The following is a 72089-nucleotide window of genomic DNA, read 5'->3' on the forward strand; positions in this document are numbered from 1 at the left end:
ATTACAATATAATTAATATAAATACATAAAATAATAGTAATTATATTATTCCTAATATATTCAAATCATTTATTAATTATATTAGCTACTATTAATTGTGCAGCAACTATTTTGTATCAGACAAAACAGCGGGTGATTTACAGCTACTAATCTGACTTCTATGAGATAGGCTTTACCTGTTCCCATTTTACAGGTGGGGAGATGAGTTTGGAGAAGTTAAATCACTTGACTGTTTACAAAGCTAGTAAGAGCAAGGATGCTAACTCAGGCTTAACTGGCTTTCTGCTTCCTCCCAACAATCACTAACATATTTGCAATGCTTTATGGCTTACAAAGAAAGCACTTTTCACATGTGTTCACATTTAGTCTTCTCAATAACCCAGAGGCAAAGTTGAAAAGGGCACTGAAACTTTAGTTTGAAAGATTTGGTTTTAGTCTGTGCCTTCAGTGAGATGTGAGATGTGACAAAATGAGAATTTGAACCAGATGATGTCTCTCCAACTTATTGTGTCCAAATCTCCTTTGGGAATGTCCCCTGGAATCTTCCCATCCAAAAGTCTACCCACAAGGACTTGGACAACCTGTGGTCATGGAGCCTTCCCAGTGAAGCAATGAGCTCAGCAGGTGGATGCAGAAAACATCCCCCGAGGGCCACTGCACAGCATCGCTTCTAGGGGGATGGGAGGGGTTTGGGGCCCCTCCCTACCTTTGAGTTGAAACACATCACTCATGATTCAGATTCAGCCATGAGCCCCTTTCCACTAATTTTTCCCTACCTCAATTTCCAGGGGGAGAAATTCTGCAGCAACTCTAAGAGGAAGAGATAGAGTAAGTAGGTATTTCTTTGAACATAGTCAAGTTGTTCTGAGTTCTCTCACTTCCTTTTTTTTCACCCATTCACCTTTTTGTCCCCTTCTTCTGCACTGATTAGACCCAAGCAGGCTTCTGACTCTCTGATGTTCCCTCCCTACTCTCCTCCCCACCCCAAAGCCCAAGGAGGACTTCTTTCCCTCCCTGAATTTGTCTTTTCACAGACCATTTGGTCTTCATATTAGTTTTGTTTGGCTTACATGATGTCAGTTCAATACTTGAGGTTTAGTTGGTTAGTTTAATGTAAGCTAATTGACGGCATTTGAAAATCAAAAGACTGCACGGAACTCAGTTGGTGACCCTCTTAAAAAGTTGGAAAATCTGGCCACATTGGGTCACACTGCTCCATGGGACCAATCAGCTAGAGCTGAGTAGTATCCACCCCCTTTAATGGGGCACATTCTCTCTAGTTTATAACTAGTTACAGTTCGCTGATTACATTACCTACCAAATGGCAGGCTTTTGTGCACTGCTGTAAATTACTCTCCCTCTATTCCCTGCCTCGATAATGCACCATTTCTCTTTCAGACTGATCCCAGGTCTTCAGAAGAAAGTTCAGAATGAACTTACTGACACTACAGAAACTTGTGACTGAAGTTTGCCCTCCCCCTCAAACAGGAGCGTGGGCATCACCTGGAGGGCTTGCTGTATATGCAGAATCTCAGGCTCTACCCCAGACTTCCGGAACTAGAATCTGCATTTCTAACAAGATCCCTGGATCATCTGTATAGTTTAAGATGTCCTGCTAGAGAGTAATTATCCTGGGAAGCTCTTTGCCCTTCATTTCACTCAGGAGTGGATACATTTTAAAAGAGAAAGGTTTATAAAATTAATCAGTGACATTGGAGTGTGAATAAAAACTGAAACTATTTCACAGATTTTAAGGAAAATATTTTCAGATACACTGCTTTTTAGATCTGGAAGATCTAAATCCTAAAATTAGACCTAGAAACCCTTTAAGAATTTATAGTCCAGCTCTTATTTTGCAGGTAAAAACTTGGAAGCTCAGAGAAGGGAACAATTTTGTCCACAGTCCAAAGCCAGTGGTATAGTTAAGAGGAAAAGACAGAGGAAGCTTCCTCTCCATGTTGCCAGAGGAAGAGGAATAATACCGTCTTGGGATTGCTGATCTCATATTACATTGTAGGATTTCCAAGCAGCTTGTTTTTACTTCTGGACCTGCTTCCTCTAGAGTAGTGGATGTATGGAAGAATCCCTTGGAGGGCTTAGAAAACAGACTGCTAGACCTTGTGTGCATGACATGGACACCTCAGGCCTCACATCAAGTCCCTTCTGCACCTCCCATAAACATCTCAGCTAATGCTCAGGCCTGAGGGTGAGTGGTACGGTCCACCCTTGGGAGGACGATCTAGAAAAGAAAATCATGCAGGTCCTGAATGAAGGCTTGGAGCCACTCAAGAGGGAACCTCAGGGTCCCAGCACCCAAAATATGGCCAAGAAGGTGGAAGGCACGGTCTCCCCATAGGCACTACCCCTGGACTCCACAAGATTCTTTACCTTGTGAGGAGGAATACCAGAAGGCCAGATCAGAGTCTCTAAGCTTTGTTACTCAAAATGTAATGCAACCCAGTAACATCAGCCTCATTCTGGAGCTTATTAGAAATGCAGAATCTCAGGCCTCAGCCCAGACCTCGTGAATCAGAATGAGCCCTTTAACAAGATTTCCTAGGCCTTCTGTGCACACTTGAAGTCTAGGCAGCACTGTCTTAGGCACACGACTAGGGCAGGGCCTTTTTCCCTGAGTCTGAGGCAACATTAGTCCTAGAGGATGAGAATGGCGCTTTCACTCATCTTTTGGTCCTGTGCAGAATCCACCTATCCATCTAGAAAGAGAGTAATATTCGGCAAATTTGGTTGAGGTAACAGCAAAGCGATATAAGTTATTTCTAATTTTATTTCACTTTAGTCTCCTGAATGATCATTTCACAAGAAACGAAGTCATTCCAGAACTACTTATGAGTGTAGCACAACATAAGGAAATTATTCGATAATTAACATTCCTAGAACAAAATGAAGTATTTTTGAAGGGGAGAAGGACAGGCAGAGAGAGAGAGAGAGAGTGTGTGTGTGTGTGTGTGTTAGTTCAGTTTCACTAGACTATTCCATGCACAGAACGGATCATTTCATTAGTCAAAGAGTAACTCTAGACAGGCAAGTTCTCAGACCCAATGCAGCCAGACAGTCTCACATTAAAATCCATATGTCCCAGCTTATTTTGAAAAAAAGGGATGATCTAGAAATACTGAGTCCATAGTCACAAATGTCCACATAGGCTGAGGCTGAGTAGGGCTGCCTGTTGCCCCACGACACCGTGCTCCCCGCTGTCTTTCACCACCTCCTCACCAAGGTTCATTTGCCACACTACTGGCTCTTATGGATATTTATTTAATATTTGCTGCTACAGAAAGGCTCCAAGTTAAGCTACTGCAAAAGACAAAACAGAAAAAGCTCAAAACAGAAAAATTTCAACCAAAACATGCACTCAACAAATATTTGTTGAGTGCTGGATGCCAGGTCCTTAGATTGGAGAAACAGATGTAAGTCAGATGTGGAGCTTCTAAATTAGCAGGAAAGAAAAGGTAAGTGCACAATCACCACAAATGTTCAAAGTGATCGAGGCTGCACGAGATGCACAAAGGAATAATCACACCCTTAAGGGCATGACTGGTTCTGCTCTCTGCGGAAATGGAGTCCAAACGTTTTAGATTCTCCTCATCAGTTGGACAGCCAGACACGTGTTTCAAACCCGTAGCTCTTGGTAAGGATGTTCTCTGTCCCATCCAGACATGTGCCAAGAGTTATAGCCCGCCTTCATCTGCCTTGTCAATGGATGAGCTTAAGAACAAGAACCACAAAGGAAAACAGAGGTGCTTCCCCACATCAGGACATTATAACGGACTTCCCACTTACATCACTCCCCTTGGAAAGTGATGGAAACCCAAGCATTAAATTCTACTTTACACAGAGCTGTTTAGGGTAAAGTTATGGAATGCATTATTCTAAGAGGGTCGTACAAGAACACACACACATACACACGTGTCTATACATACATATGTACATTTATATAGACATATATGTAGGGTGTATAAAGAGTCCTCTCTCTCTCCCTTTTTCACTCTCTGTAAAGAAATTGGTGAAGCCATGTTGGTTTCTTAAGGGTAGATCAGAATGTCTGAGCGTGTTCAGAGACACCATTAGGAAGGCCCTGCCCCCTCACAGATATCCAGGGACACTTTGGGCTGGGGATCCCATGGGACCAACTGATCCACCTCACATTCCCTGATGCTTTTTCCTCAGTTACTTCTTCTATTTCCTTTCTGACATGAGTTCAATTTAGAAGGAAAAGTTTAAATCTCCTAATCCCCCCCCATGAAGAACTGAAGGAATTGGACCCTCTGAACTCAAGAGCTGTAACTTTCTTTGGATTTATTGAACTGCATGATTACAACCAGGAAAAAAAAAAATATATGGAGTACTTGGGATATGAGTAGTTTGAATGGAAAGTAAGACATGAATAATTAATGGGATTAAGAAAGAGGAGTACCTACATTTATTTTAAGGTGTCCCAGGCAGCTCATGGGGGCTTTAAAAATCCTCAAGACTTTAAGGATGCATCATCTCAGTGGAAAGTAACACCAGCTTTTCATCTATTAGTTCAACTCCAAAACTCCCTAAATAACTGACAACATGTCTGACTTTTAGGGTGGAAACTACAAGTGCTGAATCTTTGGCATTTTAAATACCACTGCAGAGAATACCTTGCAAAAAAATATATAATATATATATATATATATACACACACACACACATAATCTCAGAACCACAGAATACATCAGAGCAGCAACTGTTGTGGAAGTGGCAAAAACCCGAAATGCTATCCCAGCCTTGCTCCTAGCCAGCCAATGACCATGGGCAAGTTGTTTCCTCCATATGGTCTTCCCTTTCCTGTGTCTACAGTAAGATGATTGGGCCAGAAGAAAATGGGGTTCCTCTTAGCTCCAAACTCCATCCGCCTCTGCTCAATCATGGTATGATAGACGGAAGAATGATCCTCAGAGATATCCTGGTTCTAATCCCAGAACCTAGGAATGTCACCTTATGTGGCAAAAAGACTTTGAAGATATGATTAAGGATGCTGAGATGGGAAGATTATCCTGGATAATCTGAGTGGGCCCTAACTATAATCACTCAGGGGGAAACTAAGGGGCAATTTGATACAGTAGAGGAAGAGGCCATGTGACCACAGAGCCAGAGACTGGAGGTATATGGCTGCACTCCAGGGAACTCACCAGCAGCCACTAGAAGCTGGAAGAGGGAAGGAACAACGCTACCCTGGAGCCTCAAGAGGAAACCAGCTCTGCCAACATCTTGATTTGAGGGCATCTGAGCTGGCAACACCTGGGACTCCCCACTCAGCAGGACCCTGATGCTACAGTCACCCATTTCTTTATTCACTCACCCATTTCTTTAGCTGACATTCACTGAGTACCTGTAGACCAGGGCTTCTGCAAGCACCTAGGGTGTAAGAATGGACAAAACACTCCCTCCCCTCCTCCATCTTGGGGGACAAACAAGGACAATAGTGCTGGGATAGTGGTAGGAGTGACACAGACATGGAGAGGCAGAGAGGAAGAGCCTTGCCATTTTTGGTTATCAAAGGGGACTTCCAGGAGGCAGTAGGAGGGTCCTGGGTGCCACACAAGGAACAGAATGGGAGGTCAGGATGTATGCCCATGGCCATGAAAGGGCAACAAATCTGACTCCAGGTCCAGACACCTCCTCACTGAATTCAGCCTCCACCACTACCTCCCATGCCTATCCAAGGACAGAATTCAGGTTAGCCCACTGGCCAATGCTTTCTCAGAATCCTGCCTCTTGGTAGTTTCAATCAGTGTTTTCAAACTGAGGTCCATGATCCATTGGTGGGTTGTTAAGTCAATTTAATAGGTCACAACCAGCAGTTTTAAAAGCACAATGGCATTGGATAGAAAATATTAGGGCGCGCCTGGGTGGCTCAGTCAGTTAAGCATCTGACTTCAACTCAGGTCATGATCCCAGGGTCTTAGGATCGAGCCCCTTGTCAGGCTCTCTGCTCAGCTGGAAGTTTGCTTTTCCCTCTCTCTTACTCATCCCCCCAGCCCCTGTACTCCCTCCTTCTCTCTCTCTCTCTCTCTCAAATAAATAAATAAAATATTTTTTAAAAATAAATTTTAAAAAAAAGAGAAAAAGAGTGTGTTGTGCATTTCTAGGGAAGATGCTGTTTTGGAAAAGTTAGTTTCAAAAAAGAATGTATACATATAAATTCACAGGATCATTATGCCAAATGCATTTGTTACTGTGGGTCTTGGGTGAAAAGTTTGAGAGCCACTGATTTAACTACTTCAAAATAAGCTGCCTTAACCCTTTCTGCATCCTGTTATCCAGAACGCACTGCCCTGGCAGTTCAAAAGACACAATAGCAAATGGGGTCCAGAACTGAGCACTCTCAGTTTTCAGAAAAGCTGAGACGTGAGCCCACCAGGCAAAGCACAGTACAAATACTGAGCGGGTGCCTAGCAGACTTCAGAACCCAGAAATTGCATGTATCCCCATGGAGAAGATGGTATTTAGCTGGCAGTGCAATACAGAGCCTCTTCAAGAGGCAGGGAGTAATTGGATTTGATGGAGCACACTGCGAGGAAAGTTAGGTAGGGTTCCTGTAGGAAATAAGAGTGCAGAGATAGATTGGGACCTCCAGCAGGCTACTGACCCTCTGTGACCATCAGTCTGGTTTGTACCAAATGAAATTAATGGTATTTAACCATCAGTCTGGTTTGTACCAAATGAAATTAATGGTATTTAACCTGTTCACCTCTCTGGTGGCAGAGAATATAGACATGGGAAGATGTGTTGAAGAATATGGCCCAATTCACCTACTGGCTCAATAGATGTTCCTGCGCCCTGTTGGGTGGCCAGGACCAGTCTGGGATATGCTGGTGGGTCTGCAGTGCCCAGCCCAGCGGTGCATGCAGGAACTCAAAATACAGATCATCCCCTGTGCCTCAGAAAGTCAGACAGGGTCACTGTCTTGGGCAGTGTTTGGGGGGGGTTGAGTTGGAATTTAAAGGTGGAAGGAACGGCACCTGTCAAAGTTATAGAAAGGGTCTGATGTGTCCAGAGGGTCCAAGAGGCTTAAGGGGTGTAGACCAGGTTGCCCTGCGCAAAGAGGCCCTGCTGAAAGCCATGAGGGAATCTAAAAAAGTTCAGTCAGTTCTGCGCTGACCACGCCATCAGCCTTGGCTTTCCCAAGTCACAAAGCGGCGCCATCTGCTGGCTAAACTGTGTGCCTGCAGGGCTGGGTCCACCCAGAAGGAGACACTTTTTCTAACTTGCACAGAGGTTCTGTATGGGCTAGAGAAGCCCTGCATAGGCAGGACTCGTGGGGAAGGCAGATGAGATCTGGAAGGCAAAGGAAATTCGTTGGGTAGCTTCATTATCATTTTTCCTTGATGTGGACTTTTGGACTCTTCTCCCCATCCCCAAACATGTCTCTCTACCAAGACTCCTAGTTTCTAGTTCCAATACTTAACTTTCTCCCTTCTTGGACCATTCCTGATCATCCACTCTCTTCTTCCAGCCACGGTTGGCCCCTCTGCCAGCTCCTCCAGATAGTCTTCCCAGAATCCCCTACCAGAACTAACTACTGCCTTCCATTCAACCCCTCAGTCAGCCTGCAGTCTGCACTGATGCATGTCTCCTGCATGCAGGGGGCACGTGCATCTCTGTGTTTCCATCATCCATGTTTCCTATGTCTGCCTGGCCTATCGATCTCATGGATACTGCCTTCAGGTCCCAGAGTACACTGTTGGCCCCTTTACAATTCTACAGACCTGACCCTAAAGGGCCATTTCTGACTCACTAGTAAAGGAAATACATCCCTGGAAGTGCAGTAGTAGGGTAGGTGCTAAGGGCTGGATCTGGAAGTGCTTTCTCCAGGGAGGGTTTGCAGCTGCCCAGGTAGACACTCCCTCTACTTATACTCCTGCCTTCTTCCCCCACACATTTCCATAGGGAAAAAGCCTTCCAGTCCCTCATCATCTGTTTGTCTTAAGGACTGGAGATCTTAGAGTGTCTTCTTTCTCAAGACAGGTTTAGATATAGGTCAAGGAGCATGAGGACACAAAATACCTGAGAAAAGACGGGGGCATCACTGAAAGGGGTAAAATACAATACGACACACATAGATCCTGAACATAGCACTCAAGGAGATGGAACCAGAATGGCAAACTAGGAAGACAGCAGCTGCAGCATCTCATAGCCGCCACCATCCTGCCTGGAGCCTCAGGCTCCTCTTCTTCCAGACATCTGCCACTCCTGCCAGTGAACTTCCTCACTACCCACAAACAACTTCAGACTTTGGCTGGAGGATTTTCTGGGAGAGGATAGGAGGGGAACTACCTGGGTCCAGAGTTGAGAAAGGAGTCCGGGAGGTGAGCCCAGTGTGACAAAGGTCACTTTGCCAGATAAGAAGCAGATGCGGTACATGCCAAGCACTGGATGTCTGTGTCCACCCCCAACCCCACAATTATTATGTTAAAACCTTAATCCCCACTGTGATGGCTGTTTGAAGGTGGGGCCTTTGGGAGATAATTAGGTCCTAAGAACAGAATCCTTGTGAATGCGATTAGTGCCCTTATGAGACACAAGAGAGATGACGTCTTCTCCATGTGAGGACATGGCTAGAAGGCAACCTGCAAGAGAGCTCTCACCAGGAACCCAAGGACTAACAACTTGATCTTGGACTTTCCAGCCTCCAGAATGGTGAGAAAGACAAGCTCACTCATTGCTCGCTCTCTCTCTCTCGCTCTCTCTCTCTCGCTCTCTCTCTCTCACACACACACACACAGAGCACAGAGCACTGGTCAGCACTGCAGAAAATCTGGGGGGAGGCCTGGCACTGTTGTGGATACAAGAGTTACGAAGCTGAACGTCAAGAGATCTATAGTGGAGAGTAGATTAAGTAATCATGGTCCTGGCCCTAAGAAGTTCACCTGGGAGACTGCTAGCATTCACAGACAAGCACCATGCAAAGCAGATGATAAATTACATGATAAAGCTATAAACGTAATGTGGGGAGATGGAGAAGAGTTGGGTTAATTTGCACCAGATTATATAGAGGCTTGAAGGGCATGGTAAGGACTGGGGTCTGAGCAGGGACATAATGAGATAAGTCTGTATTGACTGATCTACCATTTCAGCTATACAGGAGAGCAGGGATTGGAGGACCAGCTGGAAAGACGTCACAATTCAAAACAATAGTTCCTGATCCTGAGGCCTTCTTTGTGCCACACCCTATTCTATGTGCTTTACATATATAACACATTTGAACCCAGTGGTATAGAGCCAATGTTAAGAGTTGAATTGTATCCATCAAAAAGATGTATGTTAAAGTCCTAACTTCCAGAACCAAATTTTTCTCATGGTCTTTGGATGGAACCACCTCCACTGAGACCACAATCTCAGACTTCTGGCCTCCAGAACTGAGAGACAATCCGTTTCTGTTGTTTAAGCCATCCGCTTTGTGGTATTTTGTTCCAGAAGCTCTAACAGACAAATACAGTCTGTCTGTTATCATTTCACTTTAAAGAAGAGGAAATGGAGACCCAGAGGTCAAATAAACCCCAGGGTCACACGACACCAGTAAGTGGTGGGGGAGGCAGCCTCCCTCCAGAGCCCACACACTCAAATTCCACATGAACCTAGCAGTCAGAAGAGATCATGAAGGCCAGGGGCAGGCCAGCAATAGTGAGAGGTGAAAGGGACAAACCATGTCAGAGCCATTCCAAGAAAAAAGTCTCAGGACCTGGTACCTACTCAGATGTGGCAGGTGAGAAGCAAGCAGGTATTGAAAATGATTCTTTAGTTACTAAGAGTGATTAATTCTAGATATTATTATAATTAAAGAATGATTTAGGTAATCGTGTGTCTAATATCTGTCTTCCCAACTACTGAAAACTCCACGAGGTCAAGGGCAATATGTATTCTCCCACAATGGGCACTTGCCCACCCTGGGTAAATACTGGTAAAAATGAGTCATTACCACAAGACTTTAAGCCCCAGAACACAAAAGAAGGAGGGTCTGGGTACCATACAGGTCTTTCTTCTTGAAAGAATGAAAGGCTGAGGGGATCAGCCACCTCTGCAGTGTGATATGCCAAGGTTCCCCCTTCACAGCCTCCCCCTGGTATGCAAAGGTGGCTGTGTAAGTCACTGAAAAGTTTCTGACTTTCGAGGAAACATGAACTAACCCCGTCAACTTATAAGCAAGGAACCTACCCATCAAATACTCACCAGCTCCCTTGCAAGAAGGCAGTAAAAGGAATTTCTTCTGGCACAAATTCTTCAGGTGGTCAATTTGGAAAACAGTACCAGGAGTGATGTGTGCTGGTGGCAAACCGGACTGAAATGAAAACCCACACTCATGCCATCCTAAGTCCATGCATGCAATGAGCAAAAACAGGGGAGGACTTATCATTTAGCTGAGCACAGCTCTAAGTGTTTCATAAACTGGGGCAGGGTTTGGTTGGACCCCAAATTTTATTCTTCCCCTCTTTCCATAAATAATACATGTTTGGTAGGGCACATGGCCCCCTGGAGAAAGACTGCATTTCCCAGGCTCCCTTGCAGCCGGGTGTGACCATGTGACTCAGTTCTGACCCATGGGATGTAAGTGGGAGTGTGTGAAAGTGATGGATAGTTCACGCCCTTTGCCAGTGGTTTTTCAGACCTTTCTCCAGTCTTCTGCAGGAATATGGATGTGGATGCAATCAGACTGGACCACGAGGAAAGGGTCAAACTTTGGGAGCAGAAGACAAGTGACTAAAAGAAAGTAGATCCCTGAGAACTGTACAGAAAGGAGCTCCAGGCCAGCTCAGGCTGCATATCTCTAGACTTAAGTGACAGAGAGTAACTGCTATCTATTTAAGCACTGCTATTTGGGGTCCCTCTTACTCAGAGCAAACTTAATACTAACTGTCACATATATATTGGCTTACTTACTTTTCAATAAGGCCTCAGGCTGGTTCCCTATAAAGGTCAGGTGCCTTAGCTTTAATCCAAGGTCAAGGCTGGACAGCTAGGAGCAGCCAGGAGACTTGCAGAGGTATGCTTGTGGTAACAAAGGGAAACCAGGCTCGGAGACTATGGGTGCATCTATAAAAGTCAGCAAAGTAGACCCAGGCCTTCTTCCTACACCTGTGGCTTAGAAAGACAGCTGCTCCCATACCTGAGTATGCAATGGCCAGGAACAACCACACGTCACATTCACCCTACTTTGTAAAGGTTGCATTACTCCGGGTGCTTTCTTTTCAAGGGGCATACTGACTCCGCAGTCTCCTGTGGTGGGGGATGGAAAGGAGTGCAGGCTCTGGCCAAAAGGCAGGGCTAGATTGGAGATGGGGCCACAGCAAATACCATGCAAGGTGTTTCTAGATACAAACCCTATGAAACTTGGGCCTATTTAAAAATAACATGCAATCCAGTGATCAGATCTGGTGGGTTCAAGGGAAGAAAATGCTCCAAACGTTCGCATAGAGGGTATCTTAAGCACAGCTACCCTTTGGATAGTCTAGGCCTCTGAAGACCCTAAGAATTCTTAAAGGCAAAGAAAGGTTGTTTGTTTACTTATTTGTTGGATTGGATGTTGTTTGTGTTTGGGGCTGGTTAGTTTGTGGATTTTTCTTCTTATCTCTAGTACCAAATCGAATCATTGCATGAACTAGTGATCATGACATTGTAGGGTTGTGAGTCAGAAATGAAAACATTCTCCAGGTCCAGACTTTGTTTCTGGGGAAATAAACACAGACCCTGGAGCAACCACTCTTCTCTTCTTGCACCCTTGACAGGCATTGCTAATCAATCATCGCACGCTTTCCCACAGGCTCCCAGTGGAGCCTCAGATCTCTCAGTACAACACCGGCTGCCACTGTCAATCAGTGGAGTCCCATTCTCAGTCAAATACCTTCTCCACTCCTGCTGCTTGAGAGATTGTGAGTCTCTCCCAGTCCCGTTTCCAACACAAGGCCTTGCATGTTGCCCTGGGGACATATCTGAGGAGGCAAGGAAGAGAGGGAGGGGACAGAAGGAGCCACTGGAAAAGCCAGGTAAGAGGGGATTCTGCTGACTGGGGCAGAGGCTGGATGTCGTCCTTGACCAGACTCAGAACCCCAGCCCCTTTGTGTGCACCCTATTATACCTGGCCTCACAGTACAGCCAAGCCCGAGCACTAGTGAGCTCCTGGTATGCTGTGGTGTTTTGTGCAGATGGCCTGTTAGCTCAGGAGCCAGAAGATGGGGTTCCTGACACAGTACAACTGCTCCTCAGCTGAGTGACCAGGAGGAAGAATCGTCTACCTCTACCCTCTGGTCTGCTTCCTTTTGTACAATAAGAGCCTTGGGGCAAAAGGCTGTTGTTGGTCCTTCTCTCTCTAAATCCATAGGGTTCCACTGCTCTTGTCCTTCCAGTGGCCTCTTCTGCCCTGACACTCGTGTCTCAACAGCATCTTCCTGGGAGTCTCAGCCCACAGAGGGCACCTTCTGCAGAGTTCCTCAAAATTGATGGCCCCCTACCCCATGGAAGGGCCTGAAACCACATTTAGCTTTTGTCATTGGCAATCCCTCTTCCATGGGTATGTAATCTTTCTCCAACTAGCTAGAAAATTTATTTTCTTTTTTTTTTTTAAGTTGAATTTATTTAAGTAATCTCTACTCCCTACATGGGGTTCAAACTCACAATCCTGAGATCGAGAGTCACAGGCTCCTCTGACCAAGCTAGGAAATTTCTTGAGAGCTGAGAATGTTTTGTGTTTCTTCTGCACCTTTCGAAAGAGTCGAAACAAAGATAAGGATAATACAGTAACAACCATGATGATGATGATGATGATGATGGTGGTGGTGGTGGTGATGACGGAGGATTGTTACCCTTTCCTGAGCATTTTGCACACATATGCTCATCTCTTCCTGACAACCACCCTAAGAAGTATTACCTTTCTCCCTTTGCAGTGTGGAAGCTGAGACACAAAGGGTCTGCAGCACTTGCCCAGGGTAGGGAAGAGTTTGGCATCTGGGGGTCTCTGGCTCAGAATCCAGGCGCTCCAGCATGTTACTATGTGCCAAAGCTTGGCAAGATGCTGAGCATTCTGTCTTTGCTGAACACTTTACATCCATGCACAGGGCCACTCAAACACCTTCAGTTTGTGAACCCTCTCCGGCTCATCTCTGTATTCCCAGTGTCTGACATAACATTCAGCAGATGAATGTCTGAATGAATGGAGTTTTTCTTTTTCTTTTTTTTTTTTTAAGATTTTATTTATTTATTAGTCAGAGAGAGAGAGAGAGAGAGCGCGCGAGCACAGGCAGACAGAGTGGCAGGCAGAGGCAGAGGGCGAAAGCAGGCTCCCTGCTGAGCAAGGAGCCCGATGTGGGACTCGATCCCAGGTCGCTGGGATCATGACCTGAGCCGAAGGCAGCCGCTTAATCAACTGAGCCACCCAGGCGTCCCTGGAGTTTTTCTAAAAGAGAGGTCACCCCCCCATACACACCCAGGTCTAGCCAGCCATACACTGGTCCAATACCATTCATCCGTCCATGGCTGCTGCTGCCCACCCCCAGACATGTTACATGCCCCTAATTCCATCAAGGTAAGGAAGACCCCTCACTTTAAATTATCTACTCAAATAGTATTTATCTAGCACCTTCTCTGAACACAGCCCTCCATAAGCAATTCATCTGTCACAGTCTCTTTTAGTACATTTCAGGACTTCTTAATAAACTCTGGGCAGCTAACTCATTTACATATCTGATGGCACAAAATGCACATTTACACGGCAGCTCCTAGAGAGAACTTGCCAAAAAATGCTTCAATTATTCCCTGCTAAGTCATTCCACTTTTCAGTGGAACCAGAGACTCACACAGGATGCAAATTCTTCCCCTTCTACCACTAATGCCGCAGGCCCATGCTAGTTCAGTCCCGAATTTCTCAGGAGTCTTCCAATGCCGGGTGAATATCAATCGCCCTGGAGCCTTGTTAAGATGCTGACCCTGACTCAGTTGGTCTAGAGTGGAGATAAAGAATCTGTATTTCTCACAAGCTCCCAGGTGGGGCAGATGCTAGGGAAGTAATTCTCTGACCCTCTCCCTGCTTCAGCACAATGCCTCCCCGACTCCCAAGCCTGCCCTCCATATTCCCAGTACTCTAACACACTAAAATGGTCACATCGCTCCCCCTCCTGCAGCTCTTGGCATCCTATCCATACTTCCTCGGCTTGACTCTGGTCACAGTGAACATCTTGAAGCTCAGCCTGTATGTCTCTCCGTCTCCCCTCCTTCTGCAGCCCCATCATCCTACTCATTCTTTCTTCCCCAATATGTGGAACCTCCCCCACCTTCTGTGAAATTCCTAAGTCGGTTATCTATGCGGCTCCACAGAGCCTCCTTGGATACCCCTTTTTTTCCTCTACCAGTCTTGATTGAAAACTCCTTCCCTCTGCCTCCAGAACATCCCTCTGTCTACTTCTACTGGAGCACAGGGTACTGACCTAGGCTGGTCTCCCCACCAGACAGAGACTTCTTGGAGGGCAGGAACCAGCCATCTTTTACTCTTTTCCATATCCTGTGATTCAGCAAGTATTTACGGAATGAACAGACGAGAACCTCTTCAACGTATTCTTGGACCCAAGGAAGTAAGATAGTTAACAGAATTTCTCAAAGGAACAACAGCTCCTTTGTTTTTAAGAACAGCAATCATCATCACCACATGTATAAACTCACTTTTTAAGGTTAATCAGATGTGTGCTTATAGTGATACATTTGATTATGTTGTTTGCTTTACAAAGTTCAGGTAAAAATCCTAAATTTGAGTGGCATTAAGCAATTTCTCTTAAAGGTGGAGTGAGCAAATTAAATGTACTTAGTCTCTAACCTGTATGGGGGACCATGCCCCATGAAGTGGTTGCAACACTATTTTAATTCAGCCTTGGAGCCATTATTTTGTGAAGAATCATTTCTTGAGAGATTATAATGAAAATCACCAGGAATATTTGACATGATAGATGGTAGATAGGTAGATAAGTAGAACAAGTAGACAGGTAGGCAGGCAGGTAGGTAGGTAAGTAGGTAGATAAATAGATAGCCTTCACACATTAAGAATAAAAATACCAACCACAAATATATTAGACCATTACTCTATAGAGGCATAGACCTCTCTCTTTACATCTGTGATTTCATGTAATCTCCACACTAACCCTGAGAGACACTCTCCATTGTCCCTATCTTACCAACGGGAATCTGAAGCTCAGAGGGACTGAGGGATTTGTCAACAGGTACATACTTTGGGTCAGAGGCATCTTCACTGCTCATAACCAGAAAGCAAAACTGCCTCTGTCAAATGTTTACATTGGACCTATGTGGCTCAATGACAAGTACATCAAGAGGTCATATGGCATGAGACCCAGAGAAAGTGGAGCAGAGCCTCCATTCCCTATCAGCTGCAAGTTTAAAGCCCAATGCAACACCCAAGATACCCATGTTGGTGGGAGAGATACAAAGCAAATTCACCCTGGATGGAAGCCCACTTGTAGTGTGGACTCAAAGAAAAACCAATCAAAATGAAAATTGAATAAGTCCGGCATAAAACCCATAGCAGCTGCCTAGAGCTAAGTCACAGAAGTTTGCATGAGAGCTGGAAATAGTGGGGAACGACATGGCTAGAATGACTGGGGGGAACATGGTAAGTGTCTAGGGAGGGACCACCAAGAGCCAGCTCTTGCCCCATGCCTTCTCACGTTACTTCATTCATTCCTTAAGGCAGCGCTGGGAGGCACTTACAGCTTCCACCATTTTCCAGATGTGAAAACTAAGGCTCAGAGAGATGAAGGAATTGCTGCCCAAGGGTCAGGACAGCCTTCTGAACTCAGGTCTCTGTTGTGTTTTTGGTGTAGATTTGTGGAGTAGGCTCTCTGCTCCCCCTACCTCCAGTCCCTCCAAGGCTGCCATTCCTAATGGATTTGATTTTTAAACTTATCTAAAAACTCACTTGCCAGTAGACACAGTCTGAGGTTGTGGCAAACACCAAGTCTTAGTGCAGGAGAGACTTGAAATTTCAGGAAATTGTGGAAAAACAAGTAACTCGAGAGCACCAAGACTTATTGAAAGGGAGGAGATTAAGGGGAAAAAAATTCACCTTATGACTGGAAACTTGAAGAGATGAAAATATGACCTTTTTCTGCCGCCTCTGCTTCTAAAAAGTGACAAAAGTGTTTCATATTCCTGCAGGCTATATTAGCAGAAGCCCCTCCAAATGTGTGTGCCTCCTGGGAGCACAAAGTTTTAATCTCTTCTTTTGTTCTTTGGCAAGAAGAAAAGAGGAGTGTCCATGTGGTTTTGATATGGGCCGGGCTCTGGCCAAACAAAGCTGTCGCCCAGCCAGTTCCTTGAACCATATCTGCCCTCCAACTCAGAGATGCCCTTTCCCACCTTACTGCTAGGTCCTTCCAAGACATCTGGCAGCCACTAAAGAGAGCTCTCAGATCAGAGACCCCAGAGCTCATATCCCATCCCTGGGGAGATGAGATCACATTGTGCTGGAAAGTGTCTTCCATCAACTTACTCACCTGTCTTCCACCAACATACTTACTTACCTTACTTCCACCACTTACTTCTCTGAGACCTCATTTCCATGTCTGTGAAATGGGGAGATTTCTGCCTATTCCATGGAGCTTTGTGAGGAGTAAAAAACATTACACTAGCTTTAGTAGTGACTAGCATTGACTAGGCACTTAATAAAATTAGCTATACATGTTGTCTACAGTCATATTAAAGGAGGGTCAACCAACGAGGGCCAACTTCAGGGTACGTGAGGGAAGGAGGCACTCCTTTCTTCCTCCACCATGAGGGTGGCAGCCATTGTCAAATGACTGCATGTCTATGTGTGTGGTGTGTATGTGTCTGTGTGTATACCAGAAGGAGACACCTGGGGAGTGGGTACACTCTGTGCAAGACATTAAGAGGTCACTTTACAGACTGTCTCACTGAATCCTGCTATCAGTGTGGTGAGGTAAACTTAGTTATTCCCATTTTACAGATTGGGAACTTATAACTCAGAGAAATGAAACCCCAGATGCTCCAGGTGATATAGAACACTGTCTGGGGGTGCCTGGGTGGCTCAGTGGGTTAAAGCCTCTGCCTTCGGCTCAGGTCATGATCCCAGGGTCCTAGGATTGAGCTCCGCATCAGGTTCTCTGCTCAGTGGAGAGCCTGCTTCTGCCTGCTTCTCTGCCTACTTGTGATCTCTGTCTGTCAAATAAATAAATAAAATCTTAACAACAACAAAAAAAGAACACTGTCTGCAGTGCACCATAGGCAAGCTGGAGCTATGCCTATGGGCATAGTGACTAAGCCCCACCAATATCCAGTGTGTTCTCCCTGTGGCAGGTTATCGGTTCAAGGCAGCAGCCAGGGGACCTCAAGTCCTGCCTTCAACAACACTGTCAGCGGCTCAAATGCCACAAGTGGGTGAAGTTAAGGTCACTGGCATGGACCCAAAGCTGTCATTGGCACAGTGTCCAGAAAGCATTTGGGGAGCTGTCTGTCCCTCTTGGCCGAGGTACATAGGGCCTCCTAGTTATGTTAATTAAACAAATCTAATCACAGTAATGAACTGACCCAGGAGATGGGAACAGCACGCAGCCTCAAATTCCTGGTGAAAATCCAGTTAAGACAGAGGTGAGCTCACCCTACTCTGGAAAGATCACGAGGGACAAGAGTAGGGGCTAAGAGGAAGCTAAGAGAGAAAAATCATACCTGAATATCCATTAAATGTGAGTCTCCTTCCTAAATATCTCTTGTGTCAGGGAGGGCCCAGGAAAAATCTGGAAGAGAATTAAATAGAAACTGGGCATCCACCTATTCCCTCTTTTACCATTTTCCTGAGATTCTGGTTGGGAAACATGTGGCTGGCATAGGAGATGAGGACATGTCCTGTACAGAGGGGGAGTGCAGAGCTGGGCTGGCTGTACAGAGCCCGAGGCTCAAGTGTGATCTGGGCGCCATCACCAAGGGGCCATTTGACCTCTGACTTTGTACTCCCTGAGCCCTAATTAGATGAAATGCTAGTACTGAACCAAAAGGCAACTCATAGGGTGGCTTCAGAGACCCAGGGACATAATGGGTCTACAGGAACTTAAAATTTTAAGTAAAAGCTTCTATTGAGTTTGTCATTAAGATTGTGTTTTGCATAATGAAACAGCAAACAGAAAACGCTGGTGAGGTTCCCCCAAAAGGGTGGGGGAGGGCTCATTCTGCCTTTCTTCTATGTATTCAGAGTGCATTTAGCATTAACATGCATTAGCATTAATGTATTAGCATTAGTATGTTCCAGGTTACAGAAATGAGAATAACACCGCCTCTGACCCTGAGAGAATCTTTCAGAGGCCACAGTGGGAGGAACCTTGTCTTTTTCTTCTTCCCGTTATAACCTCAGTACTTAACAATAGGTTAATACTTAAGAGTAGATGCTCAATAAATGATTAAATGAATGAACCGCCAGTTTTGTTGGGATAAAAATAAACAGGCATTTTCGATAAAGCCTGGTGAAGCTGAGAGTTAATGGAACCCTGGGAACTGTAATGAGGGACACTGCGCGGGCGCTAGGCTCCTGGAAGTGTGTGCTGAGGGAGAAGCTGCCTCTGGATAAAAGGTGCGGTTAAAGTACCAAAGCAGGTCTGGCGGGCTCTGGAAGCCCCATCATCCTCCGCCAGGGAAGAGGGACGCACGGAGAGAGAAGTCAGATGAATCCTTATTAAGATACTGCCCACGGCCAGCCAGCTAAAAGAGACGCCGGAAGGAAGGGTAGCGGGAAATGCGACCTTGGGTTTAAGCAAAAAAAATCGGGCTGCGCCGGGTACAGGAGACCCAGGTGGACAGCTGGGGACAGCCCGGCTGCGAACAGTGCCGCGAACTTGAGGACTGGCGGGTGCGACAGCCGGGGGATGGAGGCGGTGCAGGGGGCGGAGCGGCGGGTGCGCGCATGCGCGGGGGAGCGCGCGGGGTTCGTTCGTGCGTGCGTGCGCGCGCGCGCAGCTAACACCCCGACAGATAAGCCTGACAAAGGCGGGGGCGCCTGGCGGCCTCGGGGCCAGCTCGCTGGCGCCGCGAGGCAGTGACGCCCGAGGCGAGGGGGCGGGACGCTTGGAGCGCCTAGCCGAGACCCGCGCCGGCAAAAACAAAGCCATCTCTTTTGAAACAAAAATGAAACAGACGTGGCCGGGGAAAGCTAAATATTTGCGAGCAGATCTGAACAAAGGGGAAAAGTCCAGCCAGGGAACTTTGAGTTTCTGCGCGGAGCCCCCAGCGGCCCCGCTCGCTGGATACTTTATGAGAACGTCCTTTGCCCCTGCTTTCCCTCAGTCCCCGAAGGAAAATAAATCCTCGGCCAAATGAGACTTGACGGCGTGAACAGAAGACCATCTCCAGACTGTCCCAGCTGGCGCAGGCGGGGCCGGGCCAGAGGTACCGCGTGGGTTAGGGCCACCAGCTTCCGGGGTGCAGAGAGAGTCGCCCTCCGCAGAGCTGGGACCCGTGCAGCGCCAAAGAAGCCTTTGTTTTTCTCTCTAATCCCTTCTGCCAACCAGGGATATAAGTCCTCGCTATTTCTGCCTTGTAACATTGCTCGATGTACCCCACCCCTGATTCTCAACAGCGCAGCCTCTCAACCCCACCCCCACCGCCCACCGCCCACCGCCCACTGTGAGTCCCCTCCCCCTCCCTCCGTTAAACCACAGCATCACACAGCAAGGCCCTATTGCAGTTACCCATAAATGCAAAGGCGAGGAGCCACCAATACCTGTTTGAGGAGATGGCATTTTAATTAGCACACTCCAGCTGCCATAAACCCCTATCCTGTCCCACTCTCCTCCCCCTCCCGTGCCCTCTCCCAACCTCCCTGCTCACCCCCATCTATGTAAAAAAGCCATAAAGCCTTTCTCCAATCGCCTTCTTGGAGTTTATGCAACCCCCAGAACACAGGTTGATTGGAAAGGTCTCTCTCCTGGATAACAACAATTCAATGTGCCTTGACATTTTAATAGCCTGCCGTCCTGGTGAACACAATCGAGCAAGGCAGTGAAGCAAAAATCATTAGGTAAGCAAGATAATCTAAGCGGAATCTGCTGCCCGCACTCGCACATCTGGGGGCAGGTTGCACATCTGGGGCGGTCCACAAAGCTGGGTTCATCCTGCCCTGCAGCAGCTTCGCATGTGTGCGTGGAGATATACCCTCGTTCAGTTAGAGATACACACCTTCACGGAAGATTTTGGGAGATAAACATACTGAAGAAATACCTGTCACCCCATCTAACTACCACCAAATTAAACTTACTGCTCTCAGTTCAGACTTGAATATTGGTTGGGATCCCTAACACCAACCATTTAAAGGCTTATGTATTTCTGAAATAGATATGTATTCATTTATATAAAGATTTTGAATATAATGCCATGGCTAAATATGTAACTTAAACATATATATGTATATATGTACATGTATATATATACACACACTGTAAAACATTTATGCTTAGTGTATGCAATGTACTATTATAAATGCTTCATGTCTACTAACTCATTTAATCCTCAAAACATAAGTACATTATTCTTCCCACTCTAAAGATGAGGTAACTGAGGCACAGAGAGTTCAAGCAACTTGTCCACAGTCATCTTCCAATAAGTGCTGGAGCCAGGATTTGAATGCAGGCAGTCCTCCTCTTGTATCCAAGCTGTCATCCACTAAGCCATGCTGTCACGTAAAAAGAAGTCAAGTCACACAAATAAGGTTACATGTCTTTATAAAGTCAGTGCATGCTTTCGTGAATGTGTATATTTACACACCCACAACACACATATTTATGCAAATACTCAAAAGGTGCAAAGCAGTGTGACTTCTTTCGGTATAAGCACCTGCATTTATGTGTTCAGCCGTATTCACAAGTTGAGTACCTTGTGAGTCCCAAGATCATGTGTTAGTACTGAGGATATAACAATTAATTAGACATAAATGCCATGCTCAAGTAGCTCATAGCCTACAGGGAAGTCAAATCAGCAAAAAGATGTTGACCTTGGGGGTGATAGGATAGAGACTGACACAGAGCGACAAAAGTCCAGAGGATCCCCCATTGCCCCCCACCTGCCTCACACATCCCCTTCCCAGAATCCCCTGGGGAAGCCATATACCCATTCACATGAGGTTGTCATACACAAAACGTGGAGAACTCCAACTGGGAATCACCTCCAAGACCATTTTATAAGCTACCTAAGAAAATGAGTCTTGTGACTTGATAATTACACATCTCACACACATACACAGACACACAGAGCCCTTTCTTAGAAGGAGGTAGGAGTGACATCACAGAACCTCGAGGGCCAACAGATGACTGAAAATTCTCCTGTTGGATTCCAACCCGCCCCATTCGCCCATGCTCCTCCCTCTCTCCCTGCAAGGAAGTCCAGCAGAGATCTGTTTCCCAGGGTGCTGACTTGGCAAGCTATTCACTTTATGAATATGACCCTCAGAGGGGAGAGCCCCTCTCAGCAGCCCCCGAACTATGTTATCACCGTTATTAAAGGAGCTTAAAGAGGAGCTGGGAGAACGAGACACCACTGGAATTGCAGCCTGATTGTGATTGATGTGTTCCTATTAGCGCCTCAGTGTTATCTCTCTGGATGGCAAGAACAGCCAGTGGCTTGTAACACAACAGATTACCTGAGTTCTCAGCCTTAGAAGGATGTTTAAATAAAATATAGTCCCTCTTAGCAAGAGGCTCATTTTCTCCACGAGGCTCCCAGACTATTTCATGTCAGCTCTGATTCGCTGCGACTCTCCTCAGTAAACATGTCTTATCATTAATAATTCTTTACAAGCACAATCTCCAAGAGTCCTCTCTCTCTTTCTCTAGGTGGCTGGACTCAGACACATCACGCTCCAGTTTGGGTTCCAAGGTGCTTCTCTCTGGATTTTCACCTGCCTTGCCAAAAATGATTGATTACGCTGGGCCGACTGGGTGTCCGGCAATACCCAACAAATGACTTTGGCCCCTAACAGCAGGCCTTGGCCAGATAGAAATCAATATTTCACCATTAAAATCTATCAAAGAAGAGTTAAGGCACCATCTGTCCCTGCCGCCTCTCTATGGTGTGTGAACATTAAATCCGACACTTGTACTACATGGGTAATCAATATATAGTGGTTCACAGATCATTTGTGGTTCCTTTTTAGCAGTGATGGATGTCTGGAATCGTTGTGATTCATTTTGTCAGACCATTAAACAAGATTCTGTCCAGTTCCTTCCTGATTTCATTTAGAGGATCATTCTTCACAGTTCATAAGAGGGAAACGGTTTTACCAATCTGCTTCTATTTCAATAAGTCACTTTATAGAGATTTTGTGTCCTCCAGACTGTAAAAATTCTGGAGAGATAGTACAAACAGACCTCTAAAACTATTCACTGCATGACATATGCATAAAGTGTGAAGAGAGGAATGTAAATATGTTTACCTCTTTATCTGCAAATGTTGGTTTTAACCCCCTCCTGGCTGGAGCGCTGGCCTGTGGGGCGCTCCTAGAACAGTGCCCACCACAGCAGGAGGAGGCTGAGGCTGGTGACTGGGGACCCATTCATAGAGGCAGGGGGAACCCCCCCCTCAACCTTCAGTGGCATGGCCAAAAGCAAATGAAAATGGCTTTTTCGGAGGCACATTTCAGACCTTCATTTCTACAGTCGAGATGATCTTGCTACTCACCCAAATGTTTGGCAAATGCCTCTTGGTACTCTGGTGCAACATGCTCACCCAGGAGAAGAAAGGGTGACCGTGCCCTTGAAGGCAGGGTAGGAATGACCATAAGGACATGCATGATGATACCAGCTGCCCTTCGTGGGGCACTGACCTGTGCCAGGCACAAAATACGGCCAAGTTTCACCCTTGACAATTTTATAAGATAGGTACTGTTCTCCCCACTTTCCAGTGGGGGGAACTGAGGCTCGGAGAAGTTAAATAAATTGCCTACGATTGCCCTACCCAGGGAACTGGAAGGTCAGGACCCAGACCTAGACCTGTCTGACACCAAAGAACCCCCAAAACCATAGCCTGCTCTTGGCAATTGGCCATCACTCTGCAGGTGATTTTGTTTCAACCCAAGTGAATTTCCTTCAGTCCTCCTGGTCTACATCCTTGCTCCAACCAATCAGGGTGCTGTTAGGAAATAAAGCTTTTTTATTATTATTTTAAATAATTCTGCGACAAAAATCACTGAATAATGTACTCCAAAGCCAAATAATTGATTTTAAACCATTTTCCAGTTTGGGATTATTGGATAATTATATCACTGTGGCTGATCTAAGTGCAGATAAGCAGATGTTGATTTAAATATTAGCATACACATAAACACGTTATGTATATATACACAGATATATATACACATATATGTGCATCTATTTTATATCGTTATTATAAATTATAGAACATATTTTAAAGACTCTAGAGATGACTTAGTTTTTCCTCCTTTCCTTTCCTTTTAAAATAAAGTAATTGAGTCTCAGAAAGAATAAATGCTGGACCTGGGATGAGAATCTTATTTCCCGATTTCCAAGGTAAAACACCATACTGAAAACCTACATAATAGAGTGTTATTCAGTTACAATTTGGGGCCGATATGTTTGTTGAGGGGACAGTTGGGAGAGAGTTAACGTATGATGTAGCAGGTGAGCAAATGGGCAAACCTCCGGGGCATTCTTACCTCCGCACCAATTCACTAACCACCATACCCCCTACCTGCCTCAAGGTCAGCATTCCTTCTGGGCACAGCTCAAGGTAAGGCAGGTGGCACCACTTCAAACCCAAGGCCATCAGGCCAGAGCCATACTGGATAACAGCACCTCAGGGAAATTCCAGACAAGGCACTTTGAGGAGGCACAGGGCATGGCAGAGAGAGCTAGGATTTGGGCTTTGGAAAGACTAGGCAAGAACCCATCTGTGCTGCTAATTAACTGTGTCACCTCAGATAAGTACTTAACCTCTCTGAGTATCAGTTTCCTCCTCTAAGAATGAAGCTAATCACACATACCTCCCCGGGCAATTGCAAGGATTCAGTGAGACAAGGCCAACTTTAGCCTTTTATCCCGGTCTCCTTTCCTTCCTTCCTCCCCAACATTACCCCATACATTTGTATTCCGCTTGTTTTTTAGCCCGCATAAAAACTTAGGATGGCATCTGCCACATGAGAATTATCGAATTCCCCTCTATTCTAGAAACATAAAACCTAGGAATTAAAATAAGAATTGAGAGGTCTTTGGTGCAACTGTTGACCGAGTGCAGGAACCAAGTTCACCACCTGCCTGACAGTTCATTTTCAAGGACGAGGGGCTCAAGATGTCGCAAGCAAGTCTGCCTCACTGCTGGACAGTCTTTTAACCATACACGTCCTGCTAAACGTGACTCCAAGTAAATCCCATCCATTAGTCCCAGCAATAATTCCAATCCATAACCACCTCATGTTCCGTATAATAATTTAATAGAATGAAAAGAAATGTTCCTTATAATTTGGGTTAAAACTACCTTCTTGAAGCACTTCGATTATTGGACTAAAATCCAAGAGCGTTGTGACTGCCCAGGTGGCTCAATGCATGTCTTTTGATGTTAGCTCTGAGCACATCCCAGCTTATATTGAGCAAAATGAAGAATTCTTTATTTTTTTTTCATGTTCTTTTATGAATCCTCCTTGGTCCTTGTCACTTGCTGGGTTTTCTCTGTCTCTGAAGTTCCATTCTTGAGCATGAAATCCAGAACGGGGTGGAACACTTCGGATTCAATGTTATACTTCAGGTTTTTCCGTCTATTTCTTCCTTTCTTCTTTGTTCTTCCTCTCTACTTTCCCCCATCTACCTGTCCTTCCATCCGTCCATCCTTCCATCACAAATATCCTAGTCAAAGAGGAATGCCAGGGTCTGAACAATGTCCCTCAACAATGGAATGCAACAAACCCTACCCCCAACACCAAATGCCAGCCCCAGAATTTATGGAAGCAGCTGTCCCACTACGGCCACTTCTGATCCCAGATGTCAGCAGAAGGCCCAGGTGGCCCGGCTAACATCCATGCAAGGGCCTCAGGATAGCTCACTGTCCCTTCACTCTTCCTTGGGGTAGGTCATTGTCTCTCAACTCCAGAATCCCAGAATTAAATTCGACAATTCTATATTGAGCATTCCTAAGAAAGCCACACTGAGCTCTCACAGTCTGTCCAGGTGATTCGAGAAAGAGCAGTCATCACATAGGCTACCAGGGCTTTGCTCTGCCCAGTGGCTCTGTCCTATGACTCTTCAAGTCCCACTGAGGTTAATCCTGTGGGCCCCACTCAGTTTCCACTCCTTGCTAATGTGTCATGTCCCACGTGTTCCTATCTTGGATGCCCATTTTTGCTGCTGGGTTCTCCCTGCGTGTGCAGACCTCTGAATCTAGCGTCTCCCACCAAACTTGAGTGTATACTAATTCCTTCTTTTAAGCATGGCCTTCTTAGGAAGATGGACCTCTGCACTGATTCTTTTAAAAAGTCGGGTCTGTGCATGTCCACTCAGGCAAAATTGCACAGACGCATCCCTGACCACGGGGTGGTGGAAATGCGCTCACAGAGCGGCCAGCAAGCCCCAAGCACACCTGCCTGGCACATACCTGCACCCATCAGACGTGCGGTGAGGACACGGCCATCCGTACAGTCAGAAGTTTGAAAATCACAAACTCTCCCTCTGTTGGGTTAAGCCATAGCAGAACTACTTCTGATGGAAAAGTTCATGTATTCTTGAAGATTTTCAGGAATTCCAGACATTCTTACTTTGTCCAGTGGTAAAACAATATATACATTCATACATTCAATATTTTTCTCCTCAGAACTAACTTTAGCCCATCTTGCTCTAATTTAAGCCCATTCTGTGTGCTTAAGGTTTTTGCCTTTTCTTGAACTATTCTCATGTATTGGTTGCTTTGAGACGTGGTTTCATTAGTGATCACAGCAACTTTCTGCAAGATAGGTTTCTTTTTCCCCATGACTGGAGGAGAAACTGAGGCTGAGGCCAAAGGGATTTAGTAATTTGCATGATATCATGTGCTAATAAATGATAGACCATGATTCAAACCCAAGCCAGACTCCCCAGGCAGGGCTACTGAACCCTGGGCCATTCTTCCATTGAAAATATTCACCTCGCAGCTATAATGGGATTTACAGAGAGTTCTGAAAGCAGAACTAGATCCAATTAGAAACTTTTATAGCTATTAAATAATCTGCTTAACCTCCCCCCCCCTCCAAATCATGTCCTGCATCTAAACATCAATCATATTTTTTCAAACTTCACTTTCAACTCCTCATCAAAGGGTCCAGAGAGCCCTTAAGACCCCGTGGGGAAGGGACACAAGACCTAATTGCCCCTTTCATGGGGACAGAGTATCACATGGAGGTCAAGACATTTCACCTCTTCTCAACCAGAAGGTTCCTTGGCTATCATGTGCCAAGTGAGGATGTGGGAACCAGGCTGGTATCCACAACCAGCAGTGGGGAGGGAAGGTCAGAGGCCAGATCAGTCCAGGGCAAGGGACTTCCAGCTCAGGCCCTCATAGCAGTTCTCAGACCATCCGACGCTGTTTCCAGAAAGGCAAGCCTGACTCTGGGGCCCCCATGCTCTGGGGAAAAAGGTTGCAGGGAGCCACTAAGAAACTTTAGAACCCAGGGAACTTAGTCGGGGCTGGGGGTGGGTCTCAGCTGGCATTGGGGAGCATAACATCCCCTGGGGGGCATTCAGAAGTGTGAGAGTAAGCTGTTGCGATGCTGAGGGCACTAGGAGGCAATAAGTGGGTAGGGCAGGTGATGCTCAATGTACCCTAATGTGTGAGACTGACCCGTGCAATGACAAATTGCCCATTCACGACGCCATGGGCACTCCACTGACTGAACCCAACTTCCTCAGTTTACAGAGAAAAAAGATTTGAATGAATATCCCCAAAAGAACTTGGGGATAATTTTTTACTGCCCATTGGTGTCAGTGTATATACAGCTCTGCCCAGCTCAGGAAAAATGTCATAAAGTTCCTTGTTTCTCCTTAAACACGTCGGTAGGGCCACAATCCCAAGAAATGGAAAGGAAAATGATATTCATCAAATGTGCCAAATCCTGCCTTAAGGGCTTCACACACATTATCTCATTTTTTCTCTGAAAAAACAAACCAAACAAAACAACATATCCTGGGAATCAGGTGGTCTAAGGAGGAAAGGAAAGGCTCAGAGCAGTTAAGTAAGCTGACCAAGACCCCACAGCTCATCCGTGGCAGAAGCAAGATTCCAGCTCAGCTCTCCTGGCCAGCAAAGTATGTTCCATGGGGACACACAGGAGCAGCGAGTTGGGTACCCCCAATCATACCTCTCTCTATGTATCCTAAATCACATCTCAGCTCTTCTAGAGACTACAACAAGCCTAAGCAACATAGAGAGAGACCATGTTCATCCTGAAGCCTTCTCTCCTCCTCTCGGAGCTCCCTCCACCAAACACCACTGGAGTTAGCCAGAAGAAGTTGGGTATGGGTAATGACTGCCAGGAATTCTTGCTTTTTGTAAGAGTACCTACGCCATGTGGAAAACATGGATATATACGGAAGCAAGCTCCCGGCCTAGGAGAATGGAGAGGGGGTTACTGCTAAGGAGAAATAAGACATCTTTCTAGAACTCTTAAGCATTCCACAACGTTGCCTCACATAAACCAGGCTATGAAGCTGTTGAAGAATAAAAGGGCTTTGGCCTGGATGCTTCAGAGCATCTCTGAGAGTTTCTGTTCTCTTTCTGTTCGGCCTTGAACCACTGTACTGCAATGAGGAGGGGAAAGAATAGTGAAGAGAGACACGGGGGAAGGAGGGGAGATGGTACTTCCCTGTAGGCTCTAAGACCTTCACAGCAACGGAAAATGGAAAAGCAACAGTGCTACTGGTAATGGCCCCCCTTGGCAATTTTTGAAATCTTCTTGCATTTAGTCAGAAAGTGGCCCGTCTGGAATCCCCATTCTATCACTTCCGGGCTATGTGAAGCCTGCGGATGCCCTAACATGATGGAAACTCAAGTTTTTCATTTGTATAAACACCTCACAGTGTTGTCCTGAAGAATGCACATGGAAATAAAGCACGTAGCACTTAGTAGGCACTCAGGGAATGGAAGCACCCAGGGCTGATGTTCTCGAAGATGAAGCTTGTGGGGGCGCTTTGGGCTAGGTGGTGCAAAGGAGTTCATCACCTCCAAAGCTCTGACTCTGCTATCCTCAATCTCTTTTTCTCCTCGAGAGTGGGCAGGGGTGGGGGGAGCAAGGAGGGGAGTTTTCAGGGTAACACGACTAATCAGGATTTCACCATCAAAGCAAATATATCCAATTAACAGCTATTAAAGGAGCATTTTCTGGCACTGTGCACAATGAAGGCCATTCTATCTAGTGGAAATTAATCTTAATTATTGGTACCTGCATACATACATGAAAAGGGAAGCAACTCACATTAATCTACATTAAACTTAATAGCAGTCGGTGTATTATCTATTCTGAGTCAAAATTGACTGCTGGCCCCTGGAAGGATACCCGCGGTGCTAACTCAAGTAATTACAGTGCAGTGGGTCTCAAAGACACAATTTGTTCCCTATATAATAAATCAGTGGCGAGAAGCTTTTTATAATTAAAAACCAAAAGGGAAAAAATAGAACTGTATAGGCAAATGTCAGTTTCTTCTTAAAGGAAATTAGGAAAAAGGAAAATGTGTCTTCCTGACGTCTCGTCTGAAAGGAGGACAAAGTACCCATCTCAATGGAATCCCAAACAGAGGGATAAATACAGGGTTAGGTTTGCTGAACTATGGAAAAGAACGCTTTCAGAACCTCGCATTTAAGGTTTCTAAGAGTCCTTGACTTCATTTCCAAAGACACTGATAGGGCTGAGAGCTATGCCTTATATCAACTGGAATTTTCAGTAGTCTGGGGCAGGGTGGAAGACCAAGTCAATTTTACAAAATCCCACTTAAGTGGGACCCCCTTCCATTCCCATGAGAAAAAGAGGATGACCATCTGTTGCCCACTCCCTTCACTCTGGGGCATCACACATTTATTCAGTAAATCAAATTGTAGCAGTTGCCCTACCCGTCCTAGACTTTGTTCGCTCTTGTTGTCTCCATTTCCAGAAACCTCCCTCACTGGTCCCTCCTTCACCTAGACTACTCCAGTTCATTTGGGCTTTCCCTGGTGGCCTGGAATCTTACCTCTACAGGTGCTCTATGACCCCCAGACCGTCTCACCCAAACTCAACCCCAGCCAGCTTTTCCTAAAGTATGGCATGCCCACTACCACTGAAATAGGAAGGATTTAGTGATGTGCAGCTAACAGGCACCTCATAAGCCAGGTGCTGACCAGCAGGCACCCCGTGCACCCCACGTCTTCCTGTGTTTTCCAGGAAGACAGCCCACACAACTCCTACTGTTAGGACACAAGCTCTCTCAGGCTGGATGTTCCCAGATTGGCTGCTGACCCCCGTCATTACCTAAGTCCCAGCTCGCCCCAGTTCAGGACCCTTCATTTCTGGGTCACCCATAAGTCTTCCCTTACCCCGCCCAGGCCACCCCTCCTGAGTCCAAATCAGGGCCGCCATGCCCAGTGACTAAGGTTTTGCGTATAATGGCAAACTGAAAGGTACGTCCTAGGACTGAGGGACTCAGTGGCCCTGTCAACTTCTTGGCACGCTGTCACCACCACCGTGCTCAATCTTGATTCTTTTCCCTGGGCCTCCTCCCGCCTCTCGATTCCCTTCCCACGACTCTGCTCTCAGTCCCCAGGCCCCTTCTCCAGCCAAAGCCACTCCACAACCCACAACCTTTCACTGTAGGACATCGAAGTCAGTCTCTGACACCGTGCTTGGATCCTTCCCACCCAGTACCTGCTCTAGCCTCTCCAATCAGGCTGAAACTCTGTTGGATCACAAACGTCCTCATAGCCATGATCTTCCCTCCCACCTCTACTTTCTAAGTGTGTAGGTAGCTCGTCCTGCTTCCTCCTACTTCTTATACCCGTCTGCTTTATTCTTCCTTACCCAGTAGTGTCATTTAACACAGTCTCCAAATCAAAAGCCAGGTACACGTTCCCTGGAGAAATTTTAGAAAATATAGAAAAAAGAAAGAAAGGTAGCCTCTTGGTGTCCACTACTCAAAATTTTTTTCTGTGGCTATATAGCCCACATTTATCAAAAGGGCAATGTAATTGACATTGCTTTTTAAAATGATTTTCATTCATTTCTTTTTTTTAAGATTTATTTATTTATTTATTTGAGAGACAGCAAGAGCAGGGGGGAGGGGCAGAGAGAGAATCTCAAGCAGACTCCATGCTTAGTGCAGAGTCCTATGTGGGGCTTTATCTCAGGACCCTGGGATCACGACCTGAGCCAAAACCAAGAGTCGCATGCTCAACCAACTGTGCCACTAGGCACTCATCCTTCATTTCTTTTCTTTGAATGTATAATGTGTGCTCTGGTCTGTCAGCATCCTTCCCAGAGGCAATCAGCATTACTAGCTTATTTTATGTTTTCTAATTTACGGGTGGTGTGTGTGTGTGTAACATATATTACAAGTGATGATGTCCATCATGTTTTTACATCTTTCCACTTTCACTTAATAAATGTAAGAGGCAATTTATATTATAAATGTAGATCTGCACTAGCTTCCTTTTAAATATATCTCTTTAATTAAAACAGTCACTATACAAAAACACAGTTGGAGCTGAGGTACAGCAAAAGTCATGAGAGGCATTTGAACAGTTGAAGTTCAAAATACACTGGTCTCCCTGTATGTAATTTCTGTCACCTTCCCTGACCACCCAACCTTATCCATAAGTTAAAGTCCAGAGTTAAGGTCCAGAGGCCCTGCTTGTATACCTCTACTGATGGGAAACTCACTTCCTCAGGAGGCAGCCTGAGGTGGTGAGGCTGTCATCCTGAGCCCTATCCTCTTCATCAAATGGAAGTATCTCCCATTTCCCACCTCACTGAGATCCAGTGACCTCACCTTACCAGAATTTAAAATCTATTTCATCCATTTGGACACTTAACAGCAACCACTCAACGGTGTTTCTTAACCATATCATAGGAGGCTGCCTTGCCCATTTAACTTGATTTTCGGTTTCTGGGAGGCAGGGAACGAGGCTTGGGACCCCTTCCAGTGCTAGCCACAGTGTATCCCACACTGCATCTGGATAACGTCTTCTTATCTCCCAGATCTTTACCTCCTCCAGAGAGCCTTTCCCAACACTCCACCCCCAGAATTTTTCCAGTCGTTGCAACTGTTTGTGACCTGTATTCCCAGTGGATTGCACAGCCTGTCATTGTTTCCAAATACATGTATTGAGTGAATAAATAAATGGACAAATGAATACTAAGAAGGAAATCAACTGTTGCTTTTTCTTAAAAGGCAGTGATGACAGATAGGGTAGTATTACATTTCTCAAGGGGATCTTGTGGAATCCCAATGCAGGAGACATTCCCCTCCAGGACACCCAGGGCACTGACTGGGCTACCACCTGCCATGTTTAACAGTCCTAGGGCTCCATTCACAGAGCACCTAATCATGACCAAAGCTTCACAAACACCAAGTTGGAAGTTAACTTTCTAGCCCATGCAAATTTCAGAAAAGTAGGTCTTAGATGGAGGGTTCTTAGAAGAATTACATCAAAGTTCTTGAAAGCCAGAGGGAAGAAAATCAACCTTTATTATGCTCCCGTTTGGGGCAACCAATGGAGTTTGAGGTGAGAGATGAGCTTTTTCCTCTTGCAAGGATGAAGTATGGAGTCCTTCGGACCCCAAGAACACTCCTCTTGACCATCCCTCTGCCCAGAACCTGCCCATGACTCTAAGTTGGAATTGTCAGCTAAGCAACCAACAAGAATTTCCTGAGAACATACTAGTTACAAAAAGACCAGTTCAGCTTTCTCAACCCTCAGGATGGCAGTATACCATGAATTCCCGCGAACAGCTAAACAGTACTGTAAATGAAACACCTCTCCAAGACAGTCATGCAAGATTACTGTGGTGGGAAGTGCACAGGGCTTGAAGGACAAAGCATGTGCACCCTGGCTTTGCCACCTCCAGCTGTGTGACCTTTGGAAATGTACTTCACCTCCCTCAACTTGGTCCCTACAATAAAAGTAATGATGCCACCTCACAATTGTCCTGAGAATTAGATGAAACTTGATAAGATTACAAACTGGAAAGTGGGTGGAGCCTACATGTGGACTTTAGAAGGAGATGGGTTAGAAACAGGGCACGGAAGAGAGACGTGGAAAAGGAGGGAAAGCGTCTGCCACTGGCAGAGGGAAAGGTCATCTGCATGGTACAAAAGAGGACCCTTGACATGTCCGTAACTGCTTGCTCATCCTGTTATTCTTATCACATCACTCCACAAACATTCAGTGAGCATCTACAAATGGGGACCAAGTCAGTCACAAAGCCTGCACTCAAGGAGCTTATGGTTTAACTGGCATACAGACACATTGACTTGAATTCAGTGGGCTCAGAGCTCCAAGGTGAGGGTGAGGCACATAGGAATGGCTCCTAATCCAGACAGGTGTGTTAGAATTGTGTGGCAGCTTTCTGAGACAAGTAGAGTCGTTCAGGCTGGGGTGGGGTGGGGTAGAAGGGGTGGAGGTTGAAGTTTCTAGAAACTTCCTATAGGCTGACGCCTACCCTTTCTCAGAGAGTATAAGGGAAAAACTGACCAGAAGTAATGAATTTGGACCACACCATACAAACCAACATAGATCAGATTCACACTTTGGAAAAGCAGAATGTGTTGGAGCAGGGCAAGATAGAGATGAGGAAACATGCCAGGAAGGACCCACAGGAAATTAACTAAGGGAGAGACTATAGGAGACTAGGGGAAGCAGAGAGAGGTTTAGAGAATATGACTCACAGCATTCATGAAAGATTGGAGGACAGGTGACACAGGAAAGATATCAGCAGTGATCCCCAGGTGTTTGCCTTAGGCAATTAGGTAAAAGGTGGCATCATTGACTGATAGAAGGCTTCAAGGGGAGATACTAAAATTAATTTTGGATATGTCAGAACTAAGGTTCTGGGGAGACATCCAAGTAGAGTTGTCCAAGAGCAGATGATTATGTGGATCCCAAATCAGGAAAGTTCTAGACTGGAGACAGAAGTTTGGGAGTATCTGGATGATGTGTGGCTTCTGGGCTGGTGACAAGACCTCCCAGAGAGTAAGAACAGAGAGGGGGAGAGGAGAGCTGGCAGAGAACCCCCTAAGAGGTGGGCAGAAGAAGGGACTCAATTCAGGAGACTGACAGTCAGCTGGAGAGGCAGAAGACAGCCCCACAGAGAGCACAGCATGACAGAAGCCAAGAAGGGTTGCCATCATGTTGCCATGATGAGATAAGACTTTAGAAGTATTTATTGGAGAGGGCAAAGTGGAACTCTTGGGAACTGGGCAAGTTCCAGAGGAATCCAGATTGCCAAGGCTGAGAGGCAGGTGGGAGATAATGGAGGAGGGGACAGCAAGTGCAGACAAAGCTTACGGAAATTATCATGACAGTTAAGATGAAAAATAAGGAAGCACCTAGACAGGGGTGAGTATAGGAAGGGTTTTGAGAATGATTTTTTTTTTTTTAAGGTGGAAGAGTCTCAGGTATGTTTTAATATCTGCAAACCAATGGGAAGAAAAGGTTAAAAAATATATAGAAGAGAAGAAGGAAATAATGATAGAGGAGAGTCTAGAAGGAAATGGATGAAGATAGGATTCAGGAGGTATTTTACTGGAACAAAAATGAAAAAAGATACTGTATCAGTTAGAAATATTGTTCAGGCACAAGCAACAGCAAATCTTCCAGGACTGTGATTTGAACTTAAATTTTATAAGTCACAAGGTAGCTTTTCACTATCATCAGTTAAGGAGCTCAACAGTGTCGGGGCTCAGAACTAACAACCCTGTGATTTGCCTCATGGTTGCAAGATGGCTGCAGTGGCTCTAAGCACTACATCCTTAAATGACCAATTCATAGTCAGGAAGCAGGGGTTGGTGAGGGACAGAGTTTCTCCTCACATTAACTTCCTCTTAAAACAAAGAAAAAAAAATCCTAGAAGCCCTCCAGAAGACTTCTTGATATATCATATTACCTATAATTGGGACTTAGGAGTCATCCCCAGGCAAGGTTGAACCCACTTCCCTGAGCGGAAAGCATCTCCACCCAGGCAAAATTAAGACTCCAATGGCAAAGAAGAAAGGGGTGGCTTTAGTTTGGAAATAGCATGTCTGCCTCAGAGGTACAGGTTAGGCAGGTCGGTAGGTTTGGGAGCAGAGAGTTGAATGAATTCTCATTAAATCTATTTTCTCTGCAGGTTTGTCATCTGCGGAGAGTGAGAAGGAAGAGCCGGTGGGATGTGAGAACTGACAGGAGCGAAGAGATTTAAAATAGCCACTATGGAAAAGAGAGCATGAACTAACCAAAGAAACCTAAAATTCCAAGGATGCTTCAGCAGGCAGAAGGCTTGGGAAGGAAATTATGGATCAAAGGAAGAGGGAGAAAAGATCTGCTAAGTGACAGCTCTGGCCCGTGCACTCATGTAAAACCAGGGTTTTCTAACCTTGGCACGATTGGCATTCTGGGCCTATGGATTCTTTTTGCGGGGGGAGCTCTCCTGGGCATTACAGGGAACAGCACACCTCTGGACTCTATCCACTAGAGGCCAGTAGCGTGCGCGCGCGCACACCGACCCACCCACCCACACACACTCGAGCTGGGACAACCAAGAATGTCTCCAAACATTGAGGAATGTCCCCCGGGGCGCAAGAGGGTTCCAAATGAAAACCACTGATACACACTATTTTGTTTAATCCTGTAGATCAAGGATTGTGGTTCTGCTTTCAGGGATGAGATTAAATGCCCAAGGATACACAACTAAGAACATAAGCTTGACTATTCACAGACCTGGACCCCTGGGGCAAATAATACATTTTATGTTAATAAAACTATTTAATAAAAAATAATAGAAAGGTTTTAAAAAAGGTTAAAAAAAAATTCAAACGGAGTTGGCTGGAGACACAGTCTTCCCTCTAGCGCTGAGTTCCCCACCCCGCAATGCACCACCAGCACCACCGCCAAGCAGGAACCCGGCACCCTCGGTCCTGGCCTCCCCCTTCCTTCTGGGGTTCTACACTCCCTAGAGTAGCTCTTAGGAGTGATCTGTTTTCCGGAAAGAATTAGAACTCCTAAAATCCTAAAATCCTAAAATTAATATTTAGAAAAGAGACTCCTAAAATTTAAAAAAAAAAAAAAAATTGAATTTACAAGAGTTCTATATGTTCTTTTTTCCAGGAAGTCAAATCATTCGGGTGAAAAATGTGGCAACATTTTCCCAAGGACTTGGAGGAGGAAACCACCATCCAGAAAGGAAAATCCTTCGAGCTGGAATGTGCTCTAGGCTGCCTCTTTAAATGAAAAACGTTATATGCCTGGGAAACATTATATCCGCCAAAGTAATATGAGGGTCTCGCTGTAATAATGATAGCGTCAACTCCATGCTGCTCTTCATCCCCGCGACTCCAGAAAGGGCCTTAAAGATGAAATTGTATACAAGGGCACACAAACACACACACCATTGGAAAAATTCACACATATATCACTTTGTCCACCTCTCTAATGAAGGTGGAATGCCGGGGCAGATGTTTCACAGCTGCCCGATACTCCCCCTCCAGCAGTGGAGGACAGGAAGCCAAGGACACTCGATCCAAGAGGAATTGCAGGGAGAGTCCAGGGAGGCAAAATCCAATCCTGCAAATTGGGACTCGGCCAAATGCATGGAGTGCCCCTCCACATCATTGCCTCATCCCTTACTCCAAGAGAGCGAATGAAGAAAAATGACAGGCATCTATCTGCATCTGAGAGGCCATGCTGCCCCTGGGAAGACAGCTGGAACTAGAGAAGATTCCTAACACTTGAGGCATACGCGCTGTACATATAGCCCGCCTCTGGGTCCAAAGAGGTCAAGGTTATAGGTTTGGTCCCCAGTCCAGTTACATATTGTAACTCTGTTGAATAGCCATTGGCTCTATCCCTATTGTATAGATGGCTGCCAGCCCATTATAGGATGAAACCTTTCATAAACAGTGCCTCACTGAGGTATGTGGATGGTAAGAGAGCACAGGGATTGGGGAGGGCATCTCCCCTAACGAAGTCAGTGCATACAAAGTGGGGTAAAACGAACTATCTGGGAAGTATCTCACTCAGGGCAGAGCTTTTCCTTTGCCATTTCATTCATCCTTACAAGGTCTTATTTATCTGAAATTTACAATGAAGAAAACCGACACTTTGCAGAGTTTAAGCAGTATGTCAGGGTTATACCCCCAATGAATCAAACTCAAGCTCAGGTCCACCAACCTTAAAATGAATACATCTGTGCTACCATCATATCAAGATTCAGATTATTGCTAACACTCCAAAAATCTTTGGTGCCTCGTCCAAGTCATTATCCACCTGATTCTCCAGGTAACTGCTCTTCTTCCTTCTATTATATAGATTAAATTTTGCCTGGTTTTGAACTACCTATAAATGGACTCACATAACATGTATTCTTTGATATCTGACTTCTTTTGCTCAATAATTTGTGAGATTCACCCCTGTTTTTTTTGACAACAGTACCTTGTTCCCTCATTGGTACCTAAGACTCTATTGTGTGGGTCTATTATTATTTCTTTATCCATTTTACTGTTCACTGACATTCGGGTTGTTTCACTTGGGGAGATCACGGATGAATAATGTTGCTACAAACTCTTTCGTGGCATCTTTTTTGGTGCTCACATGTTTACACGGCTATACCTAGGAATAAAATTACTGAATCAGTGGATACACATTTGTTCACTTTTAGTAGATAATGTCAAGTTGTTTTCCAAAGCGTTGTGCTCATTAACACTCCCACCGACAGTATGTGAAGGCTCTCTTTGCTCCACATTCTCCAAAATTGATATTTTGAGTTTCTTTTTAATTTTAGCCATTCTGATGGCTGTATAGTTATATCACACTGTGGTTATAAGTTCCTTGGTAATTAATGAACTTAAGGGCCTTTCCATATATTTGTTGGCCCATTGGACCTTTCCCTCTTTTGTGACGTCGTAGTTTGTTTTTATATGTTGATTTGTAAGATCTTTATTCTTGGTGCCAAAGTTCTTTGTTAGACAAAGATATTGCAAATATCTTGTCTCATGCTGTGGCTTCTCTGTTCAATCTCTTTGGTGTCTTTGAGCTTGTTTGTTTGTTTGATTTTTGCCCCAATTCAGTGCAGCTCTTATTGTATCTTTAAAATGTCATAAAGAAATCTGAAAACTCATCTAGCATTGCTGTTGTGATAGCTGAACAACTTGACTCTTACTCATCAGCCTGTCGACCAGTTCTTTTCTCAGATACATAGATGCCGTCCAAAAATTTTCTGATATGCTTGTTTTTAACAGTGGTGGTTTGCTGAATCAAACGAGCTGAGTTTTTAATTTGAATGATTTTCATGAAGTCCAATTTATCAGTTTTTTTGGTTATGATTTTGTTTCTGATATAAAAAATATTTGCCACCTAAGGGGTTAAAGATATTCTCCTATGCTATTTTCTAGGATATTTATTGTTTACCCTTCATATTTGGATTTGTAATACACCTGAAAAAAACTTTTGCATACAATATAAGGTAGAAACTAATTTTTTTCCCCAAATGGACATCCAATTAACCTTAAACCAATTATTAACAAAGATTACCCTCTTTACTGCATTCAAGTAGTGTTTTTCTCACAGAAGTCAAGCAACCATACATATGTAGGCTTGTTTCTGAATTCTTTACTCTGTTCTACTGGTCTGTTTGCCTATCTGTGTAGCCATTCCACCTAACTTACCTATTATCATTTTATAGTAAGTCTTTATATAGGGTAGGTTCTCTAGCTTTGTTTTTCTTCCAGGCTGTCTTAGCTCTTCTTGCCCCCACAGCACGTTATATACATTTGAGAATCATCATGTCAATTTTTAAAAATCCTTGGGACTTTGAATGGAATCACATTTACTCTATAGATCTATTTTGGGAAAGTGGACACTTTCTCCAAAATTAAGTCTTCTGATCTGCATTGTGTATCCTTCTTTTTATTAGGTCTTCTTTAATTTCCCTCAAAAAATGTTTTGTAATCTAAGTGTGGAATTCTTGTTGTTTCTGTAGACATAGTCTTGAGTATTGGGAAATTTTAATCTGTTACAAAGTGTGTCATTTTTAAAACTTTATTTTTGAATTATTTGTGGATAGTATATAGAAACATGATTCTTAACTTAACCTTGTATCCAGTGTCTTCACTGAATCGAGTTCTGACTTCTAATTATTTACCTATATATTCATTTCAATATTTTATTTATTATTTTTTAAGATTTTATTTATTTATTTGACACAGAGAGGGAAAGCGAGAGAGACAGAGAAGAAGCACAAGCAGGGGGAATAGCAGGCAGGGGAGAAGCAGGCTTCCCGCTGTGCAAGAAGCCCAATGCGGGACTCGATCCCAGGACCCTGGGATCATGACCTGAGCCAAAAGCAGCTGCTTAACTTACTGAGCTACCCAGGCACCCCATTTGGATATTTTAAAAACATGATCATAATATGTCTAAATTTTAATAGTGAGCATGCTTGTCTCATTTCTAGTATCAAGATGAAAGCTTTCAAAATTTCAGTATTAAATAGATACTCTATATTATATTAAGGTCCCTGTTAACATTCCTTGCCGAGAATTTTAATTATGAATAAAGGTTCAATTTGTATGAGTACTTTTTTCACATCTCTTAAGATATGTGATCTTTCGCATGATATGTTTCCTCCTTTATTCTATTAATGTGGTGAATTATAATGACTCATTCTCTAATGTTAAGCTAACCTTGCATTCCTGGCATAAGCCTCTTTTGGTCATGATATTCTCTTCATTGTATATAACTGGACTTGATTTTCTTTAGGCCTTTTGAGTTTATGTTAATGAGAAAAATTGGCCTATAATTTTCCTTTCTTGTTCTGCACTCGTCGAAGTGCTCTGTTAAAACTCCTCTTTTATTAGTAGACTTTTCTATTTTTTCTTTACTTTTTTTTTGCTTTAATATAAGGCTATTTAAAATTTATAATTGTTATTTCTCCCTTGTTGACCCTTTTAACATTTTGAAATGCCCCTACTAATCTCTAGAATTGCTGTTTTTCCTTAAGTCTGCTTTGTTTGTATAAATACAGCTACTACACCTCTTATTTTGGTTAATGTTTCCCTATATATTTTTCTATCATTTTACTTTCAATCTCTCTGTATCTGTATTTATGAGGTCTCTTTTTTTTTCCCATTTCTCTTCATTTTAATTCTTATGGGTACCCTAAAAGTCCTTTTCTCTCTCCAAAGTAGTCTTTTTTAAAAATTTTTTAATAAACATATAATGTATTTTTAGCCCCAGGGGTACAGGTCTGTGAATCGCCAGGTTTACGCATTTCACAGCACTCATCATAGCATACACCCTCCCCAATGTCCATATCCCCACCACCCTCTCCCATCCCTCCTCCCCCAGCAACCCTCAGTCTGTTTTTTGAGACTGAGTCTTTTATGGTTTGTCTTATGAGGTCTCTTTTATAGGTAACATTTAGTTGAACTTTGCATTTATTTGACAATCTTCAAAACTGGTAAAGTTTTTGGTACAGGCTTAGGTTGGCTTCAGAAAACAAGCTAAAAATTGTTCTTTGTTTCTCTAATCTCTGGAAGAGTTTGTGAATAACCCATCTTATTTCAACTTTAAATGGTTCACTGACAAAGCTATCTGGGGTTTAATATTTTCTCTGTGGAAAGATTTATATCCCTCATGAGGAAAAACAAGAGAAAGAGACAATAGAAACAGACCCATAGATAATCCAGATATTAAAGTTATTAGACACAGTCGTTGACTGTGGTCAACATATATCCATTAGAACACATGGGAAAATAGAATTGCTGTTTTTGTTTTTGTTTTTGTTTTTTGGCACAGAATTGACAAGTTGTGTTTTTCAAGAAATTTACCCACTTCAATTTTCAAATTTACTAGCATAGTATCTTCGTGGTATCATATTGCTTCTTAATATCTCTCGGATCTGTAGAGATTTCATCTACATTTCTTCATGCTGATCCCATCTGCATACTGGTACTGTGTGTTCTCTTTTTCTTCATGATCACTCCTCCTGGGACTTTATCAATTTTTTTTTTAATCCCAATAATGTATTTTTTTTAATTTTATTTTATTTTTTCAGTATTCCAAGATTCATTGTTTAGGCACCACACCCAGTGCTCTATGCAATCCGTGCCCTCCTTAAGACCCACTACCAGGCTCACCCATCCCCCCACCTCCCTCCCCTCCAAAACCCTCAGTTTGTTTCTCAGAGTCCACAGTCTCTCATGGTTCATCTCACCCTCTGATTTCCCCCAGTTCACTTTTCCTTTCCTTCTAATGTCCTCCGTGTTATTCCTTATGCTTCACAAGTAAGTGAAACCATGTGATAATTAACTTTCTCTGCTTGACTTATTTCATTCAGCAATTCTTTCAGTCAATTCAAAGAAACAGCATCTAGCGTTATTGATTTTTTTATAATATGCTCATTTTGTTTCATTAATTTCATATCTTATTTTTATTATTGTCTTCTTTCTACCATCTTGGGTTTAATTTGTCATTCCTTGTCTAACTTCTTAAAATGGATGTTAAAATAACAAATTTTAATTCTTACTCTTTAATACATACGTTTTAAGGCTAGACATTTCTCTTGAAGCATAGCATTAGCTGTCTCCCACAAGTGTTGATACGATTTATCTTTATTATCATTCCTTTCAAAATATTTTCTAATTTTTTATTTCTTCTTTGAGTCATGGATTTAATTTACATATAATTAAACTTCTCTGTGGTCAGGGAATCTATTTTGTATTTAATATCAGTCCTTTGAAATGTGTTGAAACTTGCTTTGTTGCTCAGTTGATAGTCTGTTCTGGTAATTATTTTATAAAAACTGAAAAAGAAAATGTAATCTGCAGTTACAGGGTTCAGTGATGTATAGATGTCAATTAGGAGGCTTGTTAGTTGTGTTTTTCAAATTTTCTGTAGTTCTGCTAATATTTCATCTATTTACTTTATCTATTATTAAGAGGGCTATGTTAAAATCTCCTATTTTGTTAGTAGACTTTTCTATTCTTTCTTTAATTGTCTTTTTTTTGCTTTACTATGAGGCCATTTAAAATATATAATTGCTATTTCTTCTTTGTAGGTTGGCCCTTTTAAGATTTTGCAATGTCCCTATTGATCTCTAGGATTGCTGTTTTTCCTTAAGTCTGCTTTGTTCATATAAATATAGCTACTACGCCTCTTATTTTGGTTAATGTTTCCCTGTATATTTTTTTCCATCATTTTACTTTCAATCTCTCTGTATCTGTATTTATGAGGTATCTTTTACAGGTAACACTTAGTTGAATTTTCCATTTATTTGACAATCTTCATCTTTTGAGTAGTTAATGTACTTATATTTAAAATAATTACTGATATATTTGATTTTAAAATCTTCCACCTTATTATTTCTTTTCTATTTGTCCCTTTCCCTCACTCATCCTTTGTTTTTCTGTTGTCTCCTTTTGGACTAACCAAGTATTTCTATTATTCCATTCTCCCCCATATTAATATTAGCTTGTTAATCATAAATTCTTTTATTATTCTTGCAGTAGTTCTTCTAAGGTATGACTCTCAAACTTCCGCATGCATCAGAGACATCTGGAAGGCTTTCCAAAGTGTAGTTTTCAGATTTTCTGCTTCAGCAGGCCTGAGAGGAACCCAAGAAATTACATTTCTAACAAGTTTGCTGGTGATGCTGCTGCGGCCAGTCCAAGATTCACACTTTGAGGAATGTATATCCTTGATTTGTTACAGTCTGCTGTAGACTGATACTTTTATTATTTCCCAGAAAATGCAACAACCTTGGAATTCTTTCACTCCACTTACTCAGATTTCTACTTTTATGCTATAATTTTCATGCATTTTAATTCTATCCATTTTTAAACCCCAAATACATTATTTTGTAGTTGTTGTTATACACAATAAATATTCATCTAATTTATACATTTACATTTGTACTGCTCTTCATTTCTTCTTGCATTTCTGCATTCCATTTGAGGTCATTTATCATTTGCTTAAAGAACTACTTTCAATATTACTATTAGTTTGTCAGTTGGTAGCAAATTCTCTCAACTTGGTTGTATAAAAAGGCTTCATTTTATTTTTATTTTTTATAGGATATTTTTGCTGGGTATAGAATTTCAGAGTGGGGAATATTTCCTTTCAGCATGATACATCTGCAACTCCATTGCTGTTTGTTTTGTTTGCTTCCAGCATTTCTGTCTTAGTGCTTGCTGTTCCCTTGAGGGTAAGATGTCTTTTTTTAAATGCTACCTTTTAAGGTTTTCTCTTTGTCTTTGATTTTAAGCCGGTTGACTAGGATGTTCCTGTGTATGGCTTTACTTGCATTTACTGTTTGGCCTTCGTTGTGTCGATTAAATTTGTAACTGGATGATTTTCATTAATTCTGGAAAATTCTCAGAGTATCTCTTCTGAGATTGCTTCTGACCCAATTTTCTCTCTCTTCTCTTTCTGAATTTATACTTACAGATGACTGGAACTTTTCACTATGTCCCAGATGTCTCCTATGCCCTTTATTGCATGTTTTTCAACCTTCCTCCTCTTTGTGATTTTTCTAACCTAACCTGATATTTTCTAACCTACACTTAAATTTTCTAATTGTTTCTCTTGATGTGTCTAGTGTTCTGTTAAGTCTATTTATTGAGTTATTTATTTCAGTCATTATCGCTTTCATTCGAAAAATTCCTTTTCATTCTTATTGAGAAAGTCCAGCTGCCTGGTGAAATTATTTATCTTGTCATCTACTTTTTGCACATATTAATCACAATTAAAGACAGCACCAAATAATTTTAGTATCTGGAATTACTATGGGTCTGTTTCTAGTCTATGTTTCTTTCTCTTTTTTTCCCACCTGGCATGTCAAATGCTATTTAATTGAAAGCTGGACCTTATATATAATATATTATAGAGGATTTAGGTTATGTTTTCTTCCTGCTCAGGGGTTTTAATTTTCTTCTGACTGGTAGTTAAAGTAGAAAAAAATCACTTTCTCTGAGTAATAACTGAGGTCATTCAGGACTTGATTTTTGGTTTTCATAAGGGTTGATTTGTTTTTGGAATGCATTTAATGTCAGGGTATAGCCTTTAAACATCTTAATTGAAAGCCTCAATATTTATAAGGCCTTCTTGTTTCTTGTGTCCTGAATTCCAGTAATGGTCCACCCAATACTATGAGACTGCAGAAGAGTTCTGTGTTGCTTTATAATCTCTCTATGCTGTCCCACACAACTTAGAAATGTTGGTAAATGCCTCAATATGAAAACAAGACAGAATATTGGCTCACCTCCTTGAGGTTCTCTTTTTTCCGGGATCTTGATCTTCAAAGTCCCTGCTGCCTTAGTAACCCTGAACTCTGATTTTTGTCTTGCTAGTGCCATAAGACTACCAATATCTCTGATTTGATGCTTTCTGCCCAGTCTCTCAGTCCCATTCTATGTATAAATCGACAAATGCGTTAAGAATAAAAGCACCAGAAAATATCGAGCCTGACTTTTCTCTGGCATTCTGGCCCCACAAAGCCTAGCTGTTTTGATTATTCTCTAATGCCTTCAAGGAGTTAGCTGCTTTTTTATTTTATAGAGCTGTTATATTAGCTTTGTTGGGAAATATATTCTCATGCAAGCTATTCAGTCATTGTCAGAAATGGAAGCTGATTGGTTGCTGTGTTTAAGTCCTCCAGGTGGCTCTAATATGTGGTCATACTTAGGAACCACTGCCCTAACTTCTTATAGTCTCCTGCACATGTAATTTCCTCTGCCAGGAACATAGTTTCACATCCTCTCCCTGGCTAACCTCTAGCAGAAGCCCTTTCTTATCTAAGGACAGATGGGGTTAGTGGCCATTCTGCATATGCCTATAAAACACTACGTGTACTATGTTTTATCACTTACCTACCATCTTCTAGTCTGTGTGTTTTACATTTATCTTCTCTGGCAGACTGTGAGTTCCTTGTGGATTGGGGCCATCTTCTTTTTTTTTGTTGCATCTTGTAAGTATTTGAATAAATGATTTTAAATATCATAGTGCTCTTTAGTCCTCATTGTTCCCAAACAACAGTCCTCTCTCACCCTCTTCAATCCCATGGAATAGCTTTTGGATACATCCCAACACATCTGGCCTTTTGATCCTCTGAGGCTAATTTAACTCCTCACCTTCCTGGACTTAATGGGTGTGAAGCATTTCTAATCCTGTTACCAACCTTGAATAACCTTCATGCTTCCCCTTTCATTTTCATTATATGCCTATATTTATCTTTATGCTAAATATATATGTGTATGCTTTTTGGGGGTGTATTAATTCAATTAGTTAATAACCATGTATTGAGGTACTAATATAGGCACTGGCCAGGGTGGAAGGTGAGGCAGATTTCATTATTTAAAGCTCAGCCCAAAAATTATTACCTTTGGGAAATTTATTTCTAGATAGGCTATTTTGTGGGATGGTAGTGTTCTCTGCACAGAGTTCACGGCCTTTTGGAAAAGTGAAATAACCCATCCTTCCACTGGGAAAGGGCTAGAGAATGCTTCCTGTATTACACCAGTTATTTAGCTAACTGCTAAAATAGTGATATCACATTGGAATTTTCCTAGATATATGCTAGTATAATGGTGTGTGTGTTGTGGGGGGGGTGGGGATCAAACCTGTTGACAACCCAAAGAAAAACGTCTTCCCACCAGAGCAGCTGTTGCTAAGTTAATGTGTCTCCTGTCAGTGAGAAAATAGGAGCCTTTCTTAAAATGTCTTTTGTTTATTTATTTGATGGCTTGCTTGTTCCAGCACTTATTAGCTTGTTTCACAAGTACATAGTTTGCAAGGTGCACACGTGTGTGTGTGTGTGCATGCATGCACACGCATGCTACAGGTGCAGAGGGAATGAGAGAATCTTTCTCACTGTTATCACTCCAGTGAGACTCCATCAGTGTCCTTACTATATTTTCTCCAATGCTGTTGGAAGAGTGCTGTCAACAGTAATGAAACGGCTTATTGACAGCATCTAGCCTGGGCTCTTTTTGTCTTTTATGCATCAAGCATCTTTTCGTGATCCCATACAAAAGAAAATGTGGATCCTGAGACCACTTTGTGATCATCCTTCGAAGGTCAAACTTGGATTCAATAAAGAAATCCTGGCAGAGAAAGCAACACGATTTCAAAATGAAGGGTCTGAGCAGATATTTTTTTCTTTTTCCAGAAAGCAAGGAACATATTTTATTTTCCTTTGTATTTCCCATGGTACCCACTGCAGTGGTTTCCACTCAAAAAAAAAAAAAAATGGGGGAAACAAATCCAGATAATGATAAAGAACAAGACAGTCATCTATCAAAGGTGGTAGAGGTCTGACCCCAGCCAGAAGTAGGGGAACGTATAATATGAGCTCCTGCATTCCTGTGAGGCCTGAGAGTGACAAGAGTATAACCCAAATTCCCTTTCAGACTTCACTTATCTTTCTCCTACTTAATTCTCTGTATTTCCAGTTTTTTTTGTAAATCGACACCAATAGTCATAATTAAGACTAATAATTATCAATGACTGCAAGTGTCAGACACCTGTTGAATGAAAAAAAAAAAAAAAATCCCCTTACTCAAACATGTGAGAAACAACTTTTAGAATCTGCTGATTGAAGAAAATGTATCATAAAACCAACTATGACTTCAGTACATTTTTTAAAAAATATTTAAATCAGTATAACATCTGTGCATACTTCAAATAGCATAAACATTTGTGTCTGTGACATTATGCATAAACTACAGATAGTATTTGATATATGAATTTGCGACCCTTTGAAATAATTCCCACCCTTTTTCCTTGACCTTCTCCCTCCATCCACCCTGTTCACATTTCCTTAAGGGTCTCATCTCCTTTGCTTTTTTTTTTTTTTAATTTTTTATTTCTTTTCAGCATAACAGTATTCATTGTTTTTGCACCACATCCAGTGCTCCATGGAATCTGTGCCCTCCCTAATACCCACCACCTGGTTCCCCCAACCTCCCACCCCCCGCCCCTTCAAAACCCTCAGGTTGTTTTTCAGAGTCCATAGTCTCTCATGGTTCACCTCCCCTACCAATTTCTCTCAACTCCCTTCTCTCCGTCTCCCCATGTCCTCCATGTTATTTGTTATGCTCCACAAATAAGTGAAACCATACGATATTTGACTCTCTCTGCTTGACTTATTTCACTCAACATAATCTCTTCCAGTCCTGTCCATGTTGCTACAAAAGTTGGGTATTCATCCTTTCTGATGGAGGCATAATACTCCATCATGTATATGGACCACATCTTCCTTATCCATTCGTCCTTTGAAGGGCATCTTGGTTCTTTCCACAGTTTGGCGACCATGGCCATTGCTGCTATAAACATTGGGGTACAGATGGCCCTTCTTTTCACTACATCTGTATCTTTGGGGTAAATACCCAGTAGTGCAATTGCAGGGTCATAGGGAAGCTCTATTTTTAATTTCTTGAGGAATCTCCACACTGTTCTGCAAAGTGGCTGCACCAACTTGCATTCCCACCAACAGTGTAAGAGGGTTCCCCTTTCTCCAAATCCTCTCCAACACATGTTGTTTCTTGTCTTGCTAATTTTGGCCATTCTAACTGGTGTAAGGTGGTATCTCAATGTGGTTTTAATTTGAATCTCCCTGATGGCTAGTGATGATGAACATTTTTTCATGTGTCTGATAGACATTTGTATGTCTTCATTGGAGAAGTGTCTGTTCATATATTCTGCCCATTTTTTGATATGATTATCTGTTTTGTGTGTGTTGAGTTTGAGGAGTTCTTTATAGATCCTGGATATCAACCTTTTGTCTATACTGTCATTTGCAAATATCTTCTCCCATTCCGTGGGTTGCCTCTTTGTTTTGTTGACTGTTTCCTTTGCTGTGCAGAAGCTTTTGATCTTGATGAAGTCCCAAAAGTTCATTTTCACTTTTGTTTCCTTTGCCTTTGGGGACATATCTTGAAAGAAGTTGCTGTGGGTGATATCGAAGAGGTTACTGCCTATGTTCTCCTCTAGGATTCTGATGAATTCCTGTCTCACATTGAGGTCTTTTCTCCTGAAGCTGTTTCAAAAAATTGAAGCAGAAGGAAAACTTCCAGACTCTTTTTATGAAGCCAACATTACCTGATCCCCAAACCAGGCAAAGACCCTACCAAAAAGGAGAATTTCAGACCAATATTACTGATGAGTATGGATGCTAAGATACTCAACAAGATCCTAGCAAACAGGATCCAACAGCACATTAAAAAGATTATCCACCATGACCAGGTGGGATTTATCCCTGGGTTACAAGGATGGTTCAACATTCGCAAAACAATCAATATGATAGAACAAATCAATAAGAGAAGAGAGAAGAACCACATGGTCCTCTCAATGGATGCAGAAAAAGCATTTAAAAAAATCCAGCATCCGTTCCTGATTAAAACGCTTCAAAGTATAGGGATAGAGGGAACATTCCTGAACTTCATAATATCTAACTATGAAAGACCCACAGCAAATATCATCCTCAATGGGAAAAAGCTTGCAGCCTTCCCGTTGAGATCAGGAACACGACAAGGATGTCCACTCTCACCACTCTTGTTCAACATAGCATTAGAAGTCCTAGCAAAAGCAAACAGACAACAAAGAGAAATAAAAGGTATCCAAATTGGCAAGGAAGAAGTCAAATGCTCTCTCTTCGCAGATGACATGATTCTTTATATGGAAAACCCAAAAGACTCCACCCCCAAACTACTAGAACTCATACAGCAATTCAGTAACGTGGCAGGATACAAAGTCAATGTACAGAAATCAGTGGCTTTCTTATACACTAAAAATGAAAATACAGAAAGGGAAATTAGAGAATCAATTCCATTTACTATAGCACCAAGAACCATAAGATACCTGGGAATAAACCTAACCAAAGTGGTAAAGGATCTGTACTCATGGAACTACAGAACACTCATGAAAGAAATTGAAGAAGACACAAAAAGATGGAAGACCATTCCATGCTCTTGGATCAGAAGAATAAACATTGTTAAAATGTCTATACTGCCTAGAGCAATCTATACTTTTAATGCCATTCCGATCAAAATTCCACCGGTATTTTTCAAAGAGCTGGAGCAAATAATCCTAAAATTTGTATGGAATCAGAAGAGACCCCGAATCGCTAAGGAAACGTTGAAAAACAAATATAAAACTGGCGGCATCACGTTACCTGATTTCAAGCTTTACTACAAAGCTGTGATCACCAAGACAGCATGGTACTGGCATAAAAACAGACACATAGACCAGTGGAACAGAGTAGAGAGCCCAGATATGGACCCTCAACTCTATGGTCAAATAATCTTTCACAAAACAGGAAAAAATATCCAGTGGAAAAAAGACAGTCTCTTCAATAAATGGTGCTGGGAAAACTGGACAGCTATATGTAGAAGAATGAAACTCGACCATTCTCTTACACTGTACACAAAGATAAACTCAAAATGGATCTCCTTTGCTTTTGCACTTGACTCCTTCTACCTCTTTTGCCTGGCCTGCCTTGATTGCTTCTTTCCAATAGCCCTTGTTTAGCCATCAAATTATTTCATGTATCCTTCAAGACCTCTCAAACTCCATTGGCCACATGCAAACTTGGCCCTACTCCTGGCCATCGGTATCTCTCACTCACCCTGAACAAACTAAATATAATAAATGATCTTAAATTGTCTTGTTTGTTTGACCACTTACCTGTTCTGGCCCCAATTGGCTTTGTTTTGCAAGTACCAGTTTTTTCAGGAATCCAGCAGTAAATATGTGAGACCTCCAGTTATAACCATACCTATCCTTTGTGAAGAACTCAGGTCTGGGCCTTGCAGCTTGGAGGAGCCATAAATATTTGTTAGGAAGAACAACGTTATGGAGTAGGTGCCACTTGTATTCTTAGGTGTCCCTTATTTACAGATTCTAGCTAATTTATGCCAATTGGTGAGAACATTTTGTGACTGTGAGGGACTGTGCTGGCTTCACTGTCTACGCCATCACTAGGCTTAAACCAGAAGAAAGAACCAAATAATGATGGGGTGAACTTTGCTATCCTGACATCTTCTATATTCATTTGTCCAGTTTTTAGCTTTGCTTCATGGATCCCACAGCAAAAGCCTAGCCTCTCTTCCAGAAGATACCCCTCCATCAATTAAATGACGATTTTTTGTTTCCCCTTTGTCCTCTCCTTACAGGCTGAACAAAATCCCAGTTCTTCTGACTGTTCCTCTTGCTGGTTTGACTGCTGACCTGGTCACTTCCCTCTAAACATGCCCTCATTCATCCTCATCCTTCTCAAAGTGTAGGGCCCAGAATGAAATATATAACTCAAGATGCAAAGAGACAGGGCAGAGTGTGAGGACCCATTGGCACCCCTGTTCTGATCACTATGGCCTAAGTCCACACCTCAGTCTGGAGACAGTGTGGTATCAGGAGACCCACTGTTTATAATCACCTGTTAGTTTTAGGTCTTTGAAGACAACTTGCAGCTTCTTTGACCCACAGATTTCCAATCAGAAAAGGCACCTGACTTTGTCAACTGAAAAATGAGAATTTATATCCACAGCACAATACACTAGACCCACCGGAAAAGTTAAAATGACAGAGACTATACCAAGTAATGGGGAAACTGTGGAGAGACCAGAATTTGCATATAGTACTAGGGAGAGTAAACAGGTACAACCACTTTGGAAATCTGATAGCATCTACTGTAGCTGACCCAGTAATTCCATTCTTAGGGATATACTCAAGAGAAATGAGCACACAGGTCCATCAAAAGACATGCCCAAGAATATTCAGAGAAACACTATTCATATTTATCTCTGAATTGGAAACACCCCAAATGCCCACCAACAACAGGATGAATATAGTGACCTATGCAAACTATAGAACACAATAGACATGTATTTGGAATGAATGAACTCAAAATGCAAGCCAGGGTATGAACAGAAAAAAGGTGAGACACGAAAGAGCATGTGGTATGTGATTTTATTTATAAACAGTCAAACACAGATGAAACTGATCACTGGTATTAGAAGTCAGAATAGTGGCTTAAGCATTTTCTGTGTGTCATCTGCCAATGTGTAGTAGAGTAGAAATAGTGGCTAGAAGGGTGCCGGAAGGGGGCTTTCAGGGTACTAAAATTGTTCTGATCTTGATTTAGCTACTGGTTCCATAAGTGTGCTCAGATTGTTAAAATTCATTGAGTTGTTGCTTATGATCATGCACTTTTCTGTAAGTATGTTATATTTAACAAAAAATTAAAGGAAATCCACCATAATAACATCAATAGTGGCAAAACTAGGGCAGCTAAAACTCTTTCAAAACTGTCAGCAGCTGAAGAGGGGGAAAAAATCAGCTAGTACAAGTCCCCCCAATTTTTTACTGTAAGTACGTTGGTCCACTCAAGCCTGGGTCCAAATGGACCATTTCTTTCTTCCCATGTTCCACTGCCAACCTGGTCACTTTTGCATCTGTTCGTTGGGCTTATCACCTCTCAAACTCATGTCTGCTCTGCCTTTGAGGGTGGCACATTTGAAATCGGAAAGCGGAAATCCTAAATTTTAAGCATTTTCTGGGTGTCAGACAAGAGATTTACTTAACATTATTTCACTGTATCTCTAATCACCCCATAAGAAGTCTCTGCTTTACAAAAAAAAAAAAAAAAAAAAAAAGAAGTCTCTGCTTTACAGTGAAGAAAGTGATATATAGAAAGATTAAGGTATAGTAAGACTGACACTCATTCTCTTAATCAGCAGGCTCTTTGCCTCTAAATCAGGTTAAAACACAATGTTTGGATTGATGTCATGTTGACCTCACTTATATGGCTTCCTGGACTTCTGAACTTTGGTTAGCTTTTGCCCACATATCTGCCTGACCCTTAGTGTGTGTGCTGCCTATCTGGTACTGATATCCTACATGTTTCTGACCTCCAATAATAGCAAAACTCCAGACTCCTGGCCAAAAAACCAGGGTACCTGTGGGCTTCCAGACAATTTACTGGGTTTTCTTATCCCAGTATACAGCTGCTGGTCTCTTTTTGCGGATTTGGCATTGATAAGACCCAAGATGCGAAGAAAGAACAGATAAACAGAGGTCATACTCTAAAAGAAGGTGTAGGGATTCTACAGGAAGCTCCAAGTTTAAAATTGCAAATCTCTGTGGGGTTTTCATCCCTCGTGGCTGAGTCAAGACAGAAAGTTGACTGAGAGTTGGAGGCCACCACTAGACAAAATATTTTGAGAAAAAAAGAAAAAAGAAAGAAGGAAGGAAAAAAGGAAGGAAGGAAGGAAGGAGGAAATGGAGGGAGGGATGAAAAGAGGAGAAGAGAAGAAAAGAGAAGAGAAAAGTTTCCAAGCTTCCAAGTGTTCCTGTTTTTGGCTTTCAGCTGCGTGGTATTTCAGAGATTTCTTGTTCTTCTTAAAATCTGTTAGCAATCCCCAAATCTACAAACAGGCTTTAGAAGATGAGGGTAAGGAGAGTAGTGAGAAAGATTGTTTCAGAAGCAATCCCTCTGTGAGGAAAAGCCGAAACCTAAATTGGATACAGCTGAAAATATCTCAATCCTGTAAGATTAGTCTTGACACCAGCCCCACAGCAGAAGCATTCTGTGTGTTAAAGGAATTACTCCAAAGGTTTTTCTTTTCTTATAGCCCACTTATTTTTCTGAAAATCCCTCTTCTGAAGCCCTGTGTTTTACACTAATGCAAAGCCTTTTGGATTATTGTCCTAAATGGATTCCACAGGAGACATTTTTGCTGGGGACCATGATTAAACAGGCTCCCGGAATTTAGGCTGGCCTGAGCCAGGGAAAGTATCAATACTCCAGGAATACCCAGCCCCAGCCAAGGACTTCTGGGTGACCACAGCAACACATACGCACACACAAACACCCACATCAAAACTGAACGGGCCCAATCACATCAGTGCTTTGCCCTCCAGGGAGCAGTCCTCAGTTCCTGTTTCACCTCTTTGGGTTTTTAATGGTCTAATACCCAATCCCTCACCACTTCCTCTTTGAAGTTGCTCCAGATTTCAGAGTTTTGCAGACAGTGATGATGTTTGCTGGGTCCTCATCCAAGCCAATGGAATAACCCACCCATTCTCATTCTCAAGAGTCTCTGTTCTCATCTCAACTCTGTACATCAGTTTTTCAGATTTTTAAAAGGGCGACAAGCTAAAAGTGGGTTTGAATGGAAAATGAGGGAAGTGGAACTTTAGTGGACCAGGATGTTTGCTCTTACTTCCAAGAAATTCCGGGTCATATGGGATGCCTTACAACTAGGTGGGCCATAGGACATCAATGAATGAAGGGACAGTGTCTGGGGACCCAGTCAAACTCAAACCCTTTTATAGGACTTAGTCCCCCAGATTGTTGGTTCACTTCTTCCCTACACCAAAAAATAACAAATTCACGAAATTACCCAGAGCTAGTCTGAACTCTCCTATTTGTTCCAGCCATCCACAGTTATTGCACTCCACCAAGAGGCCTCTTCCTCAGGCACACTCTTCAGGACAGTCATATCATGTATGGGCATAATGGTCCTTTTTCAAGAGAAGTATTTCATTTTAATAAAAATGTGTACCACCATATTTAATCAATCAGGCTGATTGACAATGGCAATAGTTGAGTCTTGCAGCAGATGCTGCTGCTACCTCATTCTTATTCCAGTTTCATTTCTCAATCAAATCCATGTGTAAAAAACATAATGTGCTGCCAACACAATGTAATAAAACCTCAGCTGAAATGCACACCAGCACGACAGAAACTGATAACTCAAAGTATGGGAAAAGTTAACTTCAGAAAAATCACTTCTGACACCCGCGTATTCAAGTTTTACGGACAAGAGAGGCATCGCCTCCCTATTGCTAACATGAATGGGCCAAATTCATGGATTTGTCCTGAAACAGAAAATAATAATCTCTAAAGCAACCTTTTCAAAAAGCTGGCAGAAGAATTCTTTTTAAACTGCCCAGAAATCATCCTTAAAATTGGCTGAGTTTGTTTGAGATGCACCATTTGTGTCATGGAGCAATAAATTAGTACTGGAGCAGCCTTTTTTTTTTTTTTTTTTATGGTGGTGCAGACTGGTTAAAGATGATGTATCACGGGTTGTCACAGACTGAACCAGCAGTTTTCAAAGTTAATGATTCAGAGAGGAATAAAGGTAACCTAATTATAGCAGTACCAGGGACAGAACCCAGTTACTGTACTCAAATTCTGAATGCCTCCAAATTTCAGACTGGGAGAATTGCATGTCCTTTTACAAGACTCTTATTCTTACAAAACCCAGCTAGGGAGCAGACACGGAGTACCTGAAAGGGGAATGCGTCCATTATGCAGAGACTGATCAGTATACTGGGTTGCCTAGTGTCCCCCCACCAACCCCTGCCAATTCATGCCTACCTAGAACCTCAGCATGTGACCTTATTTGGAAATAGGGTCTTTGCAGATGTGATTAATTAAGATGAGGTCAGACTGGATTAGGGTGGGCTTTATACCCAATGGCTGGTGCCCTTGAAGAAAGCCAAGTGAAGACACAGATACAGACACCCAAAGGAAAAATAGACATGTGAAGACCGAGGCAGCAATTACAGTGATTCAGCTATAGGCCAAGAATGTCCAAGGATTTCCAGCAACCACTAGAAGCTAGGAAGAAGCCAAGAATGCATTACACAATACAATAATGCCATCATTTGAATGATAATGTGCATGTAAATTCCTCCTAGTTCACTTATAAATGGGCATAATATGGCCAAATAGTCCATGTCATAACATGATTTGGTATCACAGAATGGTTATAGTCACAGGTAATATTTAGCATTGAAATGCAGGAAGTCACCTGGGTGGGGGGGAACAACTTTTTTTTTTCTTTTTTCTATTTTTAACTAATGGGAGACTTCCAAGGTGGCACTCAACCCAGGAATTGTTCCTGCCCAAAGTTAGGGAGTTCCACAAAATCTTGGTGCAATAAGCCAATGCACCAGAAGACTATTCTGGACATTTGCAGCAAGTAGTGGGAGTTACAGAATTCACTCAGCACTGTGCATGACTGATCTGAGCAATCACAGTGAGAGTTCTGGATCATGGTGGACTAATGCACTCTCAATACAGATCTCAAGCAGTTACGATCGGATGAGAAGCCTGTGCAGTAAGCATATCAACCTTTGCAGGAGGATGTGACCAGCCCCTTGTGGAGTGTCCTGGATCCATGCTGAATAAGGAAGAAAATTCAGGAGAGGCACATTAGGAATTACACAGGACCCCATGAGGCACACTGGGCAGCTCACCTCAGGACCCCGCTGTTACATCTGCATCTGGTTACTGCGTGTGAGTGCATGTCTCAAGGTCATTGTTAGTAAACCATCCAGGGTTCCTCCACAGTATGGATTTGATTCCCCTTGACTCAGTATTTCCCTTGACTTGATGATGTCCTCAGAAAAGAAGCCTTTTGGATGTTGTGAAAGAAAAACATCTGGCCCATGGTCCTAATGGGTAATGATAACCACAGTCAAGATACCCACAGCTCAAGTAGGGAGACCTTTTATAGAAGAATTCAACCTAAATGAGACCTTTTGCTGAGTTAGGGAGTAGGAATGATCCCCTGGAAAAGAGAATGAATCCATAGGTCGTTAGGTCATTAGGTCATTAGGAAAATCTACATCTGTAATCAATCCATAGTCCTTTTATACACATCTGATCACCCAGAAAATCATAGATATATTTCAGTACTTTTTTAATATTTCAGTATTTATATAGATCTATATTCTCCCACCTCAAAAAGACTTATGCACAACACACTTTTACTCAGCTGGGCACTGAATAGGGTACTGTGGACTTCCTCAGAAATTGGACGGTGCTAATTGTCTTCAATCCCTTTCCAACATAGCACTGTGCTGGGTGTTCAGAATAAGCATCCAGTCATCTGAAGATTGCCTCAACCCTCAATAAGGGGGAAACAAATGGGTCAGCGTATGAAGAGCCTTTAGTTCACAAACCAGCAGAATTTTCAAATACATGTTGGTTGACCAATGCTCAAGGGCTCAGACTCCAGATCCCCTGCAGTAATGTCAGGGGGTATCAAGGTCTGCCAGCTTCCAATTTCTTGGGTCCCATAGCCCTGGTATTCAGGACACTGGTTACCCCAGGATATAGGACAAATTCTAACACAACCGGGACCTCTGGCTAGCATTCATTTGCCAGTCTCAGCCCTCAGATTCTTGAATTATGGCAACCATCAGCACACACTTCCCTCTCCCCCCCACACACACTGTTCAGAAATTCCTGGAATCATCTTGCTGGCTTCTTGTGCCCCTTCATGATCAGATTCGCCTTGGGGTATCATCCTATGGCCCACATTTCAGGTACTAGACTACTCTAACTATAACCTTTGATTGCCTAAGCATAGCTGGTATGAGCGGATTGCCTCCCCGTCCCATTTGCCTATACTTCTGGCAACCCCAAAGGGATGCCCAAACCTCCAGAGAAACAGTCCAGGAAACTTTGTCCTAGCTGAGCTTTGATGGGAAGAGAGAAGGTCTAATTCAGCAGCCAAAGAGATAAAAGCTAGAGCCAGAAGCTTAACCAATAGCTCAGGGTAGAACAGGACCAAGGTTCACAACCACCCAGAAAAGGCCAGAACACGAGGCAAACCTCCTGAACAAACACAACCAGGGTGCTTCCTACCTCCTACCTGCCTATAAGAGGCTGGACACAGGTACACGGAAGGTTCACTCTGCATTCCAATTCAAGAGCATGCATGAGAGCTGTGCCCTGCCACACAGACACTGGCTGGGGAGTCCGCCATTGGCCTAGAGGGATCTTGTTGAATACGGGTGAAGGGGAGCAGTATGGGCAGACTGCTGGGCTGGGACCCTGGAACAAAATCACTTAGTCTGTCACCTTGTTCAACTCACCTTGGCTCAGCTTCCTCATCTAGGAAAGAGAATACTTGTCCAAGTAAAATTGTGAGGTGGACAAACTCAGCACTGGGGTTTGACAGACCCAATTATGCACTTAAACTCTGTCATATCCTAGTGGAGTATCTTGGAATTAAACTAAATTTCTGAGTTATAGTTTCCTCATCTGTGAAAATGGGGGTCATAACCCAACTGAATGAATCATGCATATGAAGCTTCTGGCTTTGCACAGTAGGCACTTACTAATGACAGCTACCATTATTATCAACCTCACAGTGATCATTATCATAAATAGCAATGAAGACAATGCATGGTGGGGGGTTATAAAGCAGTGAGTTTCATTTTGTACATCAGTGTGAATGTCATCCTCTTTATATTGGGTGCCTTGGAAAAGTACATATTTCTTCAAAAGCTTCTGCTATTGCTTACAACAAAACAAAACAAAACACAAAAGGACCTCCTTTGGGGTTTTTTTAATTCGTAATCCATTTATAACCCCATTTGAGATCTGCCTTTCAAATGGTTTTAACCATAAAAATAATGCATCATTCATTCTGATCTAAAAAAAATTCAAAGTAGCATTTAGCTATATTTTTAAAAATATAATATGCTTTCAAAGACTAAAGATTTCCCCCACTAAGGCAACAAAGAAAGAAAAGAAAGAAGGAAGGAAGGAAGGAAGGAAGGGGCATAGAATGCAAAGTGGAGTTCAAACCAGAACCTCCCAAAAATGTTCATCTGTAAGTATCTTTAGAATAAAAGTATAACTTTCAGGACACTTGTTTTAAAGGTCAACATTATTTAAATGTACACATTTATTTACATTCATTTAAAATGTCAGCCTGATTGCATTAATATCTATATCTCTAAGATAATGTATGGAAAAATAGAGTGCACAAATGTGTAAATTAACCATTTATTTTTTGACTGGACATACACGTTATCCACTTCCTTATACTGCTTTTTAATTGGTGGTCTATTTTACTTATTTACTGATTTATTCTTACAGTAGCCTCCATGTCCACCATAGGGCTTAAACTTAGGACCCTGAAAACAAGAGTAGCATGCTCTACCTACTGAACCAGTGTTTAATCATTCATTTGTTCATTCACTCATTTGTTTATTCAACAGATATTTACTGAAGACCTACTATGTCACCTACTATGAACACAACACTGCCAAGTAAAAGCTCAGAATAAACAACTTCCGGCTAGAAAGAGTTCTTCATAAAAATACCTGTTTGGGGCTGTTTTTGTTTTTATTTTTCCATAAAATGACTCTTAGGGAAGTTTTTTTTTAATTTTTTTATTATTTATTTATTTGACAGACAGAGATCATAAGTAGGCAGAGAGGCAGGCAGAGAGAGAGGAAGGGAAGCAGGCTCCCCGCTAAGCAGAGAGCCCGATGCGGGACTCAATCCCAGGACCCTGGGATCATGAGCTGAAGGCAGAGGCTTTAACCCACTGAGCCACCCAGGTGCCCCTCTCTTAGAGAAGTTTTAAAGGCATCACAGTCAAAGCCTTGAGGTTACTCTCTGAGTGCACACTGTGGACTACCTAAGTGGTATTTCAGAGGCGTCTATTTCAAGATGGTGAACTGAGGCCAAGAATTTGCAACACCCCCTTCTCCAGATCCTTTCAAAATGATAGAATGGAATGTTCTAATGATAAAATCAATAATAGTGAAGAGACTAGGAGGAGCACCGTCTCTGAAGAAGACACTTTTGACAGATTCCAGGAAGACAAAACGCATTTGGCAGAATGTCAGTACATCAACGGATAAACCAGAGCAGAGGTATCTGTGGCCCAGAGTTCATGAGGTGAGTGACAATGGAGGACAGTGGAGAAAGGGGTGGCGTCTTATAGGCCGGACTCCAGGCTGAACCCCAGTCCCCCAAAATCAAGTTTTCCCTCTGAAGATATTAATTATTTTGTTTGATGTGAGTATTGACATCCTGAAGTAAGATTTTCTCTTTCAAGACTACCCTAGAGAGAAGCTTGCCCGTGGATATGACAAGCCCCCACAACACACAGAAAGTGACAGCATTGCAATTCTTCATTCCTAAAAATGAGTTGACACCTAAATATGAACAAACATTTAAAGGGAAAAGATAAACAAACACATCATAAAACAGCATTTCTATTTATTCATTCTTAAAAATTAATGGGCAAGTAAGAGACTTGAGGGGAAAAATAGAAAAGCACACTGTACAGAATTCCAGAAAACAGAGACTTGAAAAGACTTTATATCCAGAAGAGAATACCAGGAGACCAGGATTTTTTTTTTCTTTAAATGAAAATGAGAGAACGGTGAATATTTCTGGGAAATTAAATTGCCCAAATTTTAAAAGTAATAACTAAAAAGGAATTTTTCTTTAAAGATGTTATTTTTAAGTCATCTTTATACTCCATGTGGGCTCCAACTCACAACCCTGAGATCAAGATTTTCATGCCTTACCAACTGAGTCAGCCAGGTGCCCCCAAAACCAAAAAAATTCTAATAGAAAGATTAGAAGATATAATTGAGGAAATTTCCTATAACATTGAGCAAAATAACAGATGAAGGATGATAAGGGAATAAGGAGGCATGAAGGATAAATCTAGGAGTTTTAAGAGTCAATTAAAGAAGTCCAGAGAGCGATAAGAAAGTAGGGAAGAGAGTTGTCGAAGAGACAATAAAATAATTCCAAGAGCTGAAGGGAAACACAAAATTTTTTTAGAGATATTTATTTATTTATTTATTTATTTGACAGACAGAGATCACAAGTAGGCAGAGAAACAGGCAGAGAGAAAGGGGGAAGCAGGCTCCCTGCTGAGCAGAGAGCCCGATGAGGGGCTCGATCCACAGACCCTGAGATCATGACCTGAGCCGAAGGCAGAGGCTTAACCCTCTGAACCACCCAGATGCCCAGGAAACACGAATATTGATCAGAATTAATTAAAAGAAGACTAAGCCCTTGACACATCATGATGAAATATCAAATCATCCAGGAGAGAGTTCCTGAGATCTCAGCGGGGGTGGGGAGGACTGTAAACCAGGAATTGTAATGGAATTTGAATCAAAATGGATCAGACAATAGATAGATTGTCATCAGCAATAGATCCTGGAAGACAATGGCTTCAGAATACGAAGGTAAATTTTTTAGGAACTAGATTTCTTTGTCCGACTTAAAAAACGAGAAAAAGAACATCGCTTTCAGACCTTCACATGTTCAGCATATTTTGCCTCACACAACCATTTTCTTCAAAAGAATTTACCTAAGGCTGTGCTCCCATAAAGAGAGTGGGGAGAGGCGAGTGGGCAAAACCAAGAAAGGGGAGGAACTGTGGAACATAGAAAACTGTAGAGGATTCCAGTGAAAAAGAGCCCCGGTTAAAAAGTGGGCCACAGGTTTTGAAAGCAATTGGAAAAAAAATCACTGAATTTCAAGAATATTGCCTTAAAGAGGAAACGTGAAAAGGATTCTAAGAAATTAATTAAATGACTACAGAGCTGGATGATATTTTGAACATAATGAGAATATGTGTTTTCTTCTTCATAAGGAAGAAAATCAAAACTTGAAGAAATAAAATTTGTATAAAATAATCATGGTCTAAAGAGAAAACCATGCAAAGTAAAGCATTATTTGAGAGGGAGAAAAAATACCTTTGACTCTGATGCCAGGAAGACTCACTTTTGACTAGCAAAGCACCATGACATTGGACCTGGAAAAGAGAAAATGCATGCTAATGGGAAAAAGTCTCTTCAACAAATGGCACTGGGAAAACTGGACAGCTATGTGGAAAAGAATGAAACTGCACCCCTTTCTTACACCATACATAAAGATAAGCTTGAAATGGATTAAAGATCTAAATGTGAGACTGGAAATGATAAAAATCCTAGAAGAGAGCACAGGCAGTAACTTCTCTGACATCAGCCATAACGACGTCTTTCTAGATTTGTCTGCTGAGACAAGGGAAATAAAAGTAAAAATAAACTATTGGAACTCCATCAAAATAAAAAGCTTCGGCACAGCAAAGGGAACAATCAACAAAGATAAAAGGCAACCTACTGAATGGGAGAAGATATTTGCAAATGATGTATCCAATAAAGGGTTAGTTATCCAAAATCTACAAAGAACTTACAAGACTCAACACCCCAAAACCAAATTATTTGGTGAGAAAGGGGCAGAAGACACGAACAGACATTTCTCCAAAGAAAATATACAGGTGGCCAACAGACACACGAAAAGATGCTCAATATCACTCGTCACAGGAAAATGCAAATCAAAACCACAATCAGATACCACCTCACACCTGTCAGACGGGCCAAAATCAACAACACAAGAAACAACAGGTGTTGGCGAGGATGTGGGGAAAAAAGAACGATTGTGCACTGTTGGTGGGAAAGCAAACTGGTGCAGTCACTGTGGAAAACAGTATGGAGGTTCCTCATAAAGTTCCAAATAGAACTATCCTACCATGCAGTAATTGTACTATTGGATATTTACCCCCCAAAATACAAAAACTCTAATTCAAAGGGATACATGGACCCCTCTGTTTATTGCAGCATTATTTGTAATAGCCAAGTGTCCATCAGTAGATAAATGGATAAGATGTGGGATACATATATAAATGGAATATTATTCAGCCATAAAAAGAATGAAATCTTGCCATTTCCAACAACGTGGATGGAGCTAGAGAGTATAATGTTAAGTGAAATAGGTCAATCAGAGAAAGACAAATACTATAGGGTCTCACTCATATGTGCAATTCAGGGAACAAAGCAAATAAGCAAAGGAGAGAGAGAGAGATACCAAGAAGCACTCTTAGGTGTAGGGAACAAGCGCTGGTTACCAGAAGGGAGGTGGTTGGAGGACTGGGGAAATAGGTGATGGGGATAAAGAGTACACTCACCATCATAAGCGCTGAGTAATGTACAGACGTGCTGAATCACTGTATTATACACCTGACACTAACATACCTCTATATGTTAACTACACTGGAATTAAAAGAAAAAAAAAAACTTTGAAAAAGAGAAAAATGCATGCTGCTTAGCTCTGCACTAGATAATACTGTCATAATGTAAATGATGATCACTGGATTTTAGTTTTTTTGAAACTTTCATAGACAGGAGCACCTGATGGCTCAGTTAGTAAAGCGTCTGCCTTCTACTCTACAGGTTATGATTTCAGGGTCCTGGGACTGGGCGCTGCGTCAGGCTCCCGGTTCAGCGGGGAGTCTGCTTCTCCCTCTGCCCCCACCCTGCTTGTGCTCTCTCTCTCTCTCAAATAAATACATAAAATCTTTAAAAAAAGACACATTCATAGACAAAGCATAAAACAACTGAGTTGTTACGAAGCAGAAAGTAAATACTACCCACAATGATAATGTGTCAAATAAAGACGTACCTGGACAGAAACAGGGAGAGGAAAAGGGAGAAGGGAAAAAGAGAGGATTGGAAAGGTTTTGCCTTCATTTTGCAAACGGAAAGATTAAGAGACACAGTTGAAAGCAACGGAACAAGAACTAGAAGTTTAAATATGTATTATTTAAAGCTATATGGCAGCCAATAGAGGAAGGTAAAGATACTACTATACCAATCAAAAACTGGAAGGAGAGAAGAAGAAGAGAGAGGGGTGATGTAATTGACAGAAATCCTCACCCAACCTAGCAGGAGGCACCGATGATGTCTCGAGTCCATCGAGCGTTAATAGTGGCCTTCGCTTACTATTTTGAGGTATTGGAAGAAATCATTCAAAGTAAAACCAGAAAGGGTTTTGCGGTTCTTGCCTCTGTGTCTCGGGTGGAGGAGTAAAGCAGGTGGAGGGGCAGGGAGTGTTTGGGGCAAGGATTTTTTCATCCGCATCATAAATGTTTTCTGACTTGTTCACTATTATTACATGATACATATTTTTCAGAGTTAAAACCCACCCGTTTGACATCAGTGCTCCAGGCAGGGTCCTGGCAGGAAACAGATGGCATGCTCAACCTGAGCAATTGAGCAGAACTTCCCAAGACTATTCATAATTGCGTGGGTAGGGGACTCAGAGAACCCTACAAGGTTGGCGCAGCAGCCTGCCGACCGTGCACAACCTCAAAGGGTGGCAAGCACCTGCTGAACCCGGGAGATAGTGGCCTTATGGAGATGGCTGTGTATGTTGTGATTCATTTATGTATTTGAAAGATAGAGAGAATGAGCGTGTGCACACATGGGGGAGGGGCAGAGGGCAAGAGAGAATCCTGAGCAGACTCCCAGCTGATCTGGAGCCCGATATGGGACTCAATCTCACCACCCTGAGATCATGACCTGAGCCGAAACCAAGAGTCAGACGCTTAACCGACTAAGCCACTCAGGTGTCCTGTGTATATTGCGATTTATAACAAGAAATAGATATTCAGTCTTTGTCCCCGTCTCTGGCACAGAACTTCTAAAACCCTGGGAATTTCCCAAGGGATGAGAGCAGTAAAGATGTCCTGAAAGTCACAACAAACCCCTTTCAGCCCTTCCAACCACACCTGACTTAGGCTATTGAGGTGACTTTTGGAAAGCTCTTAAGGATGACAGGGCTGGTTGCCAGGACCATGTGGTTAGAAGTGTGGGACTTTCAGTCCCACCACTCTGACCTTTGCAGGGGTGGGGAGGACACCTGGAAGTTGGTAGCCAATGGCCAATTTTTTTAATCAACCATGCTTATAGAACGAAGCCTCCATGAAAACCTAAGCAGACAGGTGCGGAGAGTTTTCAGGGAGGTGAGCCTGTGGGAGGTGCTGGGAGAGCGTGGAAACTTCACACGCCTTTCTCCTCACACCTCACTCTATGCACGTCTTCCATCTGGCTCTTCCTGAATTATATCATTTATAATGAACTTTAGTCAGTAAAATGTTTCTTTGAATTTCTCTGAGTGAGCAGCTCTAGCAAGTTAATCAAACCCAAGGAAGAGGTTGTTGGAACCTCTGGTCTAGAGCCGGTTGATAAGAAGCACAGGTCAAGGCTTGAACTTCCAGTCAGCATCTGAAGTAGGAGGAGGGGACAGTCTCATAGGACTGAGCCCTTAACCTGTGGGATCTAATGCTATCTCCAGGAAATAGTCAGAATTTACCTGAATTATTGGAGAATTGCTTGGTGTGAGGGAAAAAAACACACACACTGGAACTGGTGTCAGAATCTAGGCCTGTCTGACCAGAGCTGAGGCCTTTGACAGAAGAGTCAGCCAACCTCCTTCAGGAGGAGGCCAGGGAAATCAATAATTTTTTTTTATTCTCTTTCTACTCCCTCGTCTGCAGCTGGTGCTTCTTACTGGTCAAACCCAAGGCAAAATCTAGAACTTTGCTGTCCGGGACAGGAGCCACTAGGCATAGGTAGCTATTCAAACTCATTAAAATTTAAAATTTATGTCCTTTGTCATATTAGCCCCAGTTCAAGTGCTCAATAGCTGTATACGGCCAGCAGCTCTCCTACTGGACAGCACAGATGGGAAGTATTCCCATTATTCCAAAGTTCTACTTGGACAAGCTTGATAAAGGGCAAGGGAGGGCCACTGTCCATGAAGGTCAGCCTCGTGGGCACAAAGCAGAGCAGGGAAGGCTCAGGAGTAGATCTGGAGGGACATACAGGAGATACACAGCATGTTAAGCATTTCCAAAAGCATGTGTCACGAGATACTCTAAAAAATATAATAAATTTAGGGGTGGAGGGGCAGCCAATGGTCATATAAATTTGACAAACTCTACATACTATTTTGTTCCCTTGAAGACTCAAGATATACATCAGCCTAGTAACAGCTATAAGAAATCCTGGAAATCTGTTTAACACTGTTTAAAAACAGGTGTTTTCTGAACTCTTTTGGCTAAGAAACCTTTTATTTTTTCTTTGTTATGAGAAGAATTACAACAACTTTCACAAAGTTCCTTTTATACTGGCTATTTATCATTTTTGGACTTCCAAGATCCTATCAACACTCCTTATTTGGGGTGGGAGATCCCGGATGGGATCAAAAGGGTAGACCCATCTGCCCAACACAGAAAGCTGACCAGTGGCTAAGAGGCTTTCAACGACCGACCTGGGAGAGATCCTCAGATGCCCTGTGCCCACGGTGGTGGGTGGGGGGAGGAAACCGTGCCCAGATCTCCAGCTCTGGGAAACATGACTGACAGCCCCTGCTGTCGCCCTTTTCATCCGCCCTTGTGTTCCTGCCACACTTGCCCTGGGCTGCCTCCAGCCAAAGACTGAACATAGCTGGGGCATTCATGCAGGCCCGTTCCTACAGACATCAGAGTCTAAAAATACATTCAGCTCGAGGATTCCTCATTGGTCTGGTTGAGACTTTCTGAGGATGGCCCTGGGGCCTGACACTCTTCCCACCCACTCTCCCTTCCTCCTACCTCGTTTCAGAGCTGTCAGACCTGTATCTCTGTCTGAAGACTCTGGCTTCCTGCCTTTTCTTTTCCTTCACAGGCATCCCCCCCACCCCCAGTAAATCCCTTTCGTGCATGTGTAATACCGTGTGGTGTCTACTTCGTAGAGGACCTGAACCAACATAAGAGCTGAATCTTGAGTAGTATCTCAGAGATATGGGAACACACAGAAACAATTCAAAGCAGAGCTCAGCAGCCTGGACAGCTCTCAGATACATATTTTTTGGCAGGCCAGTCAAGGCTCAAAAGGTTAGTGAATAAACTTCCCAACCCGCTTAAAATCATCTGTCCTTTCACAGTGGTTAGCCCTGAAAACTGAACTCTTCACTCCAGTATCCATTGCTAACATGCTCTGACCATTTCAGAAAAAGCCAGTGCCCTGTCTGTGGTCCAAAGCCTTGCCACGTATCTTCCTCACAATTGGACAGGGTGAGCAGCTCCTGTCTGAGGTCAATGAGACTGGTATTCTGTGGAGGGCCAGATTTTGAGGAGAAGAAATGAATATTTTTGAATACAAGGCACTGTTCTTGCCTTGTATTCAATATCAATAACTACCATTGAGATTAGGATATACACTTATATGAAGGCTCAAAAAGTGGTTGGCAGCCTTTAGAAGGGGAAAAACAAGTGCCCTTTTCCTTTTTTTTTTTTTTTTCTCCCCTTTTGGAAAGTGGAAAGATACGGAGATGGATGGTAAGTGGCCCTTGCCTCTAGAAAGCACGCAGAGTGGAGGAGATGCCCGATAAAGGGAGAAACACGGAGAGAAATGCCACATGGTGGCACACAGATGAGGTGTCCCGAGAGGGTCAGCAAGGCTCCTCAGGGGCCGTGACTTTATGTCTGCAAGTTAAGTATAAGCAAGAGTTTGCCAGACAAAGTCTGGACGAACAGAAGATGCTGACCCAATCTCAGTGACTGAAGTCCCCAAATTCCAAATGCCTACACACTGACGTCGGACTGGCCGGTCTGAATACCATCTGTAAGGTTTGGTTCCCCAACAGACTGGACCGTCCCAGCACTCTCTGTGCCTCAGCCCCCGCACCCGTGAGATTGGGCTATTTGCAGGTTTCCGACAGTCCGGTGCTGAGGACTAAATGAGATGCGGTATGTGTAGATATTTTCTAGGCTGTAGGCAGTGCTGTCTCTACAGTCATTGCTCTGCTCATCAAGGTTAGTGCCATTATTATTCATTAATTCAATGCCAGGGGCTCAGCGGGTGATTGAAAAAGCCCTGTCCTGAAGGTGATCTAATAATAGTAATTCATGCTCATGCAGGCCTTATAATGTGCCACCTCCATTCCCAGCACTCTGTGTGTGTGAATTGTTTTACCCTCACAACAACCTGAGAAGCAGGTGCCGTGGTTCCTTCCCAGTTTGCAGGTGGGAGATTGAACCACGAGGGGTGTGTGTGTGTGTGTGTGTGTCTGTAGGGGTGTGTGAAAACTTGTGCAAGACCCCACAGCTGATGGTTGGGAGTGTCCAGATGTGAACCCAGGTCAGTGGACTCCAGATGACCCACTCTTCAGCACCGTCCCCTACAGGGAGATGAACAGGTGTCAGGCAACCATACTATGATGTCACTACTGTGAATTTTAGTCAAGTGAGGACAGGGGATAGTCAGTGAAGGCTTCTTGGAGGAGGTGGTGCCAGAGCTGAGTCCTGGGGAGGAGGTGGGGGAAGGTGTGCCCGGCAAGAGAAGCGTTCAGTGTGGGCCAGGACAGGGGTGGAGAGGTGGGCAGAGGCAGGACCTGAAGGCTTTGGGCACCACGCTAAGGAGACAGACTGTCCTCAGGGCAGCAGTGACTGCATCGGAAGGCTCGCTCTGACTGCAAGTGAAGAGATAACTGGGAGAGGTGGGTGTGGGCAACCACTGAGGGTGGAGAGGCCACCACCGAGGTCCAGCTGCCATTCCTGGTGACTATATGCCAAGTGTGCTAGCGGGGATGGAAAGCTTCATTCACACACAGCAAACAAACAATGGCAGAGAAAGCAGAGAGAAATCAAGAGCGACTACAGGGTCCAGGCCTGCATGACAGCGTGGGTCATGGCGACACACACCAGGATCTGAGGAGAAAGACCCAGGACCTCCTCTGTAGGGAAGGGGACAGGAAGCAGAGCCTGGGGTGGAGGGAGGCAGGGTGGGGAACAGACCAAGAGTGAGCCGAAGGGGCGGAGGGAAAGAAGTGAGCATCTGCCCAAGAATCCAGGCAAGTTGAAGGGCAAAGGAGTTAGGTCAGACACCAGGAATCTACCTCCGCAGTGTTCTGGGTATTTAAACCCAGGTTTCCCTTTATCTAAAGACCATGCTTGTCCCTGTGGTTCGAAAAGTCTTGTTTTCAGTCTTATTTGTCCCCTTGCCAAGATTTCACAATTCACTGCCTCACTCACGTAGAACTGTTTAATGACTTTCTCAATATCTTCGTCTGCTCGTCACTGTTCCCTGCACACACACGCATAATAGGATAAGGAGAAGGCTCTACTGATGGGTATTTGTGATGTGCCAGGCGGATAAATAAACCAATAAACCCACAGTTGCCGTCACCAATAATGATAGCCACTGTTCTCTGCTCCCATTTATTGAGAATCTATTATGTCCCAGGTGTGTCACTGAGAGTTTCACAAACATGGCCAATGAACAGAGTAAGAATGACATTTCTCTTCTACAGAGGGAGAAACTAGGGCTAGAAGTTAGGTGAGCAGCTGAGGGTCACACACTAAACAATAAGGAGCAGCAGGACATCTGTGTACCACCCACCAGGGGCACAGCCCTTAGGCAGCCCTTTAAAGTGTATCTGCTTCTAACTGACATGATATACTTGCTAAGATCCTGGGGAGAGAGGAGCTGTGCACTGGAAGTAGAAGGAGGAGGGCAGAGCTCAGGGAACAGGGTTAAGTGGACTCGGGTCGGGGATTACTGTTCCCAAGCCCAGTATTACAAGCTGTCACCGGACCCTCAGTCGGTCAGTACCGGCAGCTCTTTCAGAAAAGAACAAGCACATGAATGGGTTTTCATGTTGTCATAGAGGTTTACCCAGAGAAATGAGTGGCTCAGTCAGTTAGGCGTCTCCCTTTGGCTCAGGTCATGATCTCCAGGTCCTGGCATCAAGCCCCACATCGGGCTCCCTGCTGAGTGGGGAGTCCGCTTCTCCCTCTGCCTCTCCCCGCTGCTGATGCTCTCATTCTCGCTCTCTCTCTCAAATGAATAAATAAAATATTTTTTTTTTAAATAAAGAAATGGAACACACGACACAAAAGATCCTGGCCAGCTTTCTTTCAGGAACACAGCTTACAAATCCTTTGCTCACTTGCCAAGTCTTGACCAAGCACCTGTGGCACGCCAAGCTTGGGCTAGTCCTCGGGGTACTAGCAGGCATGATCAACCGCACCAGGTTGAGATGGAGGGCAACAGAGGGTGCCCTTGCCCCAGCTGTCTCTGTGGGGGAGCCTGGAACCGTTGAGAGTGGTCTGAGGAGGAGACAGAGGGTCTTTCGGGCTGAAGGGTGGCTTGAGCAAAGGTCTCTTGGCTCCACGCTGTTTTCACCACCTCTTGGCAGCTCTGTGTCTTACAAACTCCAACACACCCCTGAAAACTTGGGCAGGCTTGCCTGGCCTGAAGGCCCTGGCTGGGTGACTGAGCTTTCGGGTGGGTGTCTCTGAATCTGTCGCACATGCCTGGAGAAGCAGGTCCTAACAGGTGGCCCAGCTCATGTGTCCCTCTGCAGTCTGAGCCCTCTGGAGACAAGTGGGGAGACGTTGAGTTCTGTGTCCCGGAAGCTGGCACAGGGCAGGTCCTCAGTAAACGTGGCGGAGTCAATGTCTTAAGACGATGTCAGGATTCTTTCAGTAGTCCTGGCGGACACTGCCCGTGTAACCACTCCACGGTTTGTTTTTGAGGAAGGCAGATGGGAGGCCCAAGCTCTGCCGCCATGACTGGAGCGTATCACTTCGGGTTTGCTTTCCTCCCGTATCAAATGATGAGGTCCCATCAGTCCTGTGGGCTCGGGTTGTAATTTACAACTTATCAAAGTCCGTAAGTAGGGTTGTTTGTGCTAGAGCAAGTCTGGGGTTTCCCTCCACCCTCTAGTCAAGATGGAGCAAAGAGAGCTCTTCTAGAAGGGATGTAACCAGCACATTTGGTTTTTATTTTAGTGAACTCACTCACGATTGTGTGACACAGTGTTGCTCTTGTCTGTAATTCACTTGAAGCTTAATTTTTTCAACAAGAACACAGTTCAAAGCGCCTGGCACAGAATACAATGGCAGCTAAATAACAATATTTAACATTCATGGAGAATTTTACTTTTTGAACAGGTAAAAGGATCACATGGTCTGAAAATGAAAAGGATATAAAAAGATGTACATTGAGAACCCTATCCCTGACTCACGCTTGTATCCACCCCAATTTCTACCCCTATTCTCTGCCCCATGAGCCACCAGTTTCAACAATTTCTGATCTTTCCAATGTTTTTTATGTGAGTTTGGATTCTCAAAAATGCATCTTCAAGCATCTATAAAAATGATCACATAATTTTTCTTCTTAGGTCCATTTTGATGAACTGTCCTTGCATTTTTGGAATAAGCTGCACTTGGTAGTGAAGAATTATTCTTTTCATATGCTGCTGAGTTCTGATTGTTAATATTTTATTTAGAATTTATGCATCAGTATTCATGTATGAGATTCATTTATTGTTGTTGTTATTGTTTTTCTACAGCCTTTGTTATTGATGTTATCCTAGCAGGGTTAAAAAAAAGTTGCCCTTCCTTATCTCTGCTCTGGAACAGTTTAAATGGTCTTGGAACTATCCATCCTTTAAAGGTTTGGCTAAATTTGCCCAGGAAACTTCTAGCTCTGGAGCTTTTTAAATATTAAGTTCTTTATAATACTACCTAACTTTTTCTATGAAAATTGGCTTATTTAGATGTTCTAGAGTTGGTTTCAGTAAATCATATTCTCCTGGAAAAGTATCCACTTCTTTTAAATTCATAAATTTAGATAAAGTTGTATAAAATTGTTTTTAAAATTTTCTTGCTTTCTGCATTTTTTCTACTTGCCTTTTGGGGGGGGTCTCTTTGTTTGTTTTGCCTTTGTTTTCTCTTCCTTGATGTGAAAAGGCTTATCTGTTTTACTGATTTTGCCCCAATGACCCAGCATATTCACTTATTCACTTAGTTCTCCCCCATTATCTACCTCATTAATTTTTCTTATTTTAATTCTTCTGCTTTCCTCTGGTTTATTTTGTTGTCCTTTTTTTTCTGACTTGTTTGAGTTGCTTCTTAATTCCTTCTATTTCATCTCTTTTGTGTTTAAATAAATGTTCCTTTAATAGGCTATGACATCTCCCATGTGTGCTGCTTCAATTCAATCCTTTAGATTCAAATTCTAGTAAGTAGTCATATTTTCATTATCACTGGTTTTTAGAAATTCTGCAGTTTGAATCTATACTTTTCCTTTAACTCAAAATTTGTTAAAATGACAACTTTCTTAAAATTTTGATTTTTGATCAAATTTTGCTGCATTGTAATGTCCACATTACCTCTACTTTTTGAAACTTACTATGATTTCACTTGCGGTGATCAGTGGGTGTGGCCAGTTATTGTGTCTGTCCCACAGACATGGGTGGCAAAAATATGTTCTCTACCTTCAGGGCACATAGTTTGATATATATTTATTATATCCACTGTTACGATTCTGTTACTTTGTATCCTTAGCCTTAGCCTTTGTACCTTTATTCATTTTTGGTCCAACTGATCTGAGGCAATGTTGCTATTCCTGAGGTGTGGAAAGGCTGGGGAGAAGCCAGTTCAGGGGAAGAGTGGGTATGGAAAAATCATAAGGTCTGTCGGAGATGTCTGTTAGATCATCTCCAACCAAAAATCATTCTTGCCAAACACTAATTTGAAAAGATATATGCACCCCTACATTTACTGTGGTGGAATCTACAAAAGCCAAGATATGGAAGCAACCCAAGTGTCCATTGACAGATGAATGAAGATGTGATATGTGTACGTATGTTTATGTATACATATATCATATATATGCCTGACATAAACACACGCACATATAATGGAATATTAGCCATAAAAAAGAATGAGATCTTGCCATTTGCAATAACATGGTTGGAGCTAGAGGGTATTCTAGTAAGTGAAATAAGTCAGACAGGGAAAGGTAAATACCATATGATTTCACTTATATGTGGAATCTTAAAAACAAAACAATGAACAAACAAACAAAAGCAGAAAAAAACCCATAAATACAGAGAAGCTGATGGTTTCCAGAGGGGAGAAGAAAAAATTCACTCTTGCCATAAAGAAAAGGGCCCTGCAAGACTGACCAAAGTCTGTACTTCCTAACTTTTTTTTTCTTTAAGATTTTATTTATTTATTTGAGAGAGACAGAGAGAGAGCAGAAGTGAGGGGGAGGGTTAGAGGGAGAAGCAGACTCCCTGATGAGCAAGGAGCCTGATGCGGGGCTCAATCACAGGACCCTGGGATCGTGACCTAAGCCGAAGACAGACGCTCAACTGACTGAGCCACTCAGGTGCCCCTGTATTTCCTTTTATTGGTACTACTTGACAGGACAGTCATTCTTTCATTTAATCAGATGATTTTGTATTGTTTCTTAATTTCTTGTAAGCGCTACTTAACAAAATGCAGGGCTCAAACTCATGACTATGAGATCAAGACCTGAGTCAGGATCAAGAGTCAGACACATGGGGCACCTGGATGGCTCAGTCTATTAAGCATCTGACTCTCTATTTCAGATTAGGTCATGATCTCAGGGTCATGAGATGGAGCCCCTCAACTGGCTCCATGCTCAGTGGATTCTCTCCCTCACCCTCTGCTCATGTTCTCTCTAAATAAATAAATAAAATATTTAAAAAAAAAAAAAAAGAATTGGAAACTTAACTGAGCCACTCAGGCACCCCTCCTAATTTTTTCATATATAGACTTTTCTTTCCCTACATCAAGTTAAAAAAATCAAATCCACTTTTACATTCCTATGGTGGGTAGGACAAGGTCCTATTGGTGGCCTGAATGGATTTTAGATGGTGATGTTCCTGATAATACCATTTGAGCACTGACTCTGAGCCAAGCTCTCTTCTAGGCACTTTGTATGTCTGAGGCTAATTAATCTTCACATCAATTCATGGCATCCGCGTTTTACAGATTCAAGAAGGCAAGTGAAGGTAAAATAACTTCCTTAAATTGAAACCGTGAGTTTAGGGCAGAGCCAGGACCTCAATACTAGTCACTCTACAGTGTTGCCTCTTTCAGAGACCCACTCGTCCAGTGGCTTCATTCTATTGGTGAGGAAACAGATTCAAAGTTGTGTCAGACAGCAAACTACTAGCAGAGCTAACACTAGATCCATGAGGTTTGGACCTTCATCCAGAGCCTTCCAATCACACAGCACTAACCCTCACATGCAGAGAAGCAGTATTTCTTCATAGAAAGAAGATTCAATTTGCTGGATGAGATGGACTAATCCTTCAAAAGCAACTCCTGCCTGCCTCACATCATGGGACTGCAGAGGCAAAGAAAGAGGTTTTCAATCGAAAGCTACTGAATGAT

This window comes from Martes martes, assembly GCF_963455335.1.
Source record: "Martes martes genome assembly, chromosome: 3".
Taxonomy (NCBI): Eukaryota; Metazoa; Chordata; class Mammalia; order Carnivora; family Mustelidae; genus Martes; species Martes martes.